The 72,089-nt window shown below is 42.3% G+C and overlaps 2 protein-coding genes and 1 long non-coding RNA gene across 6 annotated transcripts; 1 reads left to right on the top strand and 2 right to left on the bottom strand.

Moving 5' to 3' along the window:
- Positions 1–17,909: 17,909 nt before the first annotated feature.
- Positions 17,910–46,880, bottom strand: LOC133056662 (uncharacterized). Its single transcript, XR_009692865.1, has 3 exons — positions 46,856–46,880; positions 46,421–46,446; positions 17,910–17,970 (listed from the first exon to the last, which is right to left on the bottom strand). It is a non-coding gene; the product is annotated as an uncharacterized LOC133056662 (long non-coding RNA).
- On the top strand, positions 19,783–20,485 carry LOC133055757 (N-alpha-acetyltransferase 50-like). The gene has a single exon (XM_061140873.1). It carries the CDS (start codon positions 19,915–19,917, stop codon positions 20,422–20,424), a length of 510 nt encoding a protein of 169 aa, XP_060996856.1. The 5' UTR covers positions 19,783–19,914; the 3' UTR covers positions 20,425–20,485.
- A 405-nt stretch (positions 46,881–47,285) lies between the features above and the next one.
- On the bottom strand, positions 47,286–71,472 carry ZNF605 (zinc finger protein 605). Of its 4 annotated transcripts, none has more exons than XM_061142236.1 (8): positions 71,422–71,472; positions 68,517–68,549; positions 66,841–66,915; positions 66,618–66,739; positions 64,565–64,729; positions 55,990–56,110; positions 55,660–55,752; positions 47,286–52,326 (listed from the first exon to the last, which is right to left on the bottom strand). In XM_061142236.1, the coding sequence occupies exons 5-8, from the start codon at positions 64,577–64,579 to the stop codon at positions 50,531–50,533; spliced, it is 2,025 nt and encodes a 674-aa protein (XP_060998219.1). In that variant the 5' UTR covers positions 64,580–64,729; positions 66,618–66,739; positions 66,841–66,915; positions 68,517–68,549; positions 71,422–71,472; the 3' UTR covers positions 47,286–50,530. The 4 variants fall into 4 exon arrangements, with proteins under 4 accessions (XP_060998219.1, XP_060998220.1, XP_060998218.1 ...); XM_061142237.1 differs by having other exon boundaries at positions 71,294–71,423; XM_061142235.1 differs by lacking the exon at positions 71,422–71,472 and adding an exon at positions 71,229–71,407.
- Between the last annotated feature and the right edge of the window lie 617 nt (positions 71,473–72,089).

The following is a 72,089-nucleotide window of genomic DNA, read 5'->3' as shown; positions in this document are numbered from 1 at the left end:
TGGACCATGACAGAGATTTTACTGCTATTTGTTTCTTTAAAGGCATGATTCCTTGTAAAAATATCAGCAAGATGATTTTCCTTAGCTTCCAGAGAGTCAAGTTTAGAATGCCTTGAAATCTTTTTATCTTTTTTTAATTATGAAAATATGGTAACACACAGGAGACTGAAAAATACAGAACAAGTTTACATATACTTCCGATATATATTACCATTTTTAAGTAGATAAATTAAGATTTGTATTTGGAGTTTCAATACCAAACTCTCAAAAGCTAATAGAATGAATAGACAGAGAAGTAGAAAAATATAGCAGTCCTGAAAAGCACTATGAATCAACTCAGCATAATTAAGATTTACACAATTTTCACACAACAGTAGGATACAAATTCTATTCAAGTTCCCATAAACTATAAACTAGGGGACACTGGAACATATCCAGGAACATAAGACCAGGAGCAAAAATTTGATGATCTAAAGATATTGAAATCATACAGAGTCTGTTTTCTTATCATTTTGGAATTGTTAAAGATCAATATCAAAAGATGTTTGAAAATAACCCACATATTTTCAAGTGCAATGTGGTATTTACCAAGCGAGATCTTTGATTTTAGCCACTGAAAGCTTCAGTAAAGTTAGAAGACTGAAAAAACAGAGAAGATAATTGGAGAGAAGAAAGCATTTAAATGAGAAATTACTATCAAAATGAGAAATTAACATCAGAGATATTTTTTAAATCCCATGTATTTGGAAATTAAATGTCTACTTTTAAATGATGGGGTAGCTAATAAGACATAACATGGAAATAGAAAATACTTGTAGTAGAACAAAAATGAAAAGAGAATTTACGAGAAATTGTTCCATGCAGCTAAAGCTGCTCAATGCAATTAAATACAATGTGGAGTCTTGAATAAGGTATGAAAACAAATAATGGACACTAGCAGAAAATTTTGTGAAATTTAAACAATATCTGTATTTTAGTTAATAATACTGTATCACATGTTAATTTCCTGGTTTTTTTTTAACAACGTAGCTATTTCTTTATAGTCCCAAAATTGGATTAGTAGTTTCAAGCCTCATTTAAAAAATGTTTAAGGATCACTAAAATAATACAATTTTTAGATTTTTACAAGTAATACTAGATGCCAAAATACATGGAGCTATACCAAAGTTCTGAGTGACTATAAATTAGAAATCCATAGACTGCCCTGAAATCTTAATAGCTAAAGTGAAAGGTAAAAGTAATGTATTCAATAATTTCTGAACTTAGAGATAAATTTTAATTTTATTTCCACCAGAAGTAAGAAAGTCCCGTTTCCACAACATTCCGAAATCATGAGCTACTCTGAAAGTATATCTGCTATCAGAATAATATTGGCAGTTTGGTCCTTGACTAAAGTACAAATCCATGTAAGAGCATTTAATTTAGAATAGTGGACTGAAGCAGTCCTAGGTTAAAATGCTGCCGTAGCAACATCAAAAGGAGTTGTAAGAGCATAGCCAGCACAATATTCGCCACTGTCAACTTTTAAATAAGAACCATCAGTGAACTGTGAGAAGTCACTGTTACCCAGCGGAATTTCCTGTGGATCATTACAAGGAGTCAGGAGATGGTCCATCAGCAATAAACAGTCATATAGGACTTTGTTGGTGATGGTGTGGAGCAAAGGATCTGGGTTAAGTTTATTATGATGTAAAAGAATTACGTTAGAGACAGTTAAGAGGATTTCATAAGAGGTGAGGTGGCTGGCAGAGAAATCTTGAGTGTGATGAGAACTCAGGAGAGATTCTACTGAAAGAGGTATAAAATGGTCAAAACATATCCCACAAAAATTTTCTTTGTGGCTTTAACCAAAAGGGCAGTGCCCATATGGCTCTAATGCAAGGAGAGTAGCCTGGGCCACAGGGTCCAGCTGCTGGCTGTCATGACTTGTGGGTTGATGCCGGTCCCTGTGTTTTTGGGTGAGTGTCCCAAGGGCAAATCACTTGCTTTTCACATACAAAAAGGAAAAGGAAATCTAATCCTTGGGATTCCTAAGGGCAGATCTGTTCATCAATCTCTCTTTTAAGTGCTTGAAAGCTAAGTCACTTTGTTCTTCTTATAAAACTGGGTTGGGGTTGTTATTGTTGAGTAAAACATATAGAGATTTAGTCATAAGACAGAATTTTGGAATCAAATTTCAGCAATAACCAACTAGCCCAAGAACATCTCACGGTTAGTGCTTAGTTTGGGGGTTATGGGAAATTTAGGACACCATGAAGTCTATCTGGATCTAGGTTTTGTCTTTGTTCTAATGTTAGATGCTCTAAGTATCAAATCTGAGTTTGGGCCAACTGAAATTTTTCATTGGTAATTTTATATCCCTTTAGGCTAAAAGCTTTAGTAAGTAGACACTGTCTTTCTGTGAAGAGGCTTCAGAAGTAGCACAGAGAAGCAAATGCCCACATACCACCAAAAAAAGTAGAAATTCTACTTTATTTCTCAACAAATCCTGAAGGCTGACCTGGATAATATCAAGTCTCTTTTCAGGAGGCTATTTTTCTTTGGTAAAGAAGTTCATATGTACCCACTTGCAGAAGTCACCTAGAAAAGATATCATATTTGTCTTTCCCTGTCTCGATTACTTCCCTTCGTATGATAATCTCTACTTTCTTTCCTGTGGCCGGACCTGGCATTATTTTCTCCCTCTTTATGGCTGAGTAATATTGCATTGTGTGTATAGAAACTGTCTTCTTTATCCATTCGTGTGTCCTCTTACACATAGGTCGCTTCCACATCTTGGCTATGATCCCTAATGCTGCTGTGATCGTAAGGTGCAAGTGTCTTTTAGTTTTGATTTCTCCAGATCTATGCCCAGGTGTGAAATTGCTGGCTCCCATTTATTTTTATGGTGCATTGTTTAAAGGACCCCCATACTGTTCTCCCTAGTGCATGTACTGATTTACATTCCCAACAAGAGTGCAGAAGGGTTTTCTTCTCTCTACACCCTCTCCAGCATTGATTGTTGGAAAACTTTGGGGATAGCCATTCTGACTGGTGTGAGGTGAAACCTCACTGGACATTTGATTTGTCTTTCTCTAATAATTACTGATGCTGAGCATCTTTCCATTTGCTTAATGGCCGTCAGTATGCCTTCTTCAAAAAAATGTCCATTTAGGTCTTTGGCCCATTTTTTTTAATGAGTTGTTTGGGTTTTTTGGTATTGAACTGCATGAGCTATTTTAATGTTTTGGAGATGATTTCCTTGTGGTTAACTTCATTTGCAAATATCATATACCCATTCTGAGTATTCTCCTTTTCTTCCATTTAGGGTTCCTCTACTGTGCACTTTCTTTTAAAGTTAACTCTGTCCCATATGTTTCTTTTTGGTTTGTTTTTCATGATTCTAAGAAGTGGATTCCAAAAAAAATTGTTGTGATTTATGTCGGAGCGTGATCTGCCTCTATTTTGCTCAAGAGGTTTACAGTATCCATCCTTACATTTAGATCTTTAAACTGTTTGCAGTTTACTTTCTGTATGGTGTTAGGGAGTATTCTAATTTCATGATCGTTTCCATTGTTTCAGGAACCTGCACAATGGCTGTACCCAATTGTCATTCCCAGCATCAGTGGAGAAGGGTTCTCTTTTCTGCACACCCTCTATAGCACATGCTGTTTGTGGAGGTTTTGACAATGGCCATTCTGACCAGTGCATGGTTATACCTTGTTGTAGTTTTGCTTTCCTCTTCTCCAATAATTATTGATGTTGACATGTTTTCATGTGATGTTTTTCAAAGGAGTGAGTTAAACTTACCTCTTGAAATTGGCTTCTTGAATGTCTGTCCTGTTTTGAATGCTTTCTCGATGACCACCCCAGGACATTTCTTGAGGGCAGGTGATCTTTACGTACAGCCTGGCAGGCCTTGTGAATATTAAGTTCCCATCAATACAGCTTTTGAAGTTGTTATGGAAAACAGTCACAAGGCAGCAGCATTTCTTCATGCTCCACTTTTTTTTTTTTTTTGCAATTTCATTTTTATTTCATATTGGAAAAGCCCGATGTTGTAGGGCTTTTTTTAAGGTATACAGGTGCTTGATTGAGCATGTATAAACGTACATCTATTCTTTTTTGGGTTTCCCCCCCACATAGATTACTACAGATTGTTCAGTAGAGCTTCCTGTGCTGTTCTCTTTGATTACCTATTTGATATATATTAATGTGAATGTTAATTCAAAAATCTTAATTTATCCCTACCCCCTAACATTTCTTTGGATAAGCATAAGTTGCTTTTCTAAGTTTATGAGTCTGTTTCTGCTTTGTAAATTAGTGCATTTGTATGAATTTTTGCATTCCACCTGCAAGTGGTATCTTAAGATATTTGTTTTTCTCTTTCTGACTTACGTCACACCTTATGATAATTTCTCTGGCCATGCATGCTGCTGCCAATGGCATACTTCATTCTGTGTTATGACTCAGCAGAATTAGAGTGTATAGATGTACCACTTTGTCATCATCTTTTCTGTCCATGGACATTTTGGTTGATTGTATATCTTAGTGATTATAAATACTGCCACCCTGAAAACAGTGTGGTTCCTTTGAATTTTTATTTTCTTTGGATATAAGCCCAGAAATGGCATTAGCTGATCATAGTGTTGCTCTATGTTTAGATTTTAAGAAACCTTCATACTAGTTTTCATGGTGGCTGCACCAAATTACATGGCCACCAACAGTGGAGGATCTGTCCACACACCCTGTCTAGCATTTATTCTTTGTCAATTTCTGTTGGCCATGCACTCTGACCAGTGGAGGTGGTATTTCATTGTAATTTTGATGAGCATTTCTTTAATAATTCGTGATGTTTAGTATCTTCCCATGTGTTTATATTTTATAAAATGTGAGTAAAATATACTTCTTGCAATTGACTTCTTGAACTTCAGTTCTGTTGAAATTTTTTTATCAATGATTTACTCCATGGCATTTCTTGAGGTCAGGTTTCATGTAGAGCCCTGCAGGCCTTGTGAAGATTAAGTGCCCCTCAACTCTGGTGTTAAAGTTGTTGATGTGGGAGATGGTTACAAGGTGCCAGGATCTCCTCCTGCCAGCTCTGCTTATTAGGGCAACCAGAGCTCTAGTCAAAGTGCTGACTTGGTGCTGTGATTTAGGGTGGAATGTGCCAGAAGTAACACCTGGAAGTTTGTGTCTCATTCTCCCTTTTAAAATTGAACACACTTATATTTCTTATTGTAGCAACATCGATATACATGGTCGTGTGTGTTACTGGAATACAGAATGGTTTTTCACTTATACATATGCCTTTTCATCTTTGGAATTTTCTTATATAGCTTATTACAGTGTGCTGACAGGCCTCACTTGAAATAAATATGTTTTTGTTGATTGTCTACTTTATACGTAATAATTGGTATATGTTAATTCCAACCTCCAACTTTAACCTGCCCTCTTCTTTCTCTCGGATAACCATAAGTGTGTTTTCTACATCTCTGAGACTTTTATGTATTCTCATTTCATTCCTTGGTGTATATTTTTAGATTCCACCTATAAGTGGTATCTTATGATATTTTTTTTTTTGATTTGGACTTTTTTAACTTAGTTTGAGTATCTCAAGCTTATCTAAGTTGCTGAAAATCGCATTAGTTCAGTCTTTTTCATTGCTGAGTCATATAGTTTTGTTTACATGTATCACTTCTTTATCCATTCATCTCACTATACGTATTTTTTTTACTTCCATTTTTGACTATTGTAAACTATAGTCCAGTGGGCACAGGGCTGTATATATCTTTTCAAAATCAGGTTTTCTCTTCCTATGCTATTCGGAGTGGAGTTGCAGGATCTCATGGTAGCTTTATTTTTACATTTTAGGGCAGTTCCATACTACTGTCTTTAGTGACTTTTACCACTTATATGCCTCAAGTACCATAAATGAGTTCTCTGACCTCTGTGCCCTTTTTATGATTTATTCTTTATTGAGTTTTGAAGATGGCCTTTCACACTGGTGCAAAGTGATCTCTCATTGTAGTTTTGCTTGTATATCTCCAATAATTCACAATATTCAGCATGTTTCCATGGGCTTTTTTTTTTCAAACAGTGTGAGTAAAAATTACTGTTGATTTTTTCTTCTTGATAGTATCCAGTTTTTAATTTTTTTCTATTTAGTTATCCTTGGAAATTTTTTAAGTGCAGGAATCATTTAGAGTGCAGCATTCCTTGTGAATATAAAACGGTCGTATCGTTAAAAGTTTTAAGGTTGCTGTTGGTATAAATGGCCACAAGGTGGCAGAGTTGCTTCATGTACCTCTCTTGTTACTGTGGTAACTGGAGTCTTAAGTTTGGTCCTAGTTTTTGGTTGTACATCAGTGTGGAATATGGCACAAAAAGCCACTAAAACTTGTATCTCATTATTTCTTTTGTTTTTGTGTTAATTTACATTAATGTTTATTTTTATTGAGGCAAAGTTGACTTACAATATTGTGTTTTTGGGTTGTGTACAGAAACTTTTTTCAGTTTTACCCATACATATATCTAATCATCTTGGTTTTATTTCACATATCAGTTATTACATAGTGCTTAGTATATCACCAGTTCTAAAGTAGGTGAATGTTGATTAGGTATTTTATAGATATTTGTGGGTATAAATTAATCTCAACCTCCTAATTCACCCCTTTTACACATCATTCTTTTTTGGGAACCATGTTTGTTTTCTAAGACTATCTGTCTATTGTAAGTTAACTCATTGGTATGCATTCTTTTCCATCTCACCTCTAAGTGGTACTATATGGTATTTGTTTTTCTCTCTCTGACTTACTTCACATACTATGATTAGCTCTAGATTTATCTATGTCTTTGAAAATGATGCTATTTCATTTTTTCATTGCAGAGAAATAGTCCGTTTATACCTGCATCACTTTTTCTATGTCCACTTATCTGTCCAGGTACAATTTGTTTATTTTCATGTCTTGGCTGTTTTAAATGCTGCTGCAGTGCATGTTTGGGTGCGTGTGTTTTTCAAAATCAGGTTTTCTCTGTATATATTCCTAGGAATGGAACTCCCAGATCATATGGTAACTCTATATTTACTTTTAAAAGGCTCTTCTTTAGTGGTCCTTATGATGACTGTTACCAATTACATCCCACACACATCATTAAAAGGTCTCCTTTCTTAACCCCACTCTAGCATTTCTTGTCTCTATAGATTTTTTGTTAGTGGCCTAATTGTCTTTTCTGAGGTAATAACTATTGTAGTTTTTATTTTCATATTGCTAACAATTCACCATATTGAGCAATATTTCATGTAGAGTTTTAATTAAACAATTTAATTGAATTTACTTACCCCTAAAAACTTTGAGGGCAGGTATCATACACAAAATGAGTACAAAAAGAAGCAGGGCGAAGGCTAACAGAATTTTTCAAGAGAACGCACTGATCATAGCAAACACCCACTTCCAATAACACGAGATGATTCTACACATGGACATCACCAGATGGTCAATACTGAAATCAGATTGATTGTATTCTTCGCAGCTGAAGATGCAGAAGCTCTATAGAGTCAGCAAAAACAAGACCAGGAGCTGACTGTGGCTCAGATCATGAACTCCTTATTGCAAAATTCAGACTTAAATTGAAGAAAGTAGGGAAAACCATTAGACCACTCAGGTATGACCTAAACCAAATCTCTTATGATTATACAGTGGAAGAGACAAATAGATTCAGGGGATTAGATCTTATAGAAATAGGGCCTGAAGAACTATGGGTGGAGGTTTGTGACATTGTACAGGAGTCAGTGATCAAGACCATCCCCAAGAAAAACAAGTGCAAAAATGCAAAATGATTGTCTGAGAAGGCCTTACAAATAACTTAGAAAAGAAGAAAAGCTAAAGGCAAAGGAAAAAAGGAAAGATATACCCATTTGAATGCAGAGTTCCAAAGAAAAAGCAAGGAGAGATAAGAAAGACTTCCTCAGGGATCAATGCAAAGAAATAGAGGAAAACAATAGAATGAATGGGAAAGACTAGAGATCTCTTTAAGAAAATTAGAGATACCAAGGGAATATTTCTTTTTTTTTTTTTTTTCAGCTTTTTAAAGTTTTTATTTTTTTTTTATTTTTTTTTTTTATTAGTTGGAGGCTAATTACTTCACAACATTTCAGTGGGTTTTGTCATACATTGATATGAATCAGCCATAGATTTACACGTATTCCCCATCCCTATCCCCCCTCCCACCTCCCTCTCCACCCGATTCCTCTGGGTCTTCCCAGTGCACCAGGCCCGAGCACTTGTCTCATGCATCCCACCTGGGCTGGTGATCTGTTTCACCATAGATAGTATACATGCTGTTCTTTTGAAATATCCCACCCTCACATTCTCCCACAAAGTTCAAAAGTCTGTTCTGTATTTCTGTGTCTCTTTTTCTGTTTTGCATATAGGGTTATCGTTACCATCTTTCTAAATTCCATATATATGTGTTAGTATGCTGTAATGTTCTTTATCTTTCTGGCTTACTTCACTCTGTATAAGGGGCTCCAGCTTCATCCATCTCATTAGGACTGGTTCAAATGAATTCTTTTTAATGGCTGAGTAATATTCCATGGTGTATATGTACCACAGCTTCCTTATCCATTCATCTGCTGATGGGCATCTAGGTTGCTTCCATGTCCTGGCTATTATAAACAGTGCTGCGATGAACATTGGGGTGCACGTGTCTCTTTCAGATCTGGTTTCCTCAGTGTGTATGCCCAGAAGTGGGATTGCTGGGTCATATGGCAGTTCTATTTCCAGTTTTTTAAGAAATCTCCACACTGTTTTCCATAGCGGCTGTACTAGTTTGCATTCCCACCAACAGTGTAAGAGGGTTCCCTTTTCTCCACACCCTCTCCAGCATTTATTGCTTGTAGACTTTTGGATAGCAGCCATCCTGACTGGCGTGTAATGGTACCTCATTGTGGTTTTGATTTGCATTTCTCTGATAATGAGTGATGTTGAGCATCTTTTCATGTGTTTGTTAGCCATCTGTATGTCTTCTTTGGAGAAATGTCTGTTTAGTTCTTTGGCCCATTTTTTGATTGGGTCATTTATTTTTCTGGAATTGAGCTGCAGGAGTTGCTTGTATATTTTTGAGATTAATCCTTTGTCTGTTTCTTCATTTGCTATTATTTTCTCCCAATCTGAGGGCTGTCTTTTCACCTTACTTATAGTTTCCTTTGTAGTGCAAAAGCTTTTAAGTTTCATTAGGTCCCATTTGTTTAGTTTTGCTTTTATTTCCAATATTCTGGGAGGTGGGTCATAGAGGATCTTGCTGTGATTTATGTCGGAGAGTGTTTTGCCTATGTTCTCCTCTAGGAGTTTTATAGTTTCGGGTCTTACATTTAGATCTTTAATCCATTTTGAGTTTATTTTTGTGTATGGTGTTAGAAAGTGTTCTAGTTTCATTCTTTTACAAGTGGTTGACCAGTTTTCCCAGCACCACTTGTTAAAGAGGTTGTCTTTTTTCCATTGTATATCCTTGCCTCCTTTGTCAAAGATAAGGTGTCCATAGGTTCGTGGATTTATCTCTGGGCTTTCTATTCTGTTCCATTGATCTATATTTCTGTCTTTCTGCCAGTACCATACTGTCTTGATGACTGTGGCTTTGTAGTAGAGTCTGAAGTCAGGCAGGTTGATTCCTCCAGTTCCATTCTTCTTTCTCAAGATTACTTTGGCTATTCGAGGTTTTTTGTATTTCCATACAGATTGTGAAATTCTTTGGTCTAGTTCTGTGAAAAATACCGTTGGTAGCTTGATAGGGATTGCATTGAATCTATAGATTGCTTTGGGTAGAATAGCCATTTTGACAATATTGATTCTTCCAATCCATGAACACGGTATGTTTCTCCATCTGTTTGTGTCCTCTTTGATTTCTTTCATCAGTGTTTTATAGTTTTCTATGTATAGGTCTTTTGTTTCTTTAGGTAGATATACTCCTAAGTATTTTATTCTTTTTGTTGCAATGGTGAATGGTATTGTTTCCTTAATTTCTCTTTCTGTTTTTTCATTGTTAGTATATAGGAATGCAAGGGATTTCTGTGTATTAATTTTATATCCTGCAACTTCACTATATTCATTGATTAGCTCTAGTAATTTTCTGGTAGAGTCTTTAGGGTTTTCTATGTAGAGGATCATGTCATCTGCAAACAGTGAGAGTTTCACTTCTTCTTTTCCTATCTGGATTCCTTTTACTTCTTTTTCTGCTCTGATTGCTGTGGCCAAAACTTCCAACACTATGTTGAATAGTAGTGGTGAGAGTGGGCACCCTTGTCTTGTTCCTGATTTCAGGGGAAATGCTTTCAATTTTTCACCATTGAGGGTGATGCTTGCTGTGGGTTTGTCATATATAGCTTTTATTATGTTGAGGTATGTTCCTTCTATTCCTGCTTTTTGGAGAGTTTTAATCATAAATGAGTGTTGAATTTTGTCAAAGGCTTTCTCTGCATCTATTGAGATAATCATATGGTTTTTATCTTTCAATTTATTAATGTGGTGTATTACATTGATTGATTTGTGGATATTAAAGAATCCTTGCATTCCTGGGATAAAGCCCACTTGGTCATGGTGTATGATTTTTTTAATATGTTGTTGGATTCTGTTTGCTAGAATTTTGTTAAGGATTTTTGCATCTATGTTCATCAGTGATATTGGCCTGTAGTTTTCTTTTTTTGTGGCATCTTTGTCTGGTTTTGGAATTAGGGTGATGGTGGCCTCATAGAATGAGTTTGGAAGCTTACCTTCCTCTGCAATTTTCTGGAAGAGTTTGAGTAAGATAGGTGTTAGCTCTTCTCTAAATTTTTGGTAGAATTCAGCTGTGAAGCCATCTGGTCCTGGGCTTTTGTTTGCTGGAAGATTTTTTATTACAGTTTCAATTTCCTTGCTTGTGATGGGTCTGTTAAGATCTTCTAATTCTTCCTGGTTCAGTTTTGGAAAGTTATACTTTTCTAAGAATTTGTCCATTTCATCCAAGTTGTCCATTTTATTGGCATAGAGCTGCTGGTAGTAGTCTCTTATGATCCTTTGTATTTCAGTGTTGTCTGTTGTGATCTCTCCATTTTCGTTTCTAATTTTGTTAATTTGGAGAAATGTCCGCTAATGGTTTGTCAATTTTGTTTATTTTTTCAAAAAACCAGCTTTTAGCTTTGTTGATTTTTGCTATGGTCTCTTTAGTTTCTTTTGCGTTTATTTCTGCCCTGATTTTTAAGATTTCTTTCCTTCTGCTAACCCTGGGGTTCTTCATTTCTTCCTTCTCTAATTGCTTTAGGTGTAGAGTTAGGTTATTTTTTTGGTTTTTTTTCTTGTTTCTTGATGTAAACCTGTAATGCTATGAACCTTCCCCTTAGCACTGCTTTTACAGTGTCCCATAGGTTTTGGGTTGTTATGTTTTCATTTTCATTCATTTCTATACATATTTTGATTTCTTTTTTTATTTCTTCTATGATTTCTTGGTTATTCAGAAGCGTGTTATTTAGCCTCCATATGTTTGAAGTTTTAACAGTTTTTTTTCCTGTAATTGAGATCTAATCTTACTGCACTGTGGTCAGAAAAGATGACTGGAATGATTTCAATTTTTTTGAATTTTCCAAGACCAGGTTTATGGCCCAGGATGTGATCTATTCTGGAGAAGGTTCCGTGTGCACTTGAGAAAAAGGTGAAGTTGATTGTTTTGGGGTGAAATGTCCTATAGATATCAATTAGGTCTAGCTGGTCCATTGTGTCATTTAAGGTTTGTGTTTCCTTGTTAATTTTCTGTTTAGTTGATCTATCCATAGTTGTGAGTGGGGTATTAAAGTCTCCCACTATTATTGTGTTACTATTAATTTCCTCTTTCATACTCGTTAGTGTTTGCCGTACATATTGCGGTGCTCCTATGTTGGGTGCATATATATTTATAATTTTTATATCTTCTTCTTGGATTGATCCTTTGATCATTATGTAGTGTCCTTCTTTGTCTCTTTTCACATCCTTTATTTGAAAGTCTATTTTATCTGATATGAGTATTGCGACTCCTGCTTTCTTTTGGTCTCCGTTTGCATGAAATATTTTTTTCCAGCCCTTCACTTTTAGTCTGTATGTGTCTCTTGTTTTGAGGTGGGTCTCTTGTAGACAGCATATATAGGGGTCCAAGGGAATATTTCATGCAAAAATGAGCATAATAAAGGACAGAAACGGTATGGACATAACAGAAGCAGAAGATATTAAGAAGAGGTGGCAAGAATACACAGAAGAACTGTACAAAAAAGATCTTCACGACCCAGATAATCACGATGGTGTGATCACTCATCTAGAGCCAGACATTCTGGAATGTGAAGTCAAGTGGACCTTAGGAATCATCACTATGAACAAAGTTAATGAAGGTAATAGAATTCCAATTGAGCTATTTCAAGTCCTAAAAGAAGATGCTGTTAAAATGCTTCACTCAATATGCCAACAAATTTGGAAAACTCAGCAGTGGCCACAGGACTGGAAAAGGTCAGTTTTCATTCCAATCCAAAGAAAGGCAATGCCAAAGAATGTTCAAACTACCATACAACTGCACTCATCTCATATGCTAGCAAAGTAATACTCAAAATTCTCCAAGTGAGTCTTCAACAGTACATGAACTGAGAACTTCTAGATGTTGAAGTTAGATTTAGAAAAGGCAGAGGAACCAGAAATCAAATTGCCAACATCCGTTGGATCATAGAAAAAGCAAGATAATACCAGAAAACATCTACATCTGCTTTATTGACTACACCAAAACCTTTGACTGTGTGTATCACAACAAACTATGGAAAATTCTTCAAGAGACGGGAATACCAGACCACCTTACCTTCCTCCTGAGAAATCTGTATGCAGGTCAGGAAGCAACAGTTAGAACTGGACATGGAACAACAGACTGATTACAAATTGGGAAAAGAGTACATCAAGGCTGTATACTGTCACCCTGATTATTTAACTTACATGCAGAGTACATCATGCAATATGCTGGGCTGGGTGAAGCACAAGCTGAATCAAGATTGCTGGGAGAAATATCAATAACTTCAGATAAACAGATGACACCACCGTTATGGAAGAAACCAAAGAGGAATTGAAGAGCCTCTTGATGAAAGTGAAAGAGGAGAGTGAAAAAGCTGGCTTAAAAACTCAACATTCAAAAAACTAAAATCATGGCATCTGGTCCCATCACTTCATGGCAAATAGATAGGGAAACAATGGAAACAGTGACAGACTTTATTTTCTTGGGTTCCAGAATCACTGCAGATGGTAACTGCAGTCATGAAATTAGAAGACCCTTGCTCCTTGGGATAAAAGCTGTGACCAACCTAGACAGGATATTAAAAAGCAGAGACACTATTTTGCCAACAAAGGTCCATCTAGTCAAAGCTATGGTTTTTCCAATAGTCATGTATGGATGTGAGAGTTGGATTATCAAGAAAGCGAAATGCCAAATAATTGATGTTTCTGAACTGTGTTGTTGGAGAAGACTCTTGAGAGTCCCTTGGACAGCAAGGAGATCAAACCAGACCATCCTAAAGGAAATCAGTCCTGAATATTCATTGGAAGGACTGATGCTGAAGCTGACGCTCCAATACTTTGGCCATCTGATGCAAAGAGCTGATTCGTTGGAAAAGACCCTGATGCTGGGAAAGATTGAAAGGGGGTGACAGAGGATGAGATGATTGGATGGCATCACCGACTCAATGGACATGAGTTTGTGTAAGCTCCGGAAGTTGGTGATGGACAGGGAAGCCTTGGGTGCCGCAGTCCATGGGTTCGCAGAGTCGGCCGCGACTGATTGACTGAACTGAACTGAACTGAACTGACTCATACAGCCCAGCAGTTGTTCTGAATAGTAAGCGCCCTTAAGCAACAGTTTATCCACTCCAGTATTCTTGACTAGAGAATCCCGTGGACAGAGGGGCCTGGTGGGCTGCTGTCCATAGGGTCGCACAGAGTCGGACACGACTGAAGCGACTTAGCATGTATGCACTGGAGAAGGAAATGGCAACCCACTCCAGTATTCTTGCCTGGAGAATCCCATGGACAGAGGAGCCTGGTGGGCTGCCATCTATGGGGTCGCACAGACTCCAGCACAACTGAAGCGACTTAGCAGCAGCAGCGGCAGCAACAGTTTTTAAATTGCTGTTCTGGGAAACGTCCACATGGGGGCAGTGTTTCGTCTTACCAAACTGGCGACTGACAATGAAAGCCTTAATGCAGGTCCTAGTTTGGGGATGTAAATTAGAGTGGAATATACCAGAATACACAGCTAAATTCTTGACTTCATTCCCTATTTTTTTAATTAAAAAATTAACGTTTATTTCTTATTATAGTAACATTGATAGACAAGGTTCTGTGTTTTGTGGGTGTATGTTGTTGGTCACTCAGTCGTGTCTGACTCTTTGTGACCCCATGGACTGTAGCCCGGCCGGGCTACTCTGTCCACGCGATTTCCCAGGCAAAAATGCTGGGGTGGGTTGTATAGTTATATACATATACTTGTGTTTATTCATCTAAGGATTTTTTTTTCCCCATATAGGTTAGCTACAGAGTATTGATAGACTTCTGTTCAGACACATAGGTTCTTATTGATTATCTCTTTTTAGGTAATGTTTGTAATTGTTAAATCTAAACTTTCAATTTGTTCTTTGCCCCCTTCTTTCTTCTTTGGTAACCTTAAGTTTGTTATTTAAGTCTCTGTGTCTGTTTATGTTTTGTCAATTAATTCATTGGTGTCTAGTTTTAAATTCCACCTGTAAGTAATAGCTTATATTTATCTTTCTGATTCTGACACTCTTAACTTGATTACCTAATTTTATCTATGTTCCTGAAAATATCATTATTTCATTCCTTTCAATAGCTGAGTCATAGTGCATTGGTCCGAGTACCACTTCTTTATACTTCAACTGTCCATAAACATTTGGTTTCTTTTACTTATGGGCTATTGTAAATAGTCCAGCACACACTGTGCAACATGCACCTTTACAAAATCTGGTTCTCTCTGCCGATATCCTTCAGACTGAGTCTGCATGATGTCCTGGCAGCTCTGTTTTTACTTTCTAAAGGTAATTCCAATTGCCTTTTGTTGTCTTTTCTGCAATTATTTCTTCATAGATTTTTCATGATAGCCTTTCACTCTCCTTGCCTTTCAGCAAGGAGATCCAACCAGTCCATCCTGAAGGAAATCGGTCCTGAATATTCATTGGAAGGACTGATGCTGAAGCTGAAACTCCAATACTTTGGCCACCTGATGTGAAGAGCTGACTTATTGGAAAAGACCCTGATGCCGGGAAAGATTGAAGGTAGGAGGAGAAGGGGACGACAGAGCATGAGATGGTTGGATCACCAACTCAATGGACATGAGTTTGAGTACGCTCTGGGAGTTGGTGATAGACAGGGAGGCCTGGCGTGCTGCAGTCCATGGGGTCACAAAGAGTCGGATGCAACTGAGCGACTGAACTGAACTGACCCACAGCAGAGAAGATATGAAGGGGTTGGAATTTGTCCTGCGTGTTGGGAGAGACTAATGGGGAAGAAATAATGAGGCACTAACCCTTGGGTGTGTGTTGTGGCATATTCCACTCTCATTTGAAGCCAGAAATACGACGTTCTCTAAAGCTCTTGTGTTCCAATGGAGAATGATGAAATCCTGCCGCTTTGTGGTTGTTTCTTGTAACAACACCTTTACAACTGGTGCTGATGGGAACTTAATAGTCTTAAGGCCTACAGGCCTGTTAATGACTCCTGCCTTCAAGAAATGGCGTGAGGTGGGTAACTGCATAAGAATTCAAAACAAGGCAGGCTTTCAAGAAGCCAATGTTAATGGGTAGATATTATTCACACTGCTTAAATTTTCTTTAAAAAACCCCACACATGTAAGGCTCCTCAATATCACTCAGTATTTGAGAAGTGCAAATCAAAGATACAAGGGCTTTTCCCACACTTCCCAGGTGGCACAGTGGTGAAGAATCCACCTGCCAATGCAGAAGATGCAGGAGATGCGGGTACGATCCCTGCGTCAGGAAGATCCCCTAGAGTAGGAAATGGCAACCCACTTCAGTGTTCCTGCCTGAAAAATTACATGGACAGAGGAGCCACTTGGTGGGCTACAGTCCATGGGGTCACAAAGAGTTGGACACAGCTGTGTAACTAAACACCCGCACACCATCACCTCCCACCTGTCAGAATGGCCATCATCAAAAATCCACAAACAATAAGAGCTAGAGAGGACCTGGAGAAAAGGAACCTTCCTATACCACTGGTGGGACTGTAAATTAGTAACAGCTACCATGCAGAAGAGCATGTAAAATTGAAAACACATTCTGTTTCCCTACAACCCACACCACATTGTATATCAATGATACTACAATATAAAAGAAAAGTTAATTATATTTTTAAAAGATGGAAAGATACACAAGCTTTTGGGTGTTTATTCTGGCATATTCCACTCTAATTCATAGCCCCCCGTGGACTGCAGCACACCAGGCCTCCCTGTCTATCACCAGCTCCCAGAGCTTACTCAAGCCCATGTCCATTGAGTCAGTGATGCCATGCAATCATCTCATCCTCTGTCGCCCCCTTCTCCTCCCACCTTCAATCTTTCCCAGCATCAGGGTCTTTTCTAATGAGTCAGTTCTTCGCATCAGGTGGCCAAAGGACTGTAGTTTCAGCTTCAGCATCAGTCCTCCCAATGAATATTCAGGACTGATTTCCTTTAGGATGGATGTTGGATCTCCTTGCTGTCCAAAGGACTCTCAAGAGTCTTTTCCAACACCACAGTTCAAAATCATCAATTCTTCAATGCTCAGCTTTCTTTCTGGTCCAACCCTCACATCCACACATGACTACTGGAAAAACCATAGCTTTGACTAGATGGACCTTTGTTGGCAAAGTAGTGTCTCTGCTTTTTAATATGTTGTCTAGGTTGGTCATAGCCTTTCTTCCAAAGAGCAAGCATCTTTTAATTTCATGGCTGCAGTCACCATCTGCTGTGATTTTGAAGCCCAAGGAAATAAAGTCTGTCACTGTTTCCAGTGTTTCCCCATCTATTTCCCATGAAGTGATGGGACCAGATGCCATGATTTTAGTTTTTTGAATGTTGAGTTTTAGGCCAACTTTTTCACTCTCCTCTTTCACTTTCATCAAGAAGCTCTTTAGTTCTTCTTCATTTTCTGCCATAAGGGTGGTGTCATCTGTTTATCTGAGGTTATTGGTATTTCTCCCAGAAATCTTGATTCCAGTTTGTGCTTCATCCAGCCCAGCATTTCTCATGATGTACTCTTCATATAAGTTAGATAAGCAGGGGGACAATATATAGCCTTGACATACTCCTTTCCCTATTTGGAACCAGTCTGTTGTTCCATGTCCAATTCTAACTCTTGCTTCCTGACCTGCGTACAGACCTGCTGTGGGTGCTATGGTCTAAAATTGGGGCAACTCTAAGGAAGGAGACTGGAGTTGGGAACCCCAACTAAAAGAGATGTGGGGACCAAGTGAATTTTTGAAGTTTTTTTAGCCCAAAGGTTCCAGCATCCTTTGGGGGCATTACTTTGGTTTAGCTGTGGAGGGGCAGTCCTGGTCTGGAGATTGTCATTTCATACATAGGGGACAAACAAGACAGGCCCATTGAGGGCTCATTTGCTAGCACATTTTTAGCTCCCTCAGCCCGAGGACAGTCTACCCTTGGGTCTCAAGGCTGCTGAGGCTCCAAGGATGTGATCCCAGCCCAGGTGACAGAGGCCTGAGGGGAATATAGTAGGCATTTTATTTTATTTCTCAGTTTAATGGTTATTTTATATTAGAGTATGTTCATTTCCAATGTTGTGTTCATTGTAAGTGTACAGAAATGAGATTACAGACCTGTAGATAGAGACCTATATCTAGTCTTCATCAGAAGGCTTTGCCCCATAGGTAATTTCAGAGTGTTGAATATGGTTCTCCATTGTATACACTAGGCTCTGGTGGATGATCTATTTTTCTATTAAAAAAAAAAAGTGTATATATATTAATCCCAACCTCTTAATGTATTCCTCATCCTCAATATCTATATGCATATAATTATGAATATCTCTCTCTATGCAGATATGATCATCTCTATTCACATATAAATGTAACTATCTCTCTATATACAGGTATGGGCTTCCCATGTGGTGCTAAAGAGCCTGCCTACCAATGCAGGAGACCTAAGAGACGTAGATTCAATCCCTGTTTCAGGAAGGTCCCCTGGAGTAGGGCATGGCAACCCACTCCAGTATTCTTGCCAGGAGAATCCTATGGACAGAGGAGCCTGGCAGGCTACAGTCCATAGGGTGGCAAAGAGTCAGACATAACTGACCTAGCACACACATATGCATACATATAGATATAAATCTCTCTATATATGTAGGTGTATGTTTCTATACAAATAGACATGAATATCTCTATACATATAGACATAAATATCTCTACACATATAGATGTAAATATCTATATACATATAAATATTTATATACACTTATATATAGACTCTGCTCTGTTCTGGATTCTCCCCAAGGCTTTGAGGAACATGACCATCTCCTTGATGCTTTCTATCTGTTCTTAAAGCAATCCACCCATTTGGAAACTTGAGAGTTTCTACTCTTTATAAACAAAATAACATGGGTGGTAGATTGATGGCCATATCCTTCCAACTGGTCACATGGACTTCATGCAAGCCATCATAAAGAAAGTATGGGCCGTGGGACATGGAGGGTGAAATTACCCTAAAGGAGCAGGAATTTTTTAAAAGTTGTTCTGAAAGAAATACATACTTCAGTTACGAGGAAATTAATCATTCTGTTCCCATATTTTACTTTTAGGGAAGTAATTTGGAATTGCTGTACTTGAGAAAAGCAACTTGAGATATTTCCAAATGAAAGATGTTATCTTCAGATAAAAGATTATTTTTCAGTCTTTGGTTATATATATTTCTCTCAATAAGTTCACCTGCTTCAGGGCAAGATTTGTTTCACATGGCAAAGTATCTTGATGTCTATCAAGATTCCTGCTCACTGTTTTATCTTGTTTGAGATGCCTGGATCACAGTTATTTGGGGCCTGTGGTAAAAGGGGTCATAACAGAATGACAAACTGACACATTTAACAATGCTGTGGGTTCCTTTGGGATGTCAGTAGAATCGTGATGATCCAAATCACATCTCAGGGAAGTACATCTGCAAGCCAATGATAGAGGAGAAAGGCAGTTTTGTATTTTCTGTGACAGCAGGGATTGAAGGATGTGATGGAGGCATGAAGGGTGAAAGCAGAGGGCCTTTCCTGCATGGTTCGTGAAGTGGCAGGTGGTCACAGCAGCCGCCACCCCCGGGACAGTGTGGTCTAGAGTTAAGCCCTGGAGCAGAAACCAGAACATCACTTTACAGGCTTGGTGCTGCTGGAATCACAGGTTGGTGTCTAGTTTCTACAGGTACTAAATAAAATCAGGGTCTTGCTTTCATTGTTTCAGAAATTCCTAGGACTACAAGTAAAACATAACTTAGTTGTTAAGTGGAAGATTGTTGTACTAACTACACAAAGCTCTGAAATAAGGGGGCATCATCTTTCCCAGATACATTTGACAGGTCGTGCCAGACTTAGATTATGAAATCCTAAAATTTAAGTTACTGGGTATTATTTCAAGAAATCACTTGGCATCAGCATGATTTGAAACACAAACGTAAAAACTGAAACGGGGGGCGGGAGGCTAGTTTCCCGTGCGCACGTGTGGAGAAGCTGCTGCACTAGCGCGCTAAACTCTCGCGGCCTCCGTCACCGCTCAGCTCCTTGCCTTAGGCGAGGAGGCCGGCTTGTGGGGTTGAGTGGCCCGAGCTGAGGGCGCCGAGAGCTCAGGGCGGCGACGACAACGGCGTTGACATCGGCGGTAACAACGGCCTCAGCAGGCGGGGAAGATGAAAGGTAGCCGGATCGAGCTGGGAGATGTGACACCACACAATATTAAACAGCTGAAGAGATTAAACCAGGTCATCTTTCCAGTCAGCTACAATGACAGGTTCTACAAGGATGTGCTGGAGGTTGGCGAACTAGCAAAACTTGCCTATTTCGATGATATCGCAGTGGGTGCCGTGTGCTGTAGGGTGCATCATTCACAGAATCAGAAGAGCCTTTACATCATGACACTAGGATGTCTGGCACCATACCGAAGGCTAGGAATTGGAACTAAAATGTTAAATCATGTCTTAAACATCTGTGAAAAAGATGGCACTTTTGACAACATCTATCTGCATGTCCAGATCAGCAATGAGTCTGCAATTGACTTCTACAGAAAGTTTGGCTTTGAGATTATTGCGACAAAGAAGAACTACTATAAGAGGATAGAGCCCGCAGATGCTCATGTGCTGCAGAAAAACCTCAAAGTCCCTTCTGGCCAGAACGCAGATGTGCAAAAGACAGACAACTGAACAAATTACAGATGAACTTTCTTGCACTTGCTTGTCGCCAAATAAAAGAGAGGCCCATTGATTCCCCTCCCCCCTTTCTTTTAAAACTTTCCCCCTTCCTTGTTCTTACTTTTCCTCCTTTCAAAACTTGCTTCCCTTTCCTCTAAAAGTGTTAAACTTTTAAGGACTTATTAATCATGTTTGGATTGTTTTAGTTTTCTTATTTTTGTGAGGTGGTTTGATTGTAGGAAGGAGAAGGTATAGATCGGTTTAGTTTCACAGTTAAGGTATATATGGTCCCCAAAATCTGAGTGTCAATTTCCATTTTTTTTTAATGTCCTGCTTTCACATTGAAAGGCAGAGCCTACAAAATATTGTATATTTCAAAGGACAAAAAGAAGCAGCAGCAATACCTTGTTCTCTAACTCTTAGACAAGTTTAGTGTGTTTGTGGTATTTTGGGTTTTTAAAAGATTTTGTGGGATACTAATCCCTATACATTGCCTTCAATCCACCTTTTGTCCTTCTGAGTATTATCTCAGGAGTTGGGCCATTGTTATCCTTGTAAGAAATACTAAGCTTATTTTGTTCTGTTAAGCAATATTCCTTCCTTCCTTGCTGGTGGCTGAAGGTGGGTGGGACAGTTTGAATTGGTAGTATTAGACTTTGGTCTCAGTATGTGAGTTAAACTGCTTTTTGCTAATGAGTGGGCTGTTGGTTAGCAGGTTTGTTTTTCCTGCTGTTGATTGTTACTTGTGGCATTATCTTTTAGCATATGGGCTGGTGACATTATTTTTTTTTTTTAATATCCCAGCTAGAGATACAGCCTTTAACTGACCTAATGAGGTTTGTTGTGATCTGCTTTTTTTCTCCTGTTGTTTTTCTTCAGTAAACCCACAGTAGTTGGTCAGACCTTAAATATGGAGTTGATGTCCTTTATAGGTCAGTGCCCTTAAATAAACCTGAAGTAGGTATTGTCTCCTGGACATACAAAAAAATACCTAAACAGAAGCTTAGATGGACTTGTGGCACAATAAATGCATTTAATGTCAGCTAACGCAGACTGTTAGAAGTGTGGCCACTGAGCATTTGATTTTAGAGGAAAGAATATCTAGACAGTATTTTTGAGAATAACATAGCTGTGCTATTGCTTATCTGTTGGAGAACATCCCAGATTTGCTTACATTCTGTGCCTGTGATACTGAGTTTAAGGATTTGGGGGAGGGGGAATTATTAAACACATTGCTTCTGTTCTTGGGAAAAGTAGAAGTCTAGAAGTGTTAATAATGCGAATGTCACTGTGACCTCCTGTACTGACAGGACTGGTTTATGCCAGATCATTTTCTGGCACTTAGGGAGTGGCTTTGACAGGTCAGTAACTTTCTGTAAGATAGAAGACCTCTAAAATTTTCAGGTTTTCCTCCATAATCCCATCTCCAATATTCAAAATTTTCTACATTGCCAATACCAGTGGCCTAAGAAATGTTTTCATTAGACTTAAAACTATGCACAGAGCTTGAATTTTCTGTCATTTGACTTTAAAAAGAAGGTTGATTCATAACATTTATCTTCTTGTGTAAATTCTGGCATAAAAGTTTCATCTCTTCAAATACATTGAATGACAAAATTATTTTACATAATGTTTATGCACATCTTATAATCTTAAGTTCTTATTTGAGAATGTGAAAATGCAAGGTACAATAGACTTCAACAGTCTTAGTTGAGTGCCAAGAATAATATAGAAAAGGAAGATAGTTGATGAGTGAGTTCATAGAGTTCTAATCTTAAGATAGTAAAAATGTAGAAAGATCTTGCTGGTTTCTTGGGTATCAGTTTCTTAAGCAGTCCAAATCTAAGCTTAGAAGAAAAGTTTAGCATTGAGCACCTTTACCTTCATGTATAAGCTTCAGCTTGCTCTTGCCAAGAGAAGAGTGCTTGAGTTACAGAAGGCAAGATTAGTTTGAAGAATTCAGTCTTTTTGTAAACTTCAGATGTCAAAATAGATTTTGATATATAAATGAGTTTTGTGAGATGACACTGCCTCTATTTCTATAACCATTTCACTTGGACTATCTAATCAGTCCTATGAATGTATCCCTAGATGTGGTTAATGAAAACCGAATAGCTGCCTCATGACAATTAAGTACATATTATTTATGGAGGAAAAAATATTAATTTTTGAATTGAGTGTGTAGGCTCCCTATCATTTTAGTGTTTCTTTCTCCACACTAGTCACTGACTTTAACCTAAATTGTGTTTGTAAAAGGTGAATTGTCCTACATCAGACTTACATGAAATAATTCCATCCATTTATGGAAGAGGAGGATGTAGAAGAGGTAGAAGCTAGGCACTCTTTCATGTGCCTAGAAGTCAGTAAAGACTGAAATAATGTCCCATGTTGAGTAGGTTATTTTGAAATACGATAATTATCATTGAGGTAAAATAATTCTATTAACTAGAAGATCACAAGATGTATCCATCATATTTTTTAGGGAAGATAGTTTTTTTCTGTGGGGCAAATAGGTAAATTTATATCATATGGTAATTACATTTAGGTTCTAAAGAAAATCTGCAGAGAAATCTATGCAATATGTAATTCATCCAGATTAGTTTTCATTTGGGGAAAAAAGTTCTGAAATATCCCCAAAGCAGTTTACTTATCAATTGAGAGTCCTCCAGAATAGAACTAACTATTGAGAAACCATGGAATGTGGGATGGAAAAGAAGAGCTCCCTCAGTTTTTTGGAGGGAATAACTTTAAAAATACTTAAATAGCTAAGTTTACTTGGTGCAGTTAAGATTTAAACTTGTTGATTTTAACATTGCTGTTACATCTGAAATAAACTTATGTGATGTTCTGGTAAAAAAAAAAAAAACAAAAAAACTGAAACTGCAGGGGCCTTCCTGAGGTTCAGTGGTTAAGAATCCAACTTCCTACAGGAGATGTGGGTTCAATCCCTGGTCGGGGAACTGAGATCCTGAATGCCATGGGCCAACTAAGCCTACACAGTACAACTACACAGTCCACATGCTCAGAAAGCAGTGCACCACAACTAGAGAGAAGCCCATGCCTCACAACTAAGAGCCTGCACGCTGCTACCAAGACCAGGTGCAGCCAAAAATAAACAAAAGAATGAAGAATGAATGAATGAAAACCTGAAACTGTGTAAGAGTTGTTGATTAACTTAGATGTTCTTAAGAAGGGGACTTAAATATATATACATATACTTAATTTATAAAATAAGATATTTTAAATAGAATAATAAACAGGATAAATTTGAATTTGATAAATGATAAATGAGATTGTGACAATATTAATTATATTGATTTGACTATAAAGAAAGCTGAGCACCGAAGAATTGATGCTTTTGAACTGTGGTGTTAGAGAAGACTCTTGAGAGTCCCCTGGACTCCAAGGAGATCCAACCAGTCCATCCTGAAGGAAATCAGTCCTGAATATTCATTGGAAGGACTGATGCTGAAGCTGAAACTCCAATACTTTGGCCACCTGATGCGAAGAGCTGACTCATTTGAAAAGACCCTGATGCTGGGAAAGATTGAGGGCAGGAAGAGAAGGGGATGACAGAGCATGAGATGGTTGGATGGCATCACTGACTCAATGGACATGGGCTTGGGTGGACTCTGGGAGTTGGTGTTGGACAGGGAGGCCTGGCATGCTGCGGTTCATGGGATCACAAAGAGTCAGACATGACTGAGCAACTGAACTGAACTGATGGGATCAGATGCCATGATCTTAGTTTTCTGAATGTTGAGTTTTAAGCCAGGCTTTTCACTCTCTTCTTTCACTTTCATCAAGAGGCTCTTCAGTTCTTTGCTTTCTGCCATAAGGGTAGTGTTATCTGCATATCTCAGGTTACTGATAATTCTCCTGGTAATCTTGATTCCAGCTTGTGCTTCATCTAGCCTGGCATTTCTCATGATTTCCTCTGCATATAAGTTAAAGACACAGGATGGCAATATACAGCCTTGATGTACTCATTTCCCAATTTGGAAACAGTCTATTGTTCCACGTCCGGTTCTAACAGTTGCTTCTTGACCTGCATACAGTTTCTCAGGAGGCAGGTACGGTGATCTAGTATTCCCATCTCTTTAAAATTTTCCATAGTTGGTTGTGAGCCACACAGTCAAAGGCTTTGGCACAATCAATAAAGCAGATGTTTTTCTGGAATTCTCTGGCTTTGTCTATGATCCAACAGATGTTGGCAATTTGATCTCTGGTTCCTCTGCCTTTTCTAAATCCAGCTTGAACATCTGGAAGTTCTCGGTTCACATACTGTTGAAGCTGGCTTGGAGAATTTTGAGCATCACTTCGCTAGAGTGTGAGATGAGCGCAATTGTGAGGTAGTTTGAACATTCTTTGGCATTGCCTTTCTTTGAGATTGGAATGAAAACTGACCTTTCCCAGTCCTGTGGCCACTGCTGAGTTTTCCAAATTTGCAGGCATATTGAATGCAGCACTTTCACAGCATCATCTTTTAGGATCTCAGAAAAGTTGCCCCAAATGCAGAGGGAAGAGCAGATATAAAGTGGCCGCTAGATGGCGCCCGACAACAGGCGCAAAACATCCCGGGGAGGAATCCAATCACTCGAAGGCCGCCGAAAACTCAGCCGCGCGGGCCATTTAAATGCTGAGTCTCGTTTCAGTGAGTCCTCCTCTGAGCTACCCATGGCTTGGCTAGGTACAGCATAGTACTGCGCGACGCGACGGAGGGGCCTGGGGGGGAGGTAGGGGAAGGCTGGGAAGATATCACCAGGAACCTGCCACGAAAGAGATACGTTCCCCATGCGATTCCTGCGTTGGGGGAAAAAAAGTCCAAGGAAACGCCAGCGAGCCCCGAGGCGGCTGTCAGAGGCTGCCCAGAAAGTCACCAGCGAGATCTGTTGCTTCCCCACGCCCACGGACTCCCAGGAGGGAGGGGGAGGAAGGAAGACGGAGGGAGGGAAGGAGGGGGAGGGACGGAGCGGGGGCGGGAACGAGGCAGGCAGGGGGTGGGTTTAAGTTTGCACCAGAAAAAGTCCTGAATGCTTGCGGATTCCAGGTAGATCCTGGATCAGCAGTCCAGCTTAGTGTGTGAATTCTCTGGAACTCAAACCCCCATTGAAGAAATGCGGTAGGTACGTGGGAAATGAACACAAGGAAAGCTAGGCCCTAGACTCTGGCCGTAGGGGACAGGTGGAGGGGGGTCAGATGATGCTACATTTGCCTGACTGCAGCAGGTTGAGAAACCTCCATTGGTAGACCGCAATTGCCAGGGCCTCCTTCTCCACCACAAACCCTCCTACATTTCTTCTTTGCCATATGAGAGATCCCAGTGAGCGATGGACACCAGTTACCCCCAGCCCCAAACTGGCATGCAAAAAGTATGGTATGGTGAAAAACAGGTTTGTTTCACATCTCACTGCTAGGCACAGAGCCCTGGAGTACAGCCATTCACAGAGCAGCAAACCTCCTGCCCAAACATTACTCACCCAGGTGGGGTCAAGGTAGGGACCCTGGCTACACAGAAAGCCCTGATCATGGCAGACAGTGTGTATGACTCTTCTCTTATTGAAAGCAGCACTACTGCCTTCCCTGCCAAAAGTACCTCAAGCAAGCAGTAGTCAGCCAGAGGAAAATTTGGTGCGCTGTGATGTGGGGCACCGTGTCTGCACTTATGCAGACTGAAGGCCCATGGGCCCTGCAGAGTCACCTCCAAATCCACAACCCCATGAAGGCTCACAACAGAAGTGATAACTGAACAAGGATTGCTCACACAGGTAAACCTCAGATGCCCCACAAACTCCATGGGGGCCCATCTCCCCAGATAGAGAGCACGTGTGCACACAGCGTGGCCGTGGTACAGTGCGGTGCCCCAGCCTGGGCATGTGGGCTGTGGGGAAAGGGCCAGGCCTCCCCACTGCCCTCTGGCGAAACTCCCCTGACACCCAAGGAGGGTAACTCTCATGAGACTTTAAGCCTCCACACCTGTGTAGTGCCAGGTAATTAGAAAGAGTAAGTCAGGCAAGGCAGGTATGGAACACCCCACAACCTCTGTCTCACCACTGACAACCACACTGCTTCTTGGCCACCCAAGGGAAGCAGACCTCAGCACTTCGGGCCTCTGACTGGGGCCCAACAGGCACCATCACACTACATTCTCCGTCCTGCTGCTGTCCAGGGCTACCCCAAAATGCAAGTGCCCCATGCTCTTTCACACTTAACTCTCAGCCCTCCCTGTACCTACCCCCAGGTCTTGCAACAGAGAGTGGGGACTAAAACAGGAAGTGGGTCACAAGTCAGCAGAGCACAATGGGAAATACAATCAGACAGGGTCAGTCTTGAAGTTTAGAGGGTGAGGAGAAATATAAGGGTGGCAGGATTAGAGCTGATGACCAGAGAACCAGTATAAGGTAGATAGCAGCAGGCAGTAGTAGCCACATGGATGTCAAAGCCCTGGGGGATTGCACCACACATCCCAAGAAGTACTGAAGTCAACATGCTGGCGCTGCTGGTTCTAAGTCACTGCAGTTGTATCTGACTCTTTGCGACCCCAGGAACTGTAGCCCACCAGGCTCTTCTGTCCATGGGATTTTCCAAGTAAGAATAATGGAATAGGTTGCCATTTCCTCCTCCAGGGGATCTTCTCGACCCATGTATCAAACCTAGGTCTGTTAGGTCTCTAGCATTGCAAGCAGGTTCTTTACCACTAGCATCACCTAGGAAGCCCTAAGTCAACATGTGGGCAGTCAAAAATCAGGGGTGACCAGGCCAGAAACAAAGCTACAGGAGACACAGTCCCCAAACCCTCAACCCACCTCCCAGCAGGTGGGGTGACCTGGCAGAAGACATACTAAAGGCCTCATGGGCATGGTTGCCCTGAACATCTAAGATGGGAATCGAGGAGGAACATTGAGGAAACCAGTAGGGAGAATACAAGAAGCCTCCCCCAACCAGTCCCTTCCCCACCACCCCATCTCTTCCTGCCCTTAACAACACCACCACAAAGGTGGAAGGACAGTGTCCAAACATTATTCCCTCCTTTCCATGCAACACGGGTGGAGGCGCCCCAGTGGCCCAAGATAGCACTGATACTGCTATGCTCTGCTAATGATCCTTTCACAGGTTGACCTGTAGAAACAAGCTATGGAAACCTCATTATTTTCACTTCCTCTAAAGTTCAACCATCACCAGCTGGCACTACACCAGGGCCACTAGCCAACCTGAGGAGCCACTTGGAGGGCCTTACCAAAACATTCTAATCAGTAGCAGTGATGGGTGGTAAGAACCAGAAAACGGACTCAACACAAGCTTAAAACCTGCACTTAGAGAACTCCGCAGCATGGGCATGGGAATTCCTCAATCATGAATACCTGTGATCTCCATCACCAAGAGGGTTCAGTGGGTTACCTCCACCTGCTGATAGAGTGTAGGCACATGATAGAGGGTATCATGTGTGTAGCCCTAGCGATCTAAAACCATCACAGACCTGTTTTTCTTCAATTTGGGGTGGCTGAATACCACCTGTATCTCTAGGAACTTTAGAAGACACTGCTCAGGGGTCATATAATGAGTTGGCATACCAGAGTATCTTTCATTATTGGAATTAGTAAAAGAAATCACTCAACCAGTGGCCATGCAGTACCACCCACGAAATCTCCAAAGAGCTATCTGACAATCTTGTTCATGTCAGATTTCCTCTGTTGAGTCAAGTTAAGCCATTAACTCCAGAGCCACTCCACTCCTGGTGATGCCCTTCCACCAATTCTTTTAAGTTGCAGCTTTGCAACTATACCCCACAAGAAACCAAAAACTTTCATTTCTCTTCAACTGTCCAGCAAGATATGGGAAGAACAACACAGCCACGTTGTCAGTCACCATCATCTATGGTCAGAGTCATAATGGTGTCTGATCTTCTTTGAACCTCCATCTTTCATTCATGATTAATAAAAACATTCTTGATACATCTCTCTGGTCCATCTCAAGAATTTCACCTACAGTGTGCAATACGAATACTCCAGTGTCTCTTAATTGTGGCCTGTTTTGAAAATGAACAAAATAGGACCACAGTTGCATTCCATTACTCCTAGCTGTGATATCCCAGTGGCTCAGACCTGCTTTGAACATCCTAGATTTTTCAATGCAAATACTTCTGGACCCACAGACAATTTGGCTAACAGCTTGAGGAGTACCAAGAGGCAGGGATGGGCAATGACTCTCTTTCATGATGGACTGGCCACCCACTCCCAAAATCATGCCAGACACGTTTTAACTGCAACATCTCTAATATGCCCTATTGTAGATGGAATTCCTGACTGCCCTTCAGTGGATTCTTGTGGAACAATTTATCTCTTTTGTTGTGGAATGATTTAAAGCAGTCAGTTATAGGACTTGGAAAATCAAAGAAGTCCTTTCATCACTACTTTTCTGGGCCAGGCATCTGTCACTTGCATACCTGCTGCCTTCCTTGAATGTGGGAGCCATTAATCAGGCTCTTGCTCCTGACTCAAACCCTGATTCCCCATCACTCATAAGTAGGAATGAGAACTACCATCAAAAGTTGATTAGGCAAACACTGAATGAATCACCACAGCCAATGGTACACATCCCCCAGTCATGGCCATGGGGAGAGTGTTGTTAGATCTGATAAATGCATGCATTACTCTGGTGTGAAAGTAATCATCACTCATTGGTGTGTAGTCAACTCTAGCATTGCCTATTACCCAAGTAGGAGACAAGTGAGTGACCAAAAGAATCATAACTGACTTAGAGAGCCATACACTGTTTTATCCCATGCATACTTATACATGCTTTAATCTTTGAGACCAATATACACTAACAGCAGAAACAACCAGGTCGTGTGCATTGCAAGGACCCAGAGAATCAGCTCAAAAACATGCCAGGCATATGGAACACAGGCCATTGGGAATGCAGTGGGTGGCAGCACTCACCTCAAGGTGAAAGACGGGGAAGGGAAACATTGTGGCTTGACCAATGCCCAGGGCAAGGATGGCTAAGCACCCAGAAGAAAAGAATCCCTTAGCGCCATCCCCAGGCTCAGCCCCTTTATGGCATGGCAGTGGGACTGGGGCACCAGGCCATCTCCTCAAGTCTAGCCAGCACATCACTGCTCTTGTGTGGAGAGTGGGCAGTGTGGCTAATCACAAACTGGCTGGAACCCACCTTGAACTCACACACAGGAGAGCTCACCAGAGCCAGGCAAGTAAAGGGTGGGCAGTCCATCTCCCACACAACGCTTCCAGCAGTCTGGAGGCAGCAATGGACATGGAGGGGGGCCTTGATGGGCCCAGGAAACAAGGCACCCAAGGGCACGGCACTGAAGTTAGCAGACCTGATGGATAGAGAGAGGTGATAAGGCTGGGAAAGAGGACAGGCACTGGAAAAGCAGTAGGGGAAATGGACTGAATGCTGCTACAAGGGGTGTGGGGTTGTCAACAAAACATGGATCCAAGTCAGATACCAGGGCACAACACCAGGTCTCACTGTCGCATGTCTCTAGCAGAGGGATACTCCCACACATACTTGCTGCTGAACCTGCAATGGGTCCAAGAGCTCTCAATCTGAGGGACCCTCCACCCATGACAGCTGGGGATGACACACAGGCTGAGGTTATTTCAATTCTATCAGTACTGTGAGCAGTCATCTGGGCAGAAGAGGGCCAGCATGCACACAGGTTGAGGGCCACTGAAGGGAAAGTGGAAGCAGTCTTGTTCAGTTTACAGAGACAAGAAAGCAGAGAAGGCCTCTAACCTTGCTTCTGACCTGCCTGGACACTGCCCTGACTACGTATAAGCTAGTGAGTGCAAGCCAAGAGTCAAAATAGATAAGATAGGGAGTGGGTCTTGGGATTCCTGAGCCCTTGGAGGAGGTCTGGCCAGCCACCCTGGGATTGAATAAAATCCTATTACTAGCAAGATAAACCATCAGTGTACAAAAGATTAATGTGAACTCCTGGGTTGAGTAGATGCAGCTCGAGGGCTCTAGAGCACAGGCTCAATAGTTGTGACTCATGGGCTTTTTGTTGCTCCACAGCATGTGGGGTCTTCCTGGATCAGGGATCAAACCCACCTCTTGCATTGGCAGTCAAATTCTTTTCCACGGAGACACCATAGAAGTCCCAAAGCAATTTTTACTTTTTTTTTTTTCTCTCTTTTATTTCTTTTTATTAGTTGGAGGCTAATTACTTCACAACATTTCAGTGGGTTTTGTCATACATTGATACGAATCAGCCATAGAGTTACACGTATTCCCCATCCCGATCCCCCCTCCCACTTTTTTTTTTTTTTTTTAGTTTTTTTAATTTACTTTTTATTGAAGGATAATTGCTTTACAGAATTTTGCTGTTTTCTGTCAAACCTCAACATGAATCAGCCATAGGTATACATATATCCCCTCCCTTTTGAAACTCCTTCCCATCTCCCTCCCTCATCCCACCCTCTAGGTTGATACAGAACCCCTGTTTGAGTTTGCTGAGCCATACAGCAAATTCCCGTTGGCTATCTATTTTACATATGGTAATGTCAGCTTCCATGTTACTCTGTCTATACATCTCACCCTCTTCTCCCCTCTCCCCATGTCCATAAGTCTATTCTCTATGTCTGTTTCTCCATTGTTGCCCTGTAAATAGATTCTTCAGTACCATTTTTCTAGATTCCATATATATGTTAGAATCTGGCATTTATCTTTCTCTTTCTTACTCACTTCACTCTGTATAATAGGTTCTAGATTCATCCACCTCATTAGAACTGACTCAAATGCATTCCTTTTATGGCTGAATAATATTCCATTGTGTATATGTACCACAACTTCTTTACCATTCATCTATCAATGGACATCTAGGTTGCTTCCATGTTCTAGCTATTGTAAATAGTGCTGCAATGAACAATGGGATACATGTGTCTCTTTCAATTTTGGTTTCCTCAGAGTATATGCCTAGTATTGGGATTGCTGGGTTTTATTTTATTGCAGTGGTTTTATTCCTAGCTTTTTAAGGAATCTCTATACCATCTTCCATAATGGCTGTATCAATTTACATTCCCACCAACAGTGCAAGAGTGTTCCCTTTTCTCCACACCCTCTCCAGCATTTATTGTTTGTAGACTTTTTGATGAGGGCCATTCTGACCAGTGTGAGGTGATATCTCATTGTAGTTTTGATTTTTAAAAAATGAGCAATGTTGAGCATCTTTTCATGTGTTTTTTAGCCATCTGTATGTCTTCTTTGGAGAAATGTCTGTTTACATCTTTTTCCCACTTTTTGATTGGGTTGTTTGTTTTTCGGGCATTAAGTTGTATGAGCTGCTTGTATATTTTGGAAATTAATCCTTTGTCAGTTGTTTCATTTGCTATTATTTTATCCCACTCTGAGGGTTGTCTTTTCACCTTGCTTAGAGTTTTCTTTGCTGTGCAAAAGCTTTTAAATTTAATCAGGTCCCACTTGTCTACCTTTGTTTTTATTTCCGTTACTCTAGGAGGTGGGTAATAGGAGGATCTTGCTTTGATTTATGTCATCAAGTGTTCTGCCTATGTTTTCCTCTAAGAGTTTTATAGTTTCTAGCCTTACATTTAGGTCTCTAATCCATTTTGAGTTTATCTTTGTGTATGGTATTAGGAAGTGTTCTAGTTTCATTCTTTTACATGTAGCTGTCCAGTTTTCCCAGCACCATTTATTGAAGAGGCTGTCTTTGCCCCATTGTATATTCTTGCCTCCTTTGTCAAAAATAAGGTACCCATAGGTGCATGGGTTTATTTCTGGGCTTCCTATCTTGTTCCGTTGGTCTGTTTTTCTGTTTTTGTGCCAGTACCATACTGTCTTGATGACTGTACCTTTGTAGTATAATGTGAAGTCAGGAAGCTTGATTCCTCCAGCTCCCTTCTTCTTTCTCAAGACTGCTTTGGCTATTCAGGGTCTTTTGTGTTTCCATATGAATTGTGAAATTTTTTTGTTCTAGTTCTGTGAAAAATGCCATTGGTAATTTGATAGGAATTGCATTAAATCTGAAGCAGAAGTAGATTGCATTTGGTAGTATAGTCATTTTCACAATATTGATTCTTCCTACCCAGGAACATAGAATATCTCTCCAATCATTTATGTCATCTTTAATTTCCTTCATTAGTGTCTTCTAATTTTCTGTGTACAGTTCTTTCATCTCCTTAAGTAAGTTTATTCCTAGATATTTAATTCTTTTTGTTGCAATGGTGAATGGGATTGAGTCCTTAATTTCTCTTTCTGATTTTTTATTGTTAGTATATAGGAATGCAAGTGATTTCTGTGTATTGATTTTGTATCCTGCAACTTTGCTAAATTCTCTGATTAGCTCTAGTAATTTTCTGATACTATCTTTAGGGTTTTCTATGAATAGTATCATGTCATCTGCAAACAGTGAGAGCTTTACTTCTTCTTTTCTGATGTGGATTCCTTTTATTTCTTTTTCTTCTCTGATTGCTCTAGCTAGGACTTCCAGAACTATGTTGAATAACAATGGTGAAAGTGGACACCCTTGCCTTCTTCCTGATCTTAGGGAGAATGCTTTCAGTTGCACCATTGAGAATAATGTTTGCTGTGAGCTTATTATATGTGGCCTTTACTATGTTGAGATAGGTTCCTTCTATCCCCATTTTCTGAAAGGTTTTAATCATAAATAGGTGAATTTTGTCAAAGGCTTTTTCTCCATCAACTTTGAATGAGATACTCGCTGGGTAGAGTAATCTTGGTTGCAGATTTTTTCCCTTTCAGTACTTTAAATATATCCTGCCATTCCCTTCTGGCTGGCAGAGTTTCTGCTGAAAGATCAGCTGTTAAGCATATGGGGTTTCCCTTGTACGTTACTTGTTGCTTCTTCCTTGCTGCTTTTAATATTCTTTCTTTGTGTTTAGTCTTTGTTAGTCTGATTATACGTGTCTTGGCATGTTTCTCCTTGGGTTTATACTGTAAGGGACTCTTTGCACCTGTTGGACTTGATTGGGTATTTCCTTTTCCATGTTGGGGAAATTTTCAACTATAATCTCTTCAAAAATTTCTCATACCCTTTCTTTTTCTCTTCTTCTTCTGGGAGACATGTAATTTTAATGTTGGTGCATTTGATACAGTCCCAGAGGTCTCTGAAACTATCCTCAGCTCTTTTCATTCTTTTTACTTTATTCTGCTCTTCAGAAGTTATTTCCATCATTTTATCTTGCAGCTCACTGATTCGTTCTTCTGCTTCAGATATTCTGCTATTGATTCTTTCTAGAGTATTTTTAATTTCAGTAATTGTGTTGTTTGTCTCTGTATGCTTATTCTTTAATTCTTCTAGGTCTTTGTTAATTGATTCTTGCATTTTCTCCATTTTGTTGTCAAGGTTTTTGATCATCTTTACTATCATTATCCTGAATTCTTTTTCAGGTAATTTTCTTATTTCCTCTTCATATATTTGGACTTCTGTTTCTAGTTTGTTCCTTCATTTGTGCAGTAATTCTCTGCCTTTTCTTTCTTTTTCTTAAGTTATTGTGTTTGAGGTCACCTTTTCCCAGGCTTCAAGGAAAGTTTCATTTTTTCCTTGAAGAATGTTGAATTCTTTCTTCATTTTGATTTCTGCCCTCCTAAGGTTGGTCCAGTGGTTTGTGATGAGCTTCATATAGGGTAAGATTTGTACTGAGCTTTTGTTTGTTTTTCCTCTGATGGGCAAGGCTGAGTGAAGTGGTACTCCTTTCTGCTGATGATTGGGTTTGTAATTTTGTTTCTTTGTTTGTTTAGATGAGGCATCCTGCACAGGGTGCTACTGGTGGTTGGGTGATGCCTGGTCTTGTATTCAAGTGGTTTCTTTTGTGTGAGTTCTCACTATTTGATACTCCCTAGGGTTAGTTCTCTGGTAGTCAGGGTCTTGGAGTTAGTGCTCCCACTCCAAAGGCTCAGGGCTTGATCTCTGGTTGGGAACCAAGAGTCCACAAGTGGTTTGTTATGGCATTATGTGGGATTAAAACAAATATCCAAGAACAAGAAACCAAAGATGAACCCCAGACAGATGGCAGTTACAAAATCAGGCAAATAATAATTAAAATAATGGAATATACACTTATACATATACACCCATGAGCAAAGTGAAAACAGTCCAACAAAAATAAAGTACAGTAGATAGACTGGGCGAACAAAGGAAATCAAAAATTATATTTACCAGTTAAGAACAAAACTAACTTAAGCACAAACTGGAAAACAAAACTAAAGCAAGGTGCCAAGTGGGGAATAAAGCAATGAAAACAAAACTAACAAATATGTTGAAAGGAAAGGAAAGAAAGAAAAGAAAGAATGAATGAATAGATATGCAAAGTTAAATAGAAGTAGTTGAAGATTTGTATACATTAAAGATTAACTGTAAGGGGAAAAGAACAGTAGAAAAGCCAAACAAAGGAATGAATGTAGAAAAAAAATAATAGGTTTTAAAAAATTAAAATAATAAAAAAGAGAAAAGAGAAAAAAACAGAAGATGAAACAAAAAACGAAAATTCCACAGAACTGCAAAAGCCCAATGTAGAGGCAGAGATTTATAATAACAACAGAAAGTGTGACTGGATATACACATATACATATACACCCAGAAGCAAAATCAAAACAGTCCAACAAAAATTAAGTACAAAAGATTGACCCAGCAAACAAAGGGAACCAAAAATTATATCTACGAGAACAAAACTAATTAAAACACAAACTGGAATACAAAACTAAAGCAAGGTGCCAACTGGGGAATAAAGCAATGAAAATAAAACTACCAAATATGTTGAGAGGAAAGGAGATAAAGAAAAGAAAGAATAGATATGCAAAGTTAAATAGAGGTAGATAAAGAAAATTTATATACGTTAAAGATTAACTGCAAGGGGAAAAGAACAGTAGGAAAAGCAAACAAAGGAACAGATGTAGAAAAAAAAAATAATAGGTTTTAAAAATTAAAATTATAAAAAGAGAAAAGAAAAAAGAAGAGGAAAACTCCACAGAAATGCAAAAGCCCAACATTGAGGCTGAGGTTTATGACAACAATAAAAAATGTGACTGAGGAAGAAGGAAAAGAAAGCTCAAAAGCTTAATTGGATTTCTTAGTGCCAATAAAATCAACAATGGGGAAGGGGGAGAAAAAGAAAAACAATCCAAGAGAATCTACAGAACAAGTCAAAAAATAAGAATAATAAATGCTTTTCTTGAGTCACTGCTGTCAGAGTCCTGTCCCATGCTGGGACTCACAGTCCACCTCACCTCCCTAGGATGCCCTCCAACACTGTGCTGATCTCTGGACCTGCTGTGGGGGCAGCTCAGATTCTAATCTGGTCCTGCTCCTGTGTGTTCTTGCCTCCAGTGTCCACAGCTATCAAAGCTAGTGCGTTTTCTTTTGTGGGAGCTCTCAATGGCCCTTTATATATTCCATAGACACAAAGTCTGCTTAGTTGATCATGTAGATTTAATCTGCAGCTTGTCAGCTGGTGGGAAGGTTTTGGGTCTTCTTCCTTAGCCACACTGCCCCTGGGAATCAATTGTGGTTTTATTTCCACCTCTACATGTGGGTCGTCCACTGCGGTTTAGCTCCTGAAGCTACCCTGGAGGGCTTGGGTTTGTCACTGTGAGGGCCAGGTGTGGAAGTGGTGCAGCTGCTTGGGTTGCAGGGGTTCTGGCAGCACCAGGTACTCATGAGGGTTGGTGGCTAGGATAGTTGGAAATATAGTGTTCTAGAAGGGCATGACCACCAGTATTGGCCAATACACTCCAGTATTCTTGCCTGGAGAACCCGCTGACAGAGAGGCCTGGCAGGCCACAGTCTACAGGGTCGCAAAGAGTCGGACAGGGCAGAGTTGACCCTGCGCACATAAACACAAATTTTTTTTTTTTTTTTTTTTTTGGCCTTTGGCAGCTCTGCCCCAGTGAGAGTTGAGCATGAAGGTGGCACAGCTGCTTGGCTTGTGGGGACCCTGGTGGCGCCAAATGTGCAGGGACACAGACTGCCTCTCTGGCAGGAGTTATGGCCCTACCAGTCTTTTTTCGAGCTTCTCATAGTTGGCCATCAGAAGGCCTCTCTGGCCAGTCTTTCTCCGCAGCTCCACCTGTTCAGGCACTTAGAGGGCTCCCTTGCCTGGGGTCCTTCTCTGTTGTTCGGCGCATCAGGCACATAGAGGGGCACCCTGGGTGGGGTCCTACTCTGTAGTTCAGCACATCAGGCATTTGATGGGCCAGTCTCTCTATTGTTCAGCTGCTGATGCTGGCATGTGGAGAGAGGCCACGGTGATGGCTCCATCCTCTATGTGTGTCTCAGGAGTATCACCTTCCTTCCACGGCTGCCTGGCTTTCTTCCACAGGCATTTCCCACCACAATCTCCTCCCTCACATCCCCTCAATCTCTCTCTCTGCAGACAACAGCGGCCCTAACCCTGGGATTACACCACAATCTCAAACTCCAGCTCCTAGCCACTGCCCCTTCCAGGAGACCTGTGTTCCTGCCCGGCATATGTATGGCTTTAGCAAGGATTGTCTGATTCTCATTCCATTTAGGCTGCCACAGATCAGCTGTTTCACTCTCAGCCTTAAACGTTTCTCCTCTGACCCAAGACAACTGCCCTGCTGTGGGGATCAGACCCCTACTTCAGTTCCCCCACCCGCCAAGGGCAGGTCCAGTCCTACTAACACTCCTGTTTTTCTCCCTAGTTCCTTCGTTCTACCGAGTTTTGCGTGGCTCTATATATTCTTTTCCACTGGTCAGGTTCTCCTATCCACTCTCAGCTGGTGTTCTGCATGCACTTCTGTGTCTAAAGGTGTATTCCTGATGTATCCATGGAAAGAGATGTACCCCATGTCCACCTACTCCTCCGCCATCTTATTCTAAATTTTACTTTTGCAACTGATTCAACACTGTTTCCAGGAACAATCTTACACATTTCCTTATCCTCCTGTAGATGTGTGTGTGTCTGTGTGTGTATTAGTCACTCAGTCGTGTCTGATTCTTTGCAACCCCATGAACTGTAGGCCTCCAGGCTACTGTGTCCATGGAATTCTCTAGGCCAGAATATTGCCTTCTCCAGTGATCTTCCTGATCCAGGGATTGAACCCTGGTCTCCTGCATTCTCCTGCATTGCAGGAAGGCTCTTTAACCATCTGAGCCACCAGGGAAGTCCATGGATGTGTATTCACCAGCAAAAAACCAGCATAAGCAAAATGGAAAGACTAGCAACACACCAGAAGGAATTTACAATAATTACACAGAATTAGTATCCAGGGATATTAATATTAAATATATTAAATAAAGATGTATATTTACCAGCAATGGATAAGAGCTCCCATTAGTCCAATGTTCACACGTTCTGTGAAGAACTTTTGCTTATATGGTTATCTGACTTTTGCTTATAGGCTTACAGAAAGTCTTTATTTAATATGTTATTTATTTAATATATATTTATGCAAGTACATAAAAGTGTCTATTGTGTACATATAAAATCACATGTGTATTGCCTGATCAATTTCTGTTCACATTTGAGGATTTAAAAATCAATATCCATGACAAAGGCAAACTTGTAAAATTCTTTTTTTAAGGCCCATGTGTAGTATTTTTTTTATCATTAGACCATTTTTTACAGCAGTGTCAGTTCTACATAAAAATTGATTATAAAGTACAAAGAGCTCCTTTATAACCCATCCTCCACCCCCCATCTTCAGACAGTGTCCCCTATATTTACACTTTTATATTACTGAAATATAGGGCTTCCCTGGTGGCTCAGAGGTAAGAATCTGCCTGCCAATGCAAGAGATGCAGGTTCAATACCTGGGTAGAGAGGATCCCCTGGAGAAGGAAAGGCACCCCACTTCAGTATTCTTGCCTGGGAAATCCCATGGACAGAAAAGTCCGCCAGATTACAGTCCATGTGGTTGTTTAGAATTAGATAAGCCTTAGTGACTAAACAACACACAACAACAGTCAACAATTACTGTGGTATATTTGCTACCTTTGATGCACTAATATTGATATATTTATTATTATTTAAAGCCCACAGTTCCCTATTGCAAAATTCAGACTTAATTTTTTCTTTTTCCAGGCTTAAGTTGAAGATAGGAGGGAAAACCAGTAGGCCACTGAGGTATGTCCTAAATCAAATCCCTTATAATTACGCAGTGGAGGTGACAAATAGAGTCAATGGATTAAATCTGGTAGACATAGTGCCTGGAAACCTGTGGACAGAGGTTCATAACACTGCACGGGAGGTGGTGACCAAAACTATCCCACAGGGGGGAAAAATGCAAGAAGGTAAAGTAGTTATCTGAGGAGCCTTTACAAATAGCTGAGAAAAGAAGAGAAGCAAAAAGCAAGGGAGAAAGGGAAAGATATACCCAACTGAATGCAGAGTTCCAGACAATAGCAAGGAGAAATAAGACCGCCTTCTTAAGTGAATTATGCAAAGAAATAGAGGGGAAAAAACAGAATGGGAAAGACTAGAAATCTCTTCAAGAAAATTAGAGATATCAAGGAAACATTTCATGTAAGAATGGGCATGATAAAGGGCAGAAACAGTAAGGACCTAACAGTAACAGAAGCAGAAGATATTAAGAAAAGGTGGCAACAATACACAGAAAAACTATACAAAAAAAGTCTGAATGACCTGGATAACCATGATGGTGTGGTCACTCACCTAGAGCCAAACATCCAGGAGTGTCAAGTTAAGTGGGCCTTAGGAAGCATTACTATAAACAAAGCTAATGGAGGTGATGGAATTCCAACTGAGCTATTTCAAATCCTAAAGATGATGCTGTTAAAGTGCTGCACTCAACATGCCAGCAAGTTTGGAAAACTTAGCAGTGGCCACAGGACTAGAAAAGGTCAGTTTTCATTCCAATCCCAAAGAAGGGCGATGCCAAAGAATGTTCAAACTACTGTATAATTGCACTCATTTCACATACTAGCAAGACTATGCTCAAAATTCTCCAAGCAAGGCTTCAGCAGTAAATGAACTGAGAACTTCCAGATGTACAAGCTGGGTTCAGAAAACGCAGAGGAACCAGAGATCTAATTGTCAACATACACTGGATCACAGAGAAAGCAAGGAAATTTTAGAAAAACATGTACTTCTGCTTCATGGACCACATGAAAGCCTTTGACTGTGTGGATCAAAACACACTGTGGAAAATTCTTAAAGAGACAGGAATACCAGACCACCTTACCTGTCTCCTAAGAAACCTGTACACAGGTCAAGAAGCAACAGTTAGAACTAGACATGGAACAACAGGCTGGTTGAAAATTGGGAAAGAAGTATGACAATGCTGTATACTGTCACCCTGATTATTTAACTGCTACATACAGTACACCATTCAAAATGCTGGGCTGGATGAATTACAAGCTGGAACCAGGACTACCTGAAGAAATATCAACAAAGATATGCAGATGATATCACTCTAATGGCAGAAGGTGAAGAGGAACTAAAGAGTCTCTTGATGAGGGTGAAAGACAATGGTGAAAAAGCTGGCTTAAAACTCAACGTTCAAGAGGCTTCCCTGGGGACTCAGTGGTAAAGAATCCACCTGCCAATGCAGGAGACACTGGTTCAATCCTTGATCCAGGAGGATGCCATGTGCCTCAGAGAAGCTAAGCTCATGTACCACAACTACTAAGCTTGTGCTCTAGAGCCCAGTAGCTTCAACCACTGAAGCCCATGTGCTCTAGAGTCTGTGTTCCACAACAAGAAAAGCCACCATAATGAGAAGCCCATGCACCACAACTAGAAAGTAGTCCTCATTTGCCACAACTAAAGAAAAGCCCACGCAGCAACAAAGACCCAGCACAGCCAAAAAATAAATAAATAAAAGCAGGGCCTGAAAGCAACATCTGTACACCCATGTTAACACTGACATCATTCACAACAGCTCAAATGGGTAAACAGCCCAAGTGTCCATCAATGGATGAATGGATAAGCAATATGGGATGTATATATACAATTGAATATTATCCAACCTTAAAAGAAAGGAAATTCTGACATTTGCTACAACATGGATAAACCTTGAGGACACTGTTCAGTGAAATAAGGCAGTCACATAAGGACAAATACTGTACCACTTCACTTGAATGTTACCTAATGTGGAAAGTAGAGGGGTGGTAACCAGAGGCTGGTGGAAAGGAACTTGGGACATTTAATGGGTACAGAAGTTTAGTTTTGCAAGATGATAAGAGCTATTGAGATGAATGGTGGTAATATAGTCACAATATTATGAATATACTTAACACACTGGAATTGTTGTCGTGGCATCCCTATCCCATGGACAGAGGAGCCTGGTAGGCTACAGTCCACGGGGTCGCAAAGAGTCGGACACAACTGAGCGACTGAGCGACTTCACTTTCACTTTTCACTTTCATCACTAACTCATGTCCAACCCTTTGCAACTCCATGGACTGCAGCATGCAAGGCTTCCCTGTCCTCCACTATCTCCTGGAGTTTGCTCAAATTCATGTCCATTGAGTCAGTGATGCTATCTAACCATCTCATCTTCTGTCACCCCTTCTCCTCCTGCCCTCAGTCTTTACCAGCATGAGGGTCTTTTCCAAGGAGTCGGCTCTTCGCATCAGATGACCAAAGTATTGGAGCTTCAGCATCAGTCTTTCCAATGAATATGCAGAATCGATTTCCTTTAGGATTGATTGGTGTTATCTCCTTGCAGTCCAAAAGACTCTCAAGGGTCTTTGCCAGCATCACAATTTGAAAGCATCAATTCTTCTGCACTCAGACTTAAAATAGTTAGGGTGGTACATTTTATATGTATGTTAGCACAGTTTTTACACATAAAAAAGTAAGAGGTCTGTGCACTATTTATTTTTTACCTCAGTCTTATGAAGAATCTTGGAAATAGTGAAAGCAGGTGTGATACCTATTTTAGTCAAAACTCTCTTGATTGCAAGAGACAAAATGCAACTAAAGCAGAAAAGAAACTTAGGAAACAGAGAATTGGAGTGTAGCTACCTCAGGGAAAAGTGGGTCCAAACCTCAAGTGACTGTAGGGACTTTCCCTAGAGTCATATCTCGGCTTCCTTCTTGTTAATAATTTTACTTATTTATATATTTGACTTTGCTGGGTCTTCGTTCCTGCGTAGACTTTTCTCTACCTACGGTGAGCGGCGGCTACTCTCTAGTTTCACTGTGTGGGCTTCTTACTGCGGTAGCTTCTCTTGTTGTGGCTCATAAGCCCTAGGGCACAGGCTCAATAGTTGTCCCACATGGGCTTAGTTGCTCCATGACATGTGGGATCTTCCCAGATCAGGGAACTAACCTGTGTTTCCTGCTTTGGCAGGCAGATTCTTTACCACTAAGACACCAGGGAAGCCCTCTGCTTCATTTTAAGTCTTAGAACTCTCCATCCCGGCTGATGGCTGGGATCTCCCTGCAAGGAGGGGGGATGGATAAGAGCAGCTCTGCCCTCAGAGACAGAGGTCACTTCTCAGCACCTGTTTATATGGTTTTGGTAAATACACTTCTTGAGTCACCTGCCCAAAACCTGGGCAGTCACTGGCCACTGGGATAGAATACGGCTGCAGCCAGGCAAGCCAGAGTGCTGCCCAAAGGTAACTAGAGTGTGCCAGGATTCCAGGCCCCAGAATAGGATAAATGGACTGGACACACACTGCAAGACTCCACAACCCCATTTTAATTTACAGATAGGAAACTAAAGCTCAAAATTTTAATTTGTCGAAAACTATGCAATATGCAAAGAGTTGGACACGACTGAGCAACTGAACTGAACTGATGCAATAGTAAAATGGCTAATATTCCAAATGAGATATGCCTTTTGTGACCTTAATTTTTTCAGACCCTCAACCTTTCCAGCATTAGTTTGTGACAAATGCCAGTAAGGACTTTGAGGTATCTGAATAAATTAGCTGACTTATACAGGGATGAAAACAGCATAATTCACGGTAGTATAACAGAGAGCACTTCATGTCTAGGGAGATGGAGGAGTTCACACCCAATCCTGCCACCTGGTGGGACTGTGGTCTCAAAATAGCTTACAGCGAGTGTGGAGCAGCATGCTAAATAGATAGACCATAGAAGACACAAGGGAGGCACCAGACACAGCTCACCTGTCACCAGCACAACACTGACTGCGCCAGAGTAGGTGGTTTCTCATTGCTTCCATCAGGAAAGCTCTAAACAAGGCAAATGAGTGACATATAACACCCATACTCAGGCATGACTCAAAAGATGGGACCTAACTGATGTTCAGTTCAGTCCAGTCTCTTAGTCGTGTCCTCGTCTTTGTGACCCCACGGGCTGGAGCACACCAGGCTTCCCTGTCCATTGCCAACTCCTGGAGCTTGCTCAAACTCATGTCCATCGAGTTGGTGATGTCAACCAACCATCTCATCCTCTATCATCCCCTCTTCCTCCTGTCTTCAATCTTTCCTAGTATCAGTTTCTTTTTCAGTTAGTCAGTTCTTCACATCAGGTGGCCAAAGTATTTGAGTTTCAGCTTCAGCATCAGTACTTCCAGTGAATATTCAGGACTGATTTCCTTTAGGATGGACTGGGTTGATCTCCTTACAGTCCAAGGGACTCTCAAGAATCTTCTCCAACACCATAGTTCAAAAGCATCAATTCTTCAGTGCTCAGCTCTCTTTATGGTCCAATTCTCACATCCATACAAGACTACTAGAAAAACCATAGCTTGACTATATGGACCATTGTTGGCAGTAATGTCTCTGCTGCTGTTTTAATGTCTCTGCTGTCTAGGTTGGTCATAGCTTTTCTTCCAAGGAGCAAGCATCTTTTAATTTTATGGCTGCAGTCACCATCTGCAGTGATTTTGGAGCCCAAGAAAATAAAGTCTCTCACTGTTTCCACTGTTTCCCCATCTCTTTGCCATGAAGTGATGAGATCAGATGCCATGATGTTAGTTTTTTGAATGCTGAGTTTTAAGCCACCTTTTTCACTCTCCTCTTTCATCAACAGGCTGTTTAGTTCCTCTACACTTTCTGCCATAAGGATGGTGTTATCTGCATATTTGAGTTTATTGATATGTACCCCAGCAATCTTGATTCCAGCTTGTGCTTCATCTAGCCTGGCATTTCACATGATATACTCTGCATATAAGTTAAATAAGCAGGGTGACAATATACATCCTTGATGTACTCCTTTCCCAATCTGGAACCAGTCCACTGTTCCCTGTCCAATTCTAACAGTTGCTTCTTGAACTGCATACAGGTTTCACAGGAGGCAGGTAAGGTGGTCTAGTATTCCCATCTCTTTAAAATTTTTCAGTTTGTCATGATCCATAGTCTTAGGCTTTAGCATAGGCAATGAAGCAGATGTAGATGTTTTTCCAAAATCCTGTTGCTTTTTCTATGATCCAATGGATGTTGGCAATTCGATCTCTGATTCCTTTGCCTTTTCTAAATCCAGCTTGAACATCTGGAAGTTCAGAGTTCACGTACTGTTGAAGCCTGTCTTGGAGAATTTTGAACATTACTTTGCTAGCATGTGAGATGAGTGCAATTGTGTGGTCGTTTGAACATTCTTTGGCATTGCCCTTCCTTGGAATTAGAATGAAAATTGACTCTTTCCAGTCCTGTGGCCACTACTGAGTTTTTCAAATTTGCTGGCATATTGAGTGCAGCACTTTCACAGCATCATCTTTTAGGATTTGAAATAGCTCAGTTGGAATTCCATCACCTCCACTAGCCTTGTTCACAGTGATGCTTGCCAAGGCCCACTTAACTTCACACTCCAGTATATCTGGCTGTAGGTGAGTGATCACACCATCATGGTTCTCTGGGTCATTAAGATCATTTTTTGTATAGTTCTTCTGTGTGTTCTTGCCATCTCTTCTTAATATCTTCTGCTTCTGTTAGGCCCATACTGTTTCTGTCCTTTATTGTGCCCATCTTTGCATGAAATATTCCCTTGGTATCTCTAATTTTCTTGAAGAGATCCCTAGTCATTCCCATTCTATTGTTTCCATTTCTTTGCATTGATCACTTGGGAAGGCTTTCTCATCTCTTCTTGCTATTTTTTGGAACTCTGCAATCAGATGGACACATCTTTCCTTTTCTCCTTTGCCTTTCACTTCTTTTCTCAGCTATTTGTAAGGTCTCCTCAGACAACCATTTTGCCTTTTTGCATTTAGCAAGGAAATTAAGACAGGACAGCACCAGATGTGGGATGTGGGGTCTGGGCCTGGCTATGACATCTCTGGCAAGACTACCCTATATTTAGTGGAGATGTGGACTTGGCATCTGATGAGTTTCCAACTTGCATTGTCTATGGCCCTATCCAGACTGTCCTCTTCAGAAGGTGGAGGGTAGGTGTGGGTGAACCTTCTTATATATGTCTCATCTCTTTTTTCTTGAAAGTTATGCTCTTGGAATGGCTAAGCTCTAAGCTTGTTTTAAAAAGTATTTATTTTTGGCTGCTCTGCATCTTTGTTGCTGCTTGGACTTTTCTCTAGTTGCAGCAAGTGGGGGCTTCTCATTTCAGTGGCTTCTCTTGTTGTGGTTCCCAAGCTCCTATAACACAGGCTCGATAGTTGTGGCACACAGGTTTTGCTCCATGGCAGGTGGAATCTTTCAGGATCAGGGATCAAACCCATGTTTCCTGCATGGGCAGGCAGATTCTTTACCACTAACAAACCAGGGAAGCCCTATCCTTCTCTTTTAAAACTCAGAGGATTAGAGGAGTCCCCAGATTAGTTTGTAAAAGGAAGACTATTTTTTAAAAAAGGAAGAAGAAAGAAAGAAAGACTATTTTCCTCTGTACAGACCCCAGGTCCCACGCAGGTGAGCTAAGCTCTGGGCAGAGTATGAACTCGTACCATCAGTACCAACTGCTTTTTCTCTGTGACAAGTGTATCTGCATCATGACAGGTTTGAAAGTGGTGCAAGTTCAGACTGTTTGGAATACCTCGTTGGCAAGGAAACTAGAGTTTACTGCTCCCAATGATCACACTCACACATATTAATTCATCAAACTGTTTACTCAGTATATATATGGGTACAGATGTTTTCCTTTCAAATGCAGCACTGAGGAAGTGTCAGCAGCCGGCATGATTTGACAAAGCCATGTGCCCTGATCTCTGGATGCCCCAAGTCAGGGCAGAGCCTGCTCCTCAACAAGGGGCAGCGGCCTGGCTTCATCATCAACCACTGACCCCACCCTCGCACCGGAGCACACGGTCCTGACTGTAGACATCACCATCACTGGATGCACTCTGCTTTCTATTCATCTGTGATACCCAGGAGGACAAAAGTATACGATTTGCTTTGGCACTCAGAACTGTCTGGTGATGTCATGATTTGGGGACACATCCATACCACTTTGGATGGCTGCAGTGCCGGCATCTCTGGTTTCATTGTTCCCTTCAAATGGTCTCTAACAAGCATATGAAAGTTAATCCACTTTGCACATCTTTTTGTGAGTCTGAGCTTGATGTGTTTTTTAATGAACAATTTAAATGACAGTAGTGCTTTAGTTGGGACCCTCAATTTACAAACATCACCTCACTTGTGTTTCTCTCTCCTTTTCATCTCACCAGTCACTGCTTCACAGCGACATTATCTTTGCCGGGCACCTTTAATGATTTGGGGGCTTCCCAGGTGGCTCAGGGGTAAAGAATCCACCTGCCAATGCAGGAGAAACGGGTTTTATCCCTGTGTCGGGAAGATGCCCTGGAGGAGGAAATGGAAACCTACTCCAGTATTCTTGCCTGGATAATCCCATGAACAGAAGAGCCTGGAGGGCTACAGTCCATGGGGTCACAAAGAGTCGGACTCGACTGAGCAACTGAGCACACATGCACAAATATCTAAATACAATATTGTAGGTATTCAGGCATTAAGTAAATTTGTTCCTAGTGTATTTCATCTTAGCATTTTAAAAGAGTCTTGATAATAAGATGTCAAGACTGCCTGGATGAATTGTGTAATAACTGTGAAAAAAGCTATAAAGAGCCCACAGAGAAAATAAAGAATAATCATATAGCATCACCAAATCTGCAGACTTGGCCCTGGAACAAATCCAGTACTTACCAAGGTGACTTGATATGGAGATTGAGCTTGCAGTGTTGGGAGGAATCCATGCCATGTGGAAGAAAAGCATACTTTAACTTACATTTCATTCTTCTGAGCTACTCATGACATATTAAGGTCACACTGCCTGCTTCTAAGTTATAGACAGACATCAGGAGACAGAATTTTCTAAGATAATCAGAGTGAGAGGGGCTTTTCCCTTCACTATGTGGCCAATAAGGGGTCAGGGGAGAATCTCAATAGGGGAAACCATTTCACTATCATAAACAGATTACAGAGCACTATTACAGACAAGCCATTTGTGTGCAGTAGGAGAGAATGACTGAGTGAAAAAGGATATCTGATAAATGACAGGGAGGGTGCTACACTGGGTCTATGCTGGCCTCTTTAACAGTCTACTTCAGCCTAACTTATTATGCTTCATGTAGGGCTTACCAAGTGGCTCAGTGATAAAGAATCCATCTGCCTATGCAGGAGATGCCAGTTCACTCCCTGGGTTGGTAAGATCCCCTGGAAAAGAAAATGGCAACCCACTCCAGTTTTCTTGCCTGGGAAATCCCATAGACAGAGGAGCCTGGGGAGGCTACAGTCCATGGGGTCACAAAGATTCACACCTGAGCATGCACACACATGCACGTGTGCACACACACACATACACACGAACACATGAATCTATACCTGAAGAACCTCTGTTTTAATCTTAGAAAAGTTGATTTTCAATTTGGCATGGTGTCTGTGATGGAATCTAGTATGGAGCCTTTGAAGAGGTTCTCTGGGGGTGATGATTCTGAATTCTGAAATGGGAAATCATGTGTACAGATGACAGACTATGTGAATTATACATAATAAAAAAAAAAGCCAAATATGGAATAAGAGTATTTTAATTGCACAGCACAAGTTTTTAAAATGAGTACAGGGAAGTATAGTACATCATTCCTTTCTTTCTTCACTCAGTAATGGGTTACCTTTTTCTTGTCCATACATATTTAACAAAAATAATAATGCTTTCTTGTAAGGTCAACCAACCCAGAGGTAGCACAAAGACCTCATGATGTTTCAGTCTATCGCTGCAAGACCACCAGCATATGGAGCAGATGGTAACAATCTCCAGAGTCATTTATGTTTGCAGCAAAACAAAACACATAAAGAATTCATAATTTTTACTGAATTATTAAAACACAAAGAGAAAATACTGATCTTGAGTGTGAGGAATCTCAACAGATGTCAGCCTATGCCCCATGGACCAGTAACTGATACTCAAAATGTGGTCAAACGTTCATCATTTGTAACAAACATTATACTCAAAATTATTAACTCAAGAGTATTTAATAAACAGACTATTTACAGAATTGTGTCCAGAATTAAGAAAATCAACCAGGGATGGTGAAGCCCCCAGAAGAGTTAACACCCTTATGTCTGATGAGCAGGGGGAGGGTCTGTGGTGAACATGGGAGCTTCAGCCACATGGACAGACACCCCCAGATGTGTGCCAGCAGGACAGAGGCAGGGGTGACACAGACCTCGCCTGTCCAAACCTAAGCAGAAATCCTAGGGAGCAGTGCACTCCCTCTGGGCACACAGAGAAAGGAGGAAAATGGTGTGGACATGGAGAACACTCAGAACATGAGCACATGTACAGATCCATAATACAGACACTTTTCATCATGTAGCTGCTATAGATACAAGTCATCCCACATCTCTGACTCAGACAACACAAGTCTCTTCAACTATCTTTATAGATTCGTACTTAAGTACTACTGTAGCACTTCACTTCTAAGTAGATCTTAACCCAAAGTACACTGTCATTACTTTGGTTTTTAAGCAGTTCATTACCTTTTTAAAGAATTTTAAAGTAAAGAAAAAAATGTTTCATATTCACCCATGCATTCACCATTTCCAGAACCTTTCATTTCCAGAGTGTTCTCCTGCTGTCCCCAAACTTCCTTCAGTGTTTCCTGAAGGCAGGAACTCTCTCTGATTTTGCTTTTTTGAAGTCCTTTTTGCTTTCATTTTTGAAAGATGTTTTTGACAGGCAATTGAACTCCAGGCTGTGGGGCAGGGGAGGTTCTTTATTTTCTTTTGTAATTTAACAGTGTCACTCTGCTGTCCTATAGGTTTGCATAGTTTCTGACCAGAAGTATCTTGTTATTCTTTGCTCTGTGGGTGTGTCTTGTCCTTTCTTCCCCAGGCATTTTACAATTGTTCAATTAAAAAAAAATTTTTTTTTGACTGTGCCACACATCATGGGGGATCTCAGTTTCCCAACAAGGGATCGAAACTTCACTCCCTGAATTGGAAGGCAGACTCCCAGCCACTGGGCCACCAGGGAATTCCTAACAATTGTTCTCTTTAACTTCAGTTTTCATCAACTGACTGTGATGTTCATTGGCATCTTTATGTTTCTTCTGTGTTGGGTTCTTTGAACTTCTTGAATATGTGCGTTTATACTTTTCATCATATGTGGGTATTTTTCAGCCGTCATTTATTCAAATCCCTTTTCTGCCCCCTCTCACTTCTCTCCTCTAGACCTTCCATTACATGTATATTACACCACTTTAACTAATTTCCTGTGCTCCTTTTCCCCCCACAGTGTTTTTCTCTGTGTATATCATTTGATAATTTTCATTCTTACTCTTCAAATCCATTGATTTCTTTCCTTCTTCTATGTCTAATATGTTCTTAATTCCATTTGGGTTTTTTTTATTTTTTTTATTTTTCAGAGTTGTTTTCAACCTGAGAAGTTCCATTTGAGCTTTTAAAAGTATATCTTACACTTCGGGTTTCATCAAATTCATGTTTTCTTCTACTTTATACTTACAATAGCTATGTGAACATACTTGTCTACTAATTCCCATCAATTCAGTCTTTCCTCTTTATATTGACTGATTTTTCTTGTAGTTACAAGTCATATGTTCCTGCCTCTTGGTGCTCCAGGTAAGTTTCTGAATGTCAGACACTGCGGGTCCAGAGTAGCTTTTAATCTAGGTTAAGTGACTCTCCACCCTCCCCAAGACAACACTGTTCTGGGAACTCCCCTTGATGACCCTGTGCAAAACGCTGCCTCCAAGTGGCTGGTGGGAACACAGACTGTGCCAGCCTATGCTAAGCCCCAGGGCTTGTTCAGCTCCCTGCTGCGCAGCTGCTCTCAGAGTCTCAGTTTTCTTCCACACACAGGCAAATAAGGACTAAAGCCAAATACTCAAGAGGGACTCACTGAGGATTTATGCAGCCTCCTCTCTGGGAAGCTCCTTCTTACCCAGCACCCTTCATCTGCAAGTTCTAGCTACCGAGGCTCCTCAAATGCCAACTCAGAAACCCTCTTCAGTTCAGCAAGACCATGTTCATTCAACTCCCTGACCTGCAGCCTTGACAATGCCCCCAGGGAGTAGGCCGGGCAGTCATGGGGCTGTCCTCACTTTGTCCACCTCCTGCCAGGGATCATAAACTTGCACTTGACATACGTCTAAAAACCACTATTTCATAAATGGTAGTTTCTAGCTGTTTAAAGCAGGAGAATTTATGTGGTTCTTATTTTACCACCCTAGCAGAAAGCAGAAGTCTTCACACTTCAAACACAGCTACCACTTTAAAATGCCTATTTTCTTACAATAACTTACATACAGTAAACATAACCTCCTTAAAGAATTATTTCAACAGGGATCATGCTTATCAAATTCTTCAAAGTACTAGGACTACTCCTCTGCATGAGACCTCTAGTATATAATACTCAGTTATTTCCTTTGGGTATGTATTCTCTAGTGTACTCTGAGCTACCATTTCCCAATGAAATTTTCACTCACTTGTTACAACAATTGAGTTTTTCTCCTGTTTCAGTCTTCTAAAATTTAATAGCCCAGCACTTTTGACTGAAAGGTCTATACTTATCAAAATACTGATAAGAGTTCCACACTGAGGAGCCATCGATAAGTCACAAGTTGTGTTTCCTGGGAGGAGACTTTCCTATATCATCTACTTAACAAAAAAAGGTTCTCTTTCTAAACTCTATGTGGTGAGACTGTCACTGCAGTGACAGAGTTTCTCTCCCATACATGTCCTTGGAGTGTCAGGGGCCTGCCATCTGATGGCAGACTCCCCACACTCACCCCATGTCTACAGCACATGACTTCTCTGATGAATCAGGAGCTGAGCCTTTCTGTGGAAGACAGTCCCACATTCACTGCATCCATAGTACTTATCCCCTGTATGGATCCTCTGATGCCTCATAAGGTGTGACTTCCTAGTGAAAGACTTCCCACATTCCTCACATTTATAGGGTCTCTCTCCTGTATGAATTCTCTGATGTATAATGAGCTGTGCCTTCTCAAAGAAAGCTTTTGCACAATCGTTGCATCCATAGGTCTTCTCTCCTGTATGATTTCTCTGATGTTTAATGAGCTGTACTTTCTGAACAAATGCCTTTCCACATTCACTGCATTCATAGGGTTTCTCCCCTGTATGAATTCTCTGATGCCTAAGAAGCTGTGGCTTCCAGGCAAAAGCTTTCCTACACTCACCACATTCAAACGGTTTTTCTCCAGTATGGGTTCTCTGATGGTGAATGAGACTTGACTTCTCACTGAAGGTTTTCCCACATTCACTGCATTCATAAGGTTTCTCCCCTGTATGTGTCCTCTGATGGGACACCAGGCTGGACTTCTGGGTGAAGGCTTTCCCACAGGCACTACATTCATAAGGTTTCTCTCCAGTGTGAGTTCTTTGATGTGTCAGGAGCTGTGACTTTCCAAAGAAAGTTTTGCCACATTCAACACATCCATAGGGTTTTTCTCCTAAATGAACTTTTTGATGTTTAATTAGTTCTGACTTCTTAAAGAAGGCTTCCTCACAATTACTGCACTGATAGTTCTTCTCTCCTGTATGAGTCATTTGATGTTTAACAAGTTGTGGTTTTCTGATGAAGGCTTCACCACATTCACTGCATTCATAGGGTTTCTCTCCTGTATGGATCCTCTGATGCCTAATGAGGAGTGAGTTCCTGCTGAAGGCTTTTTTACACTCACTACATGCATATGGCTTCTTCCCCGTATGAACCCTCTGATGAGTAATAAGCTGTGACTTCCAAAAGAAGGCTTTTCCACAATCACTACATCTGTAGGGCTTCTCTCCTGTGTGTGTCCTCTGATGTGTAATGAGCTTTAATTTCTGGGAGAAGACTTTCCCACACTCACTGCAGCCATAGGGTTTCTCTATCGTATGGGTTATCTGATGTCTTTTAAGCTGTGACTTCCTGCTGAAGGCTTTCCCGCAGTCACCACAGCCATAGGGCTTCTCTCCTGTGTGAGTTCTCTGATGTAAAATGAGCAGTGACTTCCTACTGAAAGCTTTCTGACATTCCCCACACCCATATGGTTTTTCTCCTGAATGCGTCCTTTGATGAATAGTGAGCAATGACTTCTGGGAGAAAGCTTTCCCACAGTCCTGGCATCCATAGGGCTTCTCTCCTGTATGAGTTCTTTGATGTATAATGAGCTGTGACTTTTTATTAAAAACCTTGCCACATTCCATGCACAAACAGACTCCTGTGAGTGGTATATGGTTCATAATGAGTCCTGGCTCTTTACTGATGACTGTTGTACATGTATTGCCATCAGAGTATTTTATTCCACCATAAATTCTGGCAGGTTTAATACAAAATAATAATTTCCTATTAAGTTCATCAAGTTTCTTTCTTTCACAGTTACTTTTTGGAATAAGAAAATCAAAAGGATGTTTCAAACTTTTTTCACCTGTGCCATATTTATGGGATCTCATTCCTAAATGATCAAAGTTAATGCCTAAATGAAACATTCTCTCAAAGATGTCATATTCATGGCCTCTCTCCAAACTTTTAAGCTTGTCTTGATTATCCCGGTGCCACATTCTGAGATCATTATCTAGCCAGACTTTTTCTAAAAAGGAAAAAATGAACCATACTGTGTAAATTTCCCTAATCATTAAGCTTATTGAACAAATCTTCGGAAATGGAGCCTAAGAGCCCAGTCCATTAAAAAAAAAAAAAAAAATTCTCCCAAATACAATATCTACTTATTAGGCATTGAACTTTTTAATAGAAATGAAAACAGATTTTGAAATTACAAACGTTTATAAACACAAACTTTAAAATAAAGGTGAAATATATTCAAGTGATCATGATGAGATAAAAAAGACAAGCAATTTCTAATCAAACACTGTACTCATTCCACAATAACCTGATTATCTTCTACACGCCCAGACATTATTAGCAGAAATCAGAAAAAGGCAAGTAGGTATTCCCATGAGAGAAGACTGAGTATCACAGGACAGAGAAAAGCAAGATTAGTACATAGTACTGAATGTCACACAGGAAGAAACACTGAATACAATGACAGCAAACACAGGATATCAACTTTCATGTCTAAAAGGTGAGATATGTTAGTTTTCTGTACTATCAGCACATTCAAAAAGCATCCTCATTCAAAATCATCACCCAAATTACTGATATCTGTTAATTTCACCATCATGAGAACTATTTTTGGAATTATCTAAGAGTTCTCCAGAGCTCACCATCAACACCTTTATTAAGGTTTCTGATACTTTAAATGAATCATCATCTATATACTGAATCTGTATATGATGTAAATTACTTGAAACCACAAGTATGCTTTGCATAACATTAGGACAGTTTTCTTTTTTACCCTGTAAGTACAGTTATCTGTGATCTCCCTTAATGATCTTTTAAGCCTGTTTACTTTATGATATTCTTTACTAGGAATTGCGAGGTAATACTCTCAAGATGAAAAAACTATGGCAAGATCTCAAATATAAAGCAATCACTCCTTTTTTGTAGGTTAATTTCTCTGGGGAGGCAAAAAAGCCCCATCTAACAACTCTCAGATATATCAGAATTTCAGAAGAAGAGCTAACTAGAGCTGTGGATATGGAGGAGAAAAAAAAGATTCAACGTTTTGAGCTTCAGTGAGTACAAGATGATAACACTGTTCATGGGCATTTTAAAGACTAGAGAGGGAAGTTAGATACCACTTGTATAAGTATCTCATATAAGTGTGAGACACTTATATGTCTCACAGACATGTAAGTGTGAGATACTCTTGAAGAGCTTATAAAAAATTGTTTCATGAAATGTAAGAGTAAAGAAAAATAAATTTTAATTCAAATCAAGAAATAAGATTAAGATATATATCCAAATTAATAAGTTAAATGATATAAAACCATACTGAGGTTAAACTGTACCAAAAAAACATTAAAGAAATTTTTTTAAAAATCTTGGCACTTTGGTAAACACATAGACCATGTTTTACTAGTATCACCCTTGGTAGGGGTACAGGTCTGTTTCCCCATGTCTCTGTTTCCATTACACTCTGATCCATTCAGCCTTCATTTAATCCTATTTTTCAGTTGATATTCCCACTTCCAGGCTCACGCCCTCCCAATTCTAGTCTCCACACAGCAATCTTTAGAAAATGTACTCTGACCTTTTGCTTAAACCTCTTGCTTAAAAACCTTTGATAAATCTGTGCTATTAACACAGCATACACACCCCTGCATGCCTGGCTCCTTCTAGCCCTCAACTTCCTCTCACAACACTGAGCTCCTCCCTGCCCCACTGACCCCGAAAGCCTCTCCCTGCCCAGCTTCCAGTATGCCTGTTTCATATCATTTTAAGGGCACACTAACAAACACTCTATTTGTTCTCTTCATAGCACTTATCAGATAGGTACTTCTGTCTCTCCCACTGGAATGTAATGAAGGTAGGGAACAGGCTTGAGTTTTTCACTGATGTACTCCCACTACATAGTATATAACAAGCCCTCAATACAACCTTATTCACTTATTATTAAACTTTTAAAGCAATTCCTTTCTATATAGTTAATCCTGATAATTAACTTTGCATTTTGACACAAGTGCATCATGTTCAAACAATGTATTTTCTTCTAAATTAAAATTCCCTGGTCCTGCAATGTTATTTCATGACTTATACTTTATCTCAACTCCTCTCATTTCACAAAATAGCAGTGGTTCTAAATTAATGAAGGAACATAAAGTCTATCTTGACAGCTTTTCCAAACTATGCATATCCAGTCCTAATCATCCATATGAATGGTGCCCAGACATCTGTAATTTGAAGTATTTTCCCAAATAAGCTGAAACACTTACTTAGATGAAAACCTTTGTACTAAAGAAATTATTTGATAAATAAGTACGATCCTGCTTTACCTGGCCTCACAACAACCAATTAATGAAATATTTAGTAATTACACAGCATAAATGTCATAGAGAACTGAGAATAATAAGTTAGTTACCATCTTTCTATGTAGGAAAAAAACCTCAAGACCTAATTAGTTAAGAAATTATAGATATTGTGTGATCAGGCCCAGGTTCCTACAATACTGCTCAGTAGATAGAGATTTCAGAAAAGGCTGGGAGTCAAGAAACCCTGCGGAAGTGAAAAAATAGAGCTTAAAGAGGGGGAGGGTGTCTAATTGAAAAAGTGCGCACAAAAGCCTACATTCAGAGAAACATATGTAAAAGACACACGGAAGGAATTTCTTCAACTGGAGTCAACTGTGACCTCTGGGCACAGGAAAAAACTGCACAGATAAGATGCTGCCATACTGTGAGGGTCCTCAACTCAAATGGAGGCAAAATATCACACAGCAAGTCTTAAACCCCCACAGACCATTTGAAGGGATAAACAAGAAGCTTTAGAAGCTAAATACCAAAGGCACCAGAAAGACGCCCTGGACGCTGACCCTGAAGTTCTTATCTGCAAGGAGGCAAGAAGAATGCTTTTAGGCATTAGACTTCTATCCTCTGTCCATGGATTCACCGTCTACTCTATGTGGGTTTGAAACAGAAATTTGATAAATTAGGGAGAGAAAAGAAAAACAATAAAGGAAATTCAAAGGTAACAGCATCATCTAAAACAGGAAAAAAATTATGAATTCTTAAAGAGGAGAAAAGAAGCCTACCTCTGCAGGTGGGACTGGGGCAGGAGAGAAGAAAAAGTCAACTGGGGAAACTCAAAGAAAGGTCTGATCAAGAATGCAAGCACATTTCATGACCAGCTCCACCAAAGGGGACACACCCTGATGTGGAGACCAGGACACAGAGTCCTGAGTCAACTCCAAAGATGGAGAAGCTTTAACCGGAGTTTTACAAATAACATTTCAGAAGTACCAACGTATCATCAAAAACCTGAGATTTAATTTTCTCTGTCTGCCACTAAGCTGATTATTTCTCACCTGAGAAGTTTTGACTTAGGATTTCTTCATCTAATAACCATGGCTTTTCTTGCTCCAGCTTGAAGATCATCTCAGGTTTGATAACTTGATAACCTGTCAATTGGAAACAGAGAGAGTCCCAATCGCTTGGGCTGAGGGGACTCTTAAATATGAAGACTATTTCACCTCAGAGGCTATAAAACAAAGCAAGCAAATAAAAACCGTTCACTTGGGTGTCAAAATCAAAGACTCTTTGACATCTGAAACTTAAATCCAAAGTCAGTAATATTTTAGAGGTATGTGCATATCCAGTTACCAGGTACACACTGTACTACATAAGAATGTTCTTACCCAATAAAACTAGATTGCTATAGTTCTCCAACATCACGTCTCTGTACAAGGTCTTCTGAGTAGGATTAAGCAGCTGCCACTCCTCCAATGTGAAATTCACAGCCACATCTTCAAACGATATCTAAAAAAGCATAATCCCTGTTAAATCTGAAGTCATTCTCTTTGCTGAATGTAGGCTTTCTTTTCGATAGCAACAGGTGGCCTGAAAGCTGGACCCATGATCTCCAGCTCCTGGAATTGTGCTTTTGTTTAATCCACACTGCCCCTGTCCTGAATATGGGCTGGATTTATCAACTCAATTCCACTGAATAGAATAGGGTGGAAGTAAGGGATCTCCCTTCCAAGACCAGGTTGTAAGAGAACATGATTTCTACCTTGGGAACGCTCTCCTGCTCTCTTTGGGGAAGTCCAGGGGCCACGTGGTGAGGCAGTTCTGTGGACAAGCCTACATGGCAAGGACCAGAGGTCTGCCAACACCCATGTGAGTGAGCTTGGAGGATGTCACCTTCATACCACAGCCCTTCTCAACATTTTGAAGACAGGGTCATGTGAGATTCTCCACTAGAACCAAATGGGTGAGCCACCGGCAGATTCCTAACTCACAGAAACTGAGATAAATGTTTACACTTCAGCCACTGAGGTTTGGGATAATTTTCTCTGCACAGTAAAATGATATCCTAATCTTGCATTATTATACTTTGAGAGAAAACAAGAGTCATTAAAATATTCATCATTATGAATTCATAAACTTATCCACCCATCTACCCATAGGATAAGAAGTTGGAATAGGCTGTTTTTAAACAAGCAGTGTTTCTCAAAGAAGGTACCACTGGGATTTGGTAACAATTCTTAGCTGAGCAAGGGCTCCCCTAAGAGCTCAGTGGGTAAAGAATCCTCTTGCAATGCAGGAGACACAGGAGATGGGGGTTTGATCCCTAGGTCGAGAAGATTACCTAGGGAAGGAATTGGCAAACCACTCCAGCGGACAGAGGAGCCTGGTGGGCTACAGTCCATGGGGTCACAAAGACTTGGACAAGACTGAGCGACTAAACCACTTGGCTGAGCATGTCTGCCCCATACGGTGCAAGGCCTTCACAGTATGCCAGCTCACTACCTGCTAAGTGACAGGAATGGTTCTCAGTCACTGTCAGAACCAAAACCACATCTACCTTTCTAGAACACTCTCCTCCCCTTTGAGCAGTTCTGGTCTGAAGTAGGAACTAGCTATACTTTAGAATGCATGTTTTTTCCAGCAATTAAGGGGCCTAGAACAGGTGCTAGAAATATAAAGATGAGGAGAAAAACATCATATTCTCCTATACTTTTCAGTCTTTTCTGGCCAGAGGCAATAAGGCATTACAGAGGCCATGATATAAGTATATTCAGGGTATGGGGATAAAAAGCAAAGGAACCAGAATATCCAAAACAATTTGGAAACAGAACAGCAACATTGCAGGACTCATATTACCTGGTTTCAGGACTTCCTATAAATGCACACAATAACAAGGTGGTATCAGTGAGAGGTTACAGATGTAGGTGACCAGAAAAGAATGGAAATCCCAGAAGCAGACCCCCACGGGCAAGCTCCCTGGCTTTTGAGAGGTGCACATACAACTCCTCAGAGCAAGGAGTTTTCAGCACGTGAGCTAAAGTAAGTGGATACCCACAAGAAAAAGAACAAAACCTTGACACACCGTACACCTTATCAAAAAATCAACTCAAAAAGAATCACAGGGCTTCCCTGGTGGCTCAGTGATAAAGAATCTGCCTGCCAATGCAAGAGACATGGGTTCAATCCCTGATCCAGGAAGATTCCACATGCCATGGGGCAGCCTAGCCTGTGTGCCACAAATATAAAGCCTGTACTCTAGATTCCAGGAGCTGAAACTACTGAGCCCACGTGCTAAGACTATGAAGCCTACAAGCGCTAGGGCTTGTACTCAGTAATACGAGAAGCCACCGCAATGAGAGGCCCATGCACCATAACTACACAGTAGCCCCAGCTCAACACAATTAGAAAAAAGCCCACACAGCAACAAAGACCCAGCATAGTCCAAAACAAATAAACAGATTTTTTTAACAAGGAACACAGACCTAAATGTGAAACACAAAACAATGAAATTTCTAGGAGAAAACAACAGACAAACTGGGTGACTGGATTTGGCAATGAGTTTCTAGATATAACACTGAATACACATGGTCCATTTAAGAAATAATTAATAAAACTGAACTGTTTCAAAATTAGTATTTTTTTCTCTATGAAAGGCACCGTTAAGAGAAAGGAAAGACAAGGCGCACACTAGGTGAAAATGGTTGCAAATCACTTATCTGAGAAAGCATGTTAACGGGACTTAACAGCACTAAAACTGTAACATCATTTAAAAAATGGGCAAAAGATCTTACCACATGCTTCACCAAAAAAGATGTAAGATGGAAAATATATGAAAAAATGTTCAATATCATCTGTCAATAGGGAAATGCAAATTAAAATAACACTGAGTTGCTATGACATTCCTATCAGAATGGCTAAAATGAAAAAGTAACAGAACAGAACTGACAAATGACAGTGAGGACGCAGAGCTACAGCAACTCCCGCTCATGCTGTGGGAACACAGGGCAGGGACCCTGGCACTTTCACAGCTTCTCATAAAGCTGAACGTAGACCTACCGCATAACCCAGCAAGACCATTCATAGGTATTTACCCAAACAAACTGAAAACTTATGCTCACCCAAAAACTTATGTTCAAACCTATATGCAGATGAACACAGCCTACTAAGAACTGGAGGCAACCAGGATGTCGTGCACCAGTGAACAGAGAAGGAAACCAGTGTCTCCACACATGGGCCCTACTGTGTGAAGCCACTGAGCAATGAAAGGGGACAAACTCAGGCTTCCCTGGTGGCTCAGTGGTAAGGAACCTGCCTGCTAATGCACGAGACACAGGTTCGATCCCTGATGCAGGAAGATCCCATATGCCAAGGAGCAATTAAATCCGTGCACCACAACTACAGAGCCTGTGCTCTAGAGCCTGGGAGCTTCCACTGCTGAAGCCTGTGCGCCTAGAGCCTGTGCTCTGAGCCACCACAATGAGAAGTCTTTGCCCTGCAACTAGAGAGTAGCCCCCACTTTCCACAACTAGAGAAAAGCCTGCAGCAACAAAGACCCAGCACAGCTAAAAGAAAAAAAAAACAGCTTTTCCCTGAAATCCATCAGGGAGTTTTCATCTTTTGAAAAAGGGACAAACTACTGAAGAATGAGCAAAAAAGTCAGTATGAAAGGTTATACACTCATGGTTACATTATCTAACATTCTGGCAAAGGCAAGACTATGGAGACAGAGAACAGATCAGTTATTGCCAGAGGTTAGGGATGCAGGAAGGTGACACCCAAGACTCTTTCGGGAGAGAGAGAACTATTCTGAGTCCTGACTGTGAGGTTAATTACATGAATTTATACATGTTTTAAAACTTGTGCAAGAACTCTGGCTCAGAATTTTTCAGGCTTAACCACAAGCAATTACAAAGGCTCTACCTGACAGGTCGTAGGGTGGAAGTTGCCCTCCCACCCCAAACCCAACACCCAGCCTTAAGGGTGCCACCAGCTCCAAAGACAACTATCCTGGGCCCCATTACTGAGTGTGCAACTGGCACTGATGCAGTGTCTGTGTGCCCCTGCTGGCCTCCACCCCCAGCCATGACGGAGATTGTGGAGACTGCCACGGTCAGGGTTGGAACACAGAGGCATGTTGAGGACGCTGAGTCTCTCACCTCATGAACTACAGTTGACCCTGCAGCAAGCTTCAAACATATAAAACAAGCCCCCCGTGGGGGTGACACATTCGGACGGAACCAAGTTCTATTCCTAATAAGACTGATGTCAGCTGTGTGGATGCTCACCAAAAAGAGTCTAGAACTGCCCCGTCCAAAGCAAGAGACATGCTCAACCCCTTCTGGATCCAGGACAGGATGCTGTGGAAACTGACACTGTCCCAGGCTGGGCCCACATGCATGTGCTGCCATGTTGTCAGAAGGGGCCGAAATATTGAGGAAAGCTGTCCCGCCTTCCAGATGCTGGACAAGGTAGAAAACACTGCCCAGCACAGGCTCCTGTGCCAGGATGTACTCAACAGGTGGATCTCCCTGGGCTTCTCATCCCATCCAGAGGGTTTCACTGGACCCTGACACTTTCTTGGGGTCTGGTCTGGCCATCCTCATGGGTTCCCCCAATGCAAGTCACACTCTCAGGCTCCACCTTACCAAGTTTACTTCCTTTTTGGGTTTCAAATTCACTGCATCTGATCATAGCCCCAGATTTGCTACGGGGTTCAGTGAGTGTCTTAATAAACAGTTTAAGGAGAGACTTAAGGGGCTGATGGGAGAAGTCAAGGTAACCCCAGTCTGGAGCACAGAGCTCAGAAGGGCAGCCTGGGACCCAGTGTCCCAGCTCCCACGAGGGCCCTTCTCACTGTGCCAGATACCTGGAAAGGCCGTCTGCAATCACGGTCCTCCTTTCACAGTCACTGATGCCTCAGGCTCTGTGGGAGCCACTGTGAGCACCTTCCACTCCCTACTATGCCGTCCTGAAGGCTCAACAAGTGGGAGATCATGTAACACCATTTCATTTAATTTTTTTTTAATTTACATTATTAAAAAAAATTTATGCCATGTTGTGCAGTATGTGAGAGCTTAGCAGTTCCCTGACCAGGCATCAAACCTGTGCCCCCTACATTGGGAGCATGAAGTCTTAACCCCTGGACTGCCAGGGAAGTGCCCATGTAAAACCATTTTTAAATCTTTTAAAATCTCAGTGTGTTAATTTTATATCCTGCAACTTTACTATATTCGTTGATTAGCTTTAGTAATTTTCTGGTAGAGTCTTTAGGGTTTTCTATGTAGAGGATCATGTCATCTGCAAACAGCGAGAGTTTCACTTCTTCTTTTCCTATCTGGATTCCTTTTACTTCTTTTTCTGCTCTGATTGCTGTGGCCAAAGGAGTTTCTGCTAACCAATTCTTAAACATGATCGCTCCAGTTAAATTATATAAAAATATCTGCCCCTCGGTGTAGGGACAAAGGGTCTTTCCAGACAGAGTCTGGATGAAAACAGAAGATGATTTCTTTTAAAGTTTTGATTATCAAATGGGACACACCGATAACAGAAAAAAGAAAATAAAGCCTAGCACCAGGAGAGGCACAGGGGCGGGAGAAGGATATCAATGATCTTTGTTTTTCAGACTTGCTCCTAGAGCTTTTCCTTCCTCCTGGGGAAAAAAAACAAAGAAACAACTCCTGTGTTGCTCTGTCTGGATGCAGACTGACACCTTCCTGGCCTTCCTGGCCTGATGGGGCTGCTGGCCAGCCGCACAGGTTGACCTTGGCCCCCACACTTCCCAGACACCACAGCCTGGGCACGGTTGGCACCCCAAGAGGTGGTGGGTCTGGGACAAACAGTTTGGAACTAAGCACCCCAGACAGTCCCTCACAAACCAAGGACTGAACTAAATTATTCAGACGAGGCTGATGTCCTGGGAGGCCCACAGAAAGGCCCTGTTTAACCTCACTGCCTGATGAAAATGTATCCTGCTTGGGGACTCTGGGATTGCACTCCTGGTGTGTATCCCCAGCCGTGGGAAAGCTACTGTCTCAGCCCCGGCAGGCAGGCATTCCAGCCAGCTTCCACCTGCTTCCCGGGCTGTACTAAGTGAACTGCTGTCCTGTGCCAGATCACAAAAGACTCACAAAGCAACTAGAGAAGCCTCCTGATGGACTGAGGCAAGCCTTCCTGATTCAGAAACAGCTGAGACCACCTGGGAGGCAGTCCCGATCACCCTGCTCCAGGGTCTTCCTCAGGGCCCTGTCTGCTGCTGCCCCAAGTCCTTCCAAGTCTGACCTGTTCAGGTACATGATGGGGGAGCCTGTTTCTCACTCAGGTGGAAAAATCAAGCAGTGGAACTGAGGAGTCTGGCTCCTGGTTAAAAACCTACATGTGAATGCTCAGGTTTCACCACAGGTCACAAGGGGTTATCCCCAGGCCTCCTGGGTGATGCTGCCCCCACCTCCACCTCCAGACCTGAAGCACAACCTGTGCTCTCCCCACAGACTCGAGGGGTGCGGGGCGCCCTATGTCTCTACCTGGAGCCTTTGACACAGACCTTTCTTGGGTACCTCACTAAAATCCCCTTGTGGTGGCAGGGCAAAGTGGGATGGCGGGGGGCTGGGAACCTGAAGACACTGTCCCTACTCTGATCCAGGATCCTGTACTTTCCACTTCCACCTCCACCTCCCCTCCTTCCAATCCCCAAGTCCATAAACCTGCCAGAAGCTTTTGTTCACGGCTCCCCGGGCAGTGAGGACAAGACACCTCCACAACCGTGCTGAGCTACGCACGCATGGCCAAGGCACCATTCACTCCTCAGGAAAAGGTAACGGGAAGCTGGCACTTTCCTCAGCATCTGGTTCTCACCCGTGCCATCACAGTGATTAGAGGCTTTGGTACCATCACCCTGGTACTGTGGTTATCAGCAGCTCACCCCTCTCAGCTCTGCTGAACTCCTGACTCAGAACACAGCAGGAACAGAGAAAAGCCTACAGTGGTTTAAACAACAGAATTTTTAAAAGAAAGAAAGGGAGGGAGGAAAAGAGCATGGAGGTTAGCTAGTTGGATAGGAATCGCTTTGAAGGGACACTGCAGTCCTGTTTCTTGAGTCAACGAAGTCAGGAAGAAGGGGTGGGGAGGGATGAAGTTAGAGTTTTGGATTAGCAAATGCAAGCTATTACATATGTATATATATATAGATAGATAGATATCTATATATACATATCTTATATATATAAGATAGATAAACCACAAGGCCCTACTGAATAGCACAGGGAACTATATTCAATATCCTGTGATAAACCATAATGGAAAAGAATATGAAAAATGTGTGTGTGTGTGTGTGTGTGTGTGTGTGCACACGTGCACTTCCCAGGTGGTGCTGGTGGTAAAGTATCCGCCTGCCAGTGCAGGAGATGTAAGAGACACAGTTTCTACCCCTGCACCAGGAAGATCCCCTGGAGGTGGGCATGGCAACCTACTCCAGTATTCTTGCCTAGAGAATCCCATGGACAAAGGAGACTGGCAAGCAATAGTCCACAGGGTCACAGAGAGTCAGACACTGAAGCGACTTAGCACACATACATACACATATATAAATGTGTAACTGACTCACTTTGGTGTACAGAAGAAACTAACACAACACTGTAAATCACATATACACAGATCAAAAAAAGCCAGGAAAAGGAGCTAAAACCAGACATCTTCCTGTCCAGCTTTTGCCAACAGAAGCCAAAAAACTCCTAGCTAAGATGGACTGAGGGCTTCCCTGGTAGCTCAGTGGTAAAGAATCCGCTTGCCAATGCAAGAGACATCAGTTTGATCCCTGATCCGGGAAAATCCCACGTGCTGCGGAGAAGCTAAGCCCATGTGCCCCAACTATTGAGCCTGTGCTCTAGAGCCTGGGAGCCACGACTCCTGAGTCCATGTGCCACAACAGCTGAAGCCCGCACGCCCCAGACCTTTTTTTTGTTAACAACCAAATCTTTTCTAAAACCAAGTTTAACAACTCAAGAATGTCTTTCTTATAGACCTGGGAGGTGTCTCTGAAATCATCCAGGAAGACACATCTCTGTCTCCTGTTCTCTGGGAGAACAGCAGCCTGACTGGCCTGACTGGGGCACCCGGTTCCACACTGGAAAATTACCTCCCATCATAAAGATATAAGAAGTGTATTTTTTCTTTGGGTGAAGGCAAATAGCTAATATAGTAGCCACTCCACTTCTCCCCAACAAGAGAAGCTACTGCAGTGAGAGACCTGTGCATCACAACTAGAGACTAGCCCCCACTCTCCACAACTAGAGAAAAGCCTGTGCAGCAATGAAGACCCAGCACAGCCAAAAATAAATAAATAAGTAAATAATTTTTTTTCCAACCGAGAGAATATTTATGGAGGCCACTTGAAGGTTTTGTAACAACCAATTCTGCAAGATGATTCAGGTTTTCTTCCCTAGAAGCAGAACACAAGTAGGGTGTGTGCCCAGACCCGCTGCCCGCTCCCACGTCCTCCACCTACACTGAGGATCCCCGCAAGGAATAGCCCTTGGAAATAAGTTCACCCATTCAGAGACGTCATTCACCACGCCATCTACATGAACAGTTATCCAAGTGTTTTCTTTACATGTAATCATCAGGAAACGTTTGCTTCTGCTGAGTCAATAATGGTCTGCTTTCTGACAGAGGAAACCACGCAGCTATTCCTGTTTTTCTTTCTATGGCGGCTTCTGGTGACACCTAAGGAGGCTTGCAGCTCAATTCTAGCAGTGCAGGGCCTTACTTCTCACATATCTGTGTCCCAGCTTCAAGACTTCTGTATGATTCTATGGTCCACCTTGTGTTTCTTTTGACCATCTTCCTTTCCAGGTTTACGTTTTCTCTGGCTGCAATTTAAATGTATTTAAACCTTTCCTGTTGATTGTAGGAATGCCTGGAAGCCTCATCACACCCACAGATAAAATGACTGGAGGACAAACAACTTACCTGTGACTTGAACATTTTCCCCCAGTCCTGGGAAACCTGCTCTCTCTGTGACTTCTCTCTGTCCTGATGCTCTGAACCTCTGGTCAAAGATGTGAATGCACCCCAAGTCCTGAGGCCTCTTCTTTCTTATCTCACACAAGTCTTCTTGTTCCTGAGACCCATGGCCTAGAGGTGCAATGGGAATCTTATTTGAGATGATGTCATTCATTTGGGGACCTCAATCTTGGTTCTCTATAACGGGGAACTCAGACGGGCTGTTCGCTAGTGCTAAGGAACAAGATGGAGAGTGAGCTACTGGCACATGTCCGTTGAGCCAACCACGGCCAGGCCAGGCCTGCAGCACACGTTGTGCTCTGCAGCCCAGCTCCCACATGGGAATGCCTGACGGGAGCCACCTGCTTGTTGGTTCAACCAAAGGCCCCAGGGGAGCCTAACACCTCAAACCACTCTGCAGGGGCAGCAACAAAGTCTGGAAAGACAGTCCTGGCTCACTGACCCTGCAGCATCGTTTCCCGAAGGGCATTTAAATGAAATGCCTGGCACAGGTGCTACAGAATAAAATGCAACTCACTTCCAGGCAGGACAGGGGACAGGAAAGGGCTTTTAGATCAAGATGGAGAAGCAGCCTGGGGTGTTGGCCCTCTACTCCAAAATCAGTCTTGAAGCCAAAGGAAAGCATAGATCAGAGGAACTAAAAGAAATGGCCAAAAGAAGGGGTGAGACCTCAAGGGGAGACAGGCCTCGGGGAGGCTGACACTCGGGTGTGGGTTTGCAGCTGATCCACAGGGTTACAACCCAGGGTAGATGCCACAAGAGAGGCCTAAAGGAACCTTTACCATCCTTTCTTTCTCACCTCACGTTGGGGCAAACACTGCCTGCTCCTCCCTCAGAAACCAGCACAACAGCCCAGGCCACCGGCTTCCAAGGGGTGACAGGAGACAGATCAAAATCCCTGCTGAGTTTAGGCATCACAGAACTGGCAAGGATCCCAGCTGCCTTCAGGCACATTTGCATCTCCCACCTTCCCAAGTACCCCAGAGAAACTGCTCCACAGCCTGCTTCTAAGGTCTCTGATCCCTGCTCAGAAGAGCTGCTTGCAGAGGGGGTGAGATGGGGCTACCCAGTGGTTCTGAGGTCCACACTGCTGGCCCTGGGCCCCTTCCCTCCCCTCTGCTTCCAAGGCCTGGTCCCAGCCCTTCTCTAAGGCAATTACTGGAACAGGAGAGCAGACAGATAACACCTTTAGGGGGATAAAGCTCAGAGCCTGTGAGGGCAAACAAAAAGAAAAAGACCCCTCAGATCCCTATTTCAAGAGCATTTACTGTAGAAAATGTGTAATTACAAAATCTTTCTCTGCCCCTTTGGGATGTACGTAAATCTTTTCTAAAACTAAGTTTAACAACTCAACAATGTCTCAACAAGGTCTCTTATGGACCTGGGAGGTGTCTCTGAAATCATCTAGGAAGACACATCCCTATCTCCTGGTCTCTGGGAGGACAGCAGCCTGACTGGCCTGACTGCGGCACCCAGTTCCAAGCTGGAAAATTACCTCCCATCATAAAGACATGAGAAGTGTATTTTTCCTTTGGGTGAAGGCAAGCAGCTAATACAGTGGCCACTCCAACTTCCAGGTAAGTTTAGGATGAACTCTGTGTGACAAATAATCCCTTGAGACTGTGTTGCAGGTCTGTCTAGCAGGTTGTACCTGCCTGGCTACAGAAAAGAACACCATCTCTTCCTGTCTCTTGAAATGTTTTTAGCAGATTGTCTAAAGTGGGCATCACATTCTGGTTTAATTTTTATTCAATAATAAAACTATTCTTTCTCTTCTATTTTTGTGGAGAAGTTTTCTGGATTGCTTTGTTAAACTCTATCCACAAAGAGTCAAATAACCACATAAATAAACACAACCACTACTTTAAAAACTTTTTAAAAGATCACAAACTGTATAACAGAGATCACCTTAGGCAGAATTATCGGAACAGATGGACCAACAGTTAAGATCAGCATAATCACAAAATACTACTACATCTTTGTGCACACAAATACTTACACTTTCAATTTCTCCACCGCTCATGAGCCAGGTCACTGACATCAGCCAGACACTGGATCAGAGCCAAGGACGCCACAGGGGCGGGGTCACACAGGGATGTGACTTCCTTCATGAGGGTACACCTGAAAGGAAGTGTCCAAAAACACAGTTCCTGGTAAACCTGGGGACACGAGGGACAAGCTCCACCTCCCAACTGAGATCTGTCCAGTGCTGTGATCCAAACCTGTGGTCTGGGAGTGACTGCTGGGCACCCACTGAGCTGTTCGTGCTCCTGGCTTGGTCCTCACAGGCTGACAGGCTGCAAGGAAGACCAGACATGATGGACAATCAATGGACACTTTTCCAGAAAGTAAACTGAGCAAGAAGAGAACATAATTCCTAAAGGAGATTCAGAGCAGGAGCCTGTTGTTCTACTAAGAATGGCGGGGAGGGGAAGGAGGCATCCTGAGGGTCCCAGTTGAACAGAGAGAGATGTGTGGACTTGTCCTCCACAAATGAGAGCAGAAAGTTATGCCTGGGTGTCAGCACACCACCAGGTTTTGCTCCAGGGCCACTAACAAGAGTGGAGAGAACACTGGCCCCTTCGAGGCCCTTCCTGCCACCCTCAGGGTTGGGCTGAGGGCTGGAATCAGACAAAGGAAGTCTGCTTTCATCACCACCTGCTCAGGAGCCCCAAACTGCTCAGTTGGCAAGGGAAAAAGAAAGGAAACCCAGGAACACTGTTCAATGCCGGCCAGACCACAGACCAGCTCCCAGCATCATCGATCGAGGGCCTTGAGAGAATCGAGAGACGACATGGGCCAGGGAGGGAGGGCAGGTCCCAGTGTGGACCAGGTGCAGAGAGGACCCGCAGTGAGTCAAGAACCAGCCAGGCTGGAAAGACAGACTGGATTTTGTATTTTGACTGAAACAGTGGTAGAGGGCAGAGCAAGGGCATCCAGGGCAGGAAGAACTCCTACTGGTGGGAAAGGAGAGTAATGCCATGGGTTCTGCCCATGTGTGGGTGCAGCAGACACAAAAATCAACATCCCCCAGTGAGACTGGACTCTCCTCAGTCCAGTGTGAAAAGCGTGGTGCTTGAGAACAGGTCTCTCAAGAAAAGCATCCTGGGAGAGCAGAGAGTGACACCCAAGGGAAAAGCACCTCCTCCTGGCACATGCAGGGAGCTCCTTGGGGCTCCTAGGCAACAGCAGGTCCCAGTGGTCTAGGAGGTCGAGGGAAGAGACTCCAGAGTCAATGCTTTCCAAACCTGGGGTCCCTGAGATGCAGGCCCACCTGCCCTGGAAGCATCTATCTCATCTGAACCCCTTCTGGGTTGATGCACAGGAGACCTCCTGCAGCTTCTCTGGAAAAGGGGACGTGCTGACTGTACTAACACCCAAAACAGTCACTCTGTTTCTCCCCCAGGATCCAACATACACCTGCACTCTGCTCTCACATCCACATCAGATCTCTCTCACACACTCATGCTCACACTCTCTCTCACACACACACACACCAGTGCATATACACACACTCACAGTCTCATTTATGGCCCAAGAAAGCAACAATTTGTTAAGGGTCTCTTACTACTGGGCCCTGCTCTGGACAGATGGGAGAGACCACGAAATAAGACAGATGATCCCTGCCCTCTCAGGTGGGAAACAGACATCAAAATAATTTCTGACTATCAGAGTGCTCAGAAGAAACTTCAAATGTGATAGACAAGCAGGTGGATAGAGGATACTCCTTGGAGATGACTCTTAGCTGAGCCCTGAGGAGGTGGAGCCCCCTTTGGAAGGCCAGAGGCCAACCACACCCGTGAAGGTGCATCAGACACAAGTGGGAGGATTCAGAGTCAATGGGGTCACTGAGAATTCTTAAACAAGGAAACATCAAGTAAAAGGAGCCATCACTCACCAACAAAGCCATGCACGTGCTGGATGAGAAGGGCTAAAGAACAAAAGACAACATAGTCATCGAACAGAAGTCACAACCTGAGAGTCTTGCCTGAGCCCACACATATCCATCCAAACCCCAAAACACCACGCTCACAGGCCCTGCAATCACCAACACCCACAGCCTCTCAAACACAGGTTCCAAAGACCGCCTCAATCACACTAACTGACCACCTGAGAATTCCCCAGCCCCAATAACTGAACACACAACCACTGACCCCAACGTGTCCACCATCCCTCTAGGGTGTTTGGGCCATCAATTACACACACTGTGGGTCCCCAACAGTCTTCTAGCAAAGCTCCCAACCACCAAACATCAGTGACAAAACCAATCCACAGAAGTATGTGAATCAATGAATCCCAAAGTCTCTCACCACAGCTCGATCCCCAATCAGACAGCACTGAACCCTTTGTTCCTGGTCACAGCAGGCTCTCCCTCACTCGGCCCTGCACATAGCCACAGGTATCCCGACAGACCCCTTAGTTGACTACAACCCCAGAGCCACTTACCTCCGATTCCCACAGGTTTCTCAATGCCACCAAGAAACCCCATCACTGGCTCCTCCAAACCCCACTCAACAATCTCCAGTCTACTCGTTGACTAGAAACTGTCACTGGAATATCACATGCTGAGTCCCAAAGGACACCTGCAGACTTCCCATCACTCCCTTCTATGGGTACCCACCCACTCACCTTCACAGGTGCCCCATCAGTGCTTGCACAGAATCCCCTGCAGGCTTGCTATCTCCCATCACCACCTACCACCTAAACTAGCCCCCATCACTAAACCCCCAGTGGTCCTCAGCCCCTCATCACATAGGGCTGCCAGCCACTCACCTCCTTGATATCCACTCTCTAGTCCACCCTGTGCTCACCCACCACTTGCTGACACCCCCACAGCTCATCACTCTGCAAGGGCCTCCAGCGCCACACAAACACCAACACCCCCAGCCCCTCCAACAATGCCAAATACCACCCCCGTTTTCCACTCACTCATAACCCTCAACAGGCCACCCATCAACTTAAGCACAGACCCCCAACACTGATACACAGCCTCCAACCTGACGTCTCAGTCACCAGATCCCCAAACACGGACCCGGACCACTCACCAGCCCGGGCCACCCTAGTCACTCCCCTCCACTGAAAAAGCTACCACTAAACTGTCAGGTCAAAACAAATGCAGGGCTTCCCTGGGGGTGCAGTGATTAAGAGTCTGCCTTGCAATTTAGGGGACATCAGCTCAATCCCTGGTGGGGGAAGATCCCACATGCCTCAGGGCAACTAAGCCCACACACCGCAACTAATGAAGCATGTGCTCTAGAGCCCGGGCTCCACAAGACAAGCCACCACAAGGAAAAACCTGAGCACAACTGAAGAGCAGCTCCCACTCGCCACAACTAGAGAAAGCCTGCATGCAACAATGAAGACTCAGCACAGCCAAAATAAATAAGTGAATCTTTTAAAAAATGCAGACTTGGCAAAGAAATATTTCACTCCAAGAATTTATTAGCTTGGGTGGTGCGGGGTGCTGAAGTAGGGAGAATGCTGTGGCCCTAAGAGGTAGAAGCATCTCGGCAAGGTGTCAGGATGCTGGATCAAAGGGCAAGGTGACCAGATGGCAGATGACAGGACATTTCACCAAGGCTGGCCACTTCTCGGCGGGGGGGGGTGCAGGCGGTGAGTCTGGGCTGTAAGGCTGCTCAAGCTGCAGCGCATCAAAGTTCAGGAAACTGCAGGAGGAAGGGAAGCTGAACCAAAGTTTGGTTAATAAGTGCTTTGATGGGTGAGGACAAACAATTCAGCTAATCATTGATGAGGTAAAGGATGAGAGGAGTTCGTTATCATATTTATCTATGGCCTTGTCACCGGTAAACAAGGGAGTCCTGTGGAGGGAACAGGGTTCTTTGCAAGAAGGTGTTTCCTTGAAACCTGTAGAGGGGTACACTTCTTAAGCTTCCTGTTTTCCAGGAGCACACGGAACAAAGTCTAACACTGCAGCAACCAACAGGCCTGTCAACGAAATCCTCAGTTCAACCACTTGGAGCCCTCTAAACGCTGCCCAAACAGACTCCCCTGAAGGGCCTTATCATTCATCCCTTTGGCTCCAATCCCCAATCCAAGGCACCCATATCATGAATCACTAGAGCCTTAACTATTCCTACAAACCCTCAATCCACTTCCCCAGTGCACAATGAATGACCCCATGCTGCCCTTCATTCACTCCGGAGGGTGACCTCTGGGCTCCCTCTCTCCCAGCTCCTAATGTCGCCACCCACAAGGCTAAACACTCCCCCCTCAAAAAAAATCCTTCCCTCCACTAGTTTCACAACAATTCACGCCTCCCTAACCCCAATTATTGATTTCCACAGACATTCCAATATCTCAACCCTCAAGTGACCCCCAAATTAATCAGCTTCACGGTCTCCTTCACAGTTCCTTCATCGCCCACCACGACCGGAGGCCTCGCCCGGACCCCCAAATCTCCCCCCAGACTCCCACACCACCGCCACCTACACCCAGCCCTACAGACCCCAGTCCTCCAAACGCTGCCCCTCATCCCGCTCCCTCCCGCCTCTGCGCTCTTCTGCCACCTCTAGCCCTTACCCCGCGCCCCACTCCGTGCCGCCCTATGCCCCTCCCCCACAGCCTCACCCCCCCCCCCCCCCCAACGTACCCCCGCACCTGGACCGGAATCGACGCCTGCGCAGCAGGACAGTCCTTCCGAGCCTCCCCCCGTACCCGGCTCCGGAGCTGGTTCGTACACACGCCGGCGTCGCCCCAAGCCGGTCTGCGCCGGGGTCACTGCACGGCCCCAGTCGGACGCAGAGGCTACCACCAGCCCGCAGTCCCGCCCCCCACACCCTTACCCCTCTGGTCCACAGTGCCGAGGCGGACGCGGCTGGGCCTCGGAAGTGTCCACGCAGAACTACATTTCCCAGAGTCCCACTCGCTTTAGAACTTCCCAGAGGGGCTTGCGGCGCGCCTCCCTAAGGGACAGGTGTGAGGTTTCCTGTTGCAAAATGCTCTGTGGCTCGGCTGTGGGATACAGGGGGCGCTTCCCTCTTATAATCTGCGCAGCATCCTTTTCATTTCTGATCATGCGTGAGTGTTAAGACGCTTGAATCGTGTCTGACTCTTTGTGACCCCATGGTCTTTAGCCCACCAGGCTCCTCCGTCCATGGAATTCTCCAGGCAAGAACACTGGACTGGGTTGCCATTTCTTTTCTCCAGTGCATGAAAGTGAAAAGGGAAAGTGAAGTCGCTCAGTCGTGTCTGACTCTTAGCGAACCCATGGGCAGCAGTCTACCAGGCTCTTCCTTCCCTGGGATTTTTTCAGGCAAGAGTACTGGAGTGGGTTGCCATTGCCTTCTCCATTGGTTGTTTTAGGTACAGTTAATCTTCAGTTTGAGGGTACATTTGTTCCCATTTCTTTGAGGCCAGTTCTCAGAACTGTGGCAACAGGACCCATTTTGTTGTGGGTACAATCTGGTCACCCTGGTGTTTTTGGTATCTATAAGACTGCTCCCAGGATGTG

The sequence above is a fragment of the Dama dama genome, chromosome 5 (assembly GCF_033118175.1).
Source record: "Dama dama isolate Ldn47 chromosome 5, ASM3311817v1, whole genome shotgun sequence".
In the NCBI taxonomy this organism is placed as follows: Eukaryota; Metazoa; Chordata; class Mammalia; order Artiodactyla; family Cervidae; genus Dama; species Dama dama.
The sequence above is the reverse complement of the archived record's forward strand: the minus strand, read 5'-3'. Positions and strand labels throughout refer to the sequence as shown.

Excerpts from the sequence above, each read along its gene's own strand:
- LOC133055757 (XM_061140873.1), top strand. The coding sequence starts at position 19,915 with ATGAAAGGTAGCCGGATCGAGCTGGGAGATGTGACACCACACAATATT.
- ZNF605 (XM_061142236.1), bottom strand. Across the intron at positions 55,753-55,989 it reads TAGCAATCTAGTTTTATTGG|GTTATCAAGTTATCAAACCT; the intron begins GTAAGAACATTC and ends TCCAATTGACAG. Across the intron at positions 52,327-55,659 it reads CCTAAGTCAAAACTTCTCAG|AAAAAGTCTGGCTAGATAAT; the intron begins GTGAGAAATAAT and ends TTTCCTTTTTAG.